General features: G+C 42.4%; 5 pseudogenes; all 5 read right to left on the reverse strand.

Moving 5' to 3' along the window:
- Positions 1–3,364: 3,364 nt before the first annotated feature.
- Positions 3,365–6,444, reverse strand: LOC141562133 (homeodomain-interacting protein kinase 1 pseudogene; annotated as a pseudogene).
- Positions 6,445–16,799: 10,355 nt separating this feature from the next.
- LOC141562134 (homeodomain-interacting protein kinase 1 pseudogene) lies at positions 16,800–19,879 on the reverse strand (annotated as a pseudogene).
- A 10,355-nt stretch (positions 19,880–30,234) lies between these two features.
- On the reverse strand, positions 30,235–33,314 carry LOC141562135 (homeodomain-interacting protein kinase 1 pseudogene; annotated as a pseudogene).
- Positions 33,315–43,669: 10,355 nt separating this feature from the next.
- LOC141562136 (homeodomain-interacting protein kinase 1 pseudogene) lies at positions 43,670–46,547 on the reverse strand (annotated as a pseudogene).
- A 10,557-nt stretch (positions 46,548–57,104) lies between these two features.
- On the reverse strand, positions 57,105–60,184 carry LOC141562137 (homeodomain-interacting protein kinase 1 pseudogene; annotated as a pseudogene).
- Positions 60,185–60,948: the final 764 nt, after the last annotated feature.

Consider the following 60,948-nt stretch of genomic DNA (forward strand, 5'->3'; position numbering starts at 1 on the left):
ACTCTAATGATTGGCTCAGGTTTCCCACCCCCCACCCCCAGCACCAACAGTTCCTTATCTAAAAACCCATTCAATTCTATTCAAATTCTAACCCTGGCCAAAACCAGCCAGGAGCCCTCCACCTACTGGCTCTTTTCAAGATTACCAAAAGCCCCTCATTATAGAAAGAGGGAAACCCACTCTTTTCAGGAGCCCCAAACATTGCACACTCCAGCTATGACAAGGGTTCCTGTCTGCCCGGAGCCAGCCCTGGCGTCTTTCTCCCTATAACCTTAATTCCACGCCCCAAAAAACCCTCTTTTATTAATCTAGGTATTCTGGTCTGTAAATTCTTTTCCAGAGGACTCTTCCAATGGCACTAGACCTCATTTATCTCTGTATCCTAGCACCGAATCCAAAGGGGTTGCAGGGGAGCTCTATTTGCCTCCGTACCCCCAAACTGCCAGTAGACCCCAATCCTCATTTCATCTAGGTGCCCCTTACCTAACTCTCATCAGTTTGATCAGGAGATTCTGCTCTCTCCAGCAACCTGAATAAAGCTCCATGCAGACAACTCTAGTTGGTTTTCTCCTTCACAGATGGGATCTAAAATAGGGAATAAAGGAGAAAAGCCTCAATCCCAAATTCAAATTTGGTTATAAATATAATAGTAAAATAGTTTCTTTCACGAGAAAGGAAATAAAGGGCCAAAATATTAAGGATTTTAGAGCTCAGACAGAATTTGATATTTGGTCCTGAAGATAATAAGGACTCATGAGAATTGAGTGAATAGGGTATTGACGTGGTCATTCTTGTGTTTTAGGAAGATCATTTTGATAGCTGAGTGGGGGATGTACTGAGGTGAGGTGAAACTTCAGCTAGAGGCCATTGTAATAGTCTAAGCAAAGAGATGATGGACTCATGCATCAAGATGGTATCAGTCCTGCAGCATAGTAGAGGGCTTCCTTGGAAATGTTGCCAAAGTCGAAATGGATAGGAACTTAGCAATAGATTGGATATGTTTAGGGACAAATTTAAAGAGTGAAGAGTTGGAGCTACCACTGATGGAATAGTATTACTCTTCTTAGTAATAGGGAAATTTGAATCAGACAAAGTTTGGGAACAAAAAATATGAAGTTTAGTTTTGGTCATGATCTTCTTTTAGCTCTTATTTTAAATATATGCACAGTTTTCAACATTCTCCCTTGCAAAACTTTGTATTCCAAGTTTTTTCCCTTCGCTTCCCTCAACCTTTTAGACAGCAAGCAATCTCATATATATACATATTACACATGTGCAATTGTTCCATACCTATTTCCATATTAGGTCAGGATCACCTTTATCACAATAGGCAGTTGGGTCTCCTACTTGTCATCATGAGACTACTAGGAATGAACCCGAAGGGATTTTCTGAATTGTATTGCTTGAGAAGATACCTTGAAGATTCCCAAAGAAACATGGGAAAGTTTAAGAAAGAAAGCATGAGGAGCTTAGAAAGAGGTCCCCCAAAGTGAATCACATTGGAAGAGACCACACCCCCCCCAAAGAAAACATTCCTTATTTACACTGGGGGATGTTACTGGGCACTAGGCTAGAAACAAGTTCAAAAATTGTGTTTGGGTTTGAATTATGATAAGTCTCAAGCATCTGACTCTCTAAAGGATTATAACTCACTCTTCCATCAGCTGAGAAGCTTTTGGGGGATGGACAGCAATATGAGAGAGAATTCAATGGCTATGTATAAATCATGATGTCATGTAAAAGCACACTTGGGGGTCACATTCCTTACAAGGTTACACTTGGTATTTGTTAATTTTTTTTGAAAAGGTGTGGACCCCAGCAAGACTACTAAAAACAGGACTGCTGGCTGACAGAGGCAAAGAAAAAACCGAATACTAAGTACTTGAGCTCTTCCTTGCCTGCTCAGATAGATGGACGTGCTTCCAATCAGGAGCCTTTTCTTAATCGCCAGATTTGGATCATCCTTGAGCACTGATCACTTTTCCAGGCCCATGAGGCCCCAGTCTTGCCTTAGCTCTACTAGCCTGAACAAGTGGCCCAGGGCCTGGTGGGCTGCTGTAGTTCTGTGGAAGCAATGTTCATGTGAGCCAATACTAGATCTGGAAACGTTAATTTCTTTATTCGTTTTACCCAGCAAGCACACATTAAGCATCTAATGTATGTAGAGCACTATGCTAGATATGGAGAGATATAGACATTTTAGATAACACTTTGTAAAAAATGATTTGGTCTTCATGAAGTGTACAGTCTTGTAGCTGGGGCAAAGGCAAGGAATGGGAAAAGTTAAGGATGTGTCTAGAAGTGAAATTTTACTTGGGATGAAATGCCAAGTGGTGGAAGATTTTTGGAGCAGAAGACTGACATAAATAAGAATCTACTAACATGATATGAAGGATAAATTCGAGAAAGTGGGCAGTGGTAGAAAAACATGTTAGGTGGCCATTGTAATGTCAATGTAGCTGGAGAGGGTTGGGAGAATCAAATATTCAGAAAGCACCTTAAGGATAGAAGGAAAATTGGGGATGAAGATAAATCCTTCAGCTCCGCCTTTAATAAAGAAATTTGTCCTTAAGTAAATAAAGTAATAATAAAGTCAAATAAATAATTAAGTAAATTAAGTGATAAATTAAGTAATAAAGGTGCCATCACCTTTATTAGGCAATAAGTTCCTTGAGGGCATAATTCCTGTTCTGTTCCTGTCCTTGAGGAGCTTACCTTTAGAATGGTAGAAGCTGCTTGTCTCAAAGGCCTGTGGGAAATATAACTGAGACAAAGAGTGTCTTTAGCTGGAAATAGTCTTAGCTGGACATACCCTTACAAAATGCCAATACCTGAGAGCTAGAATGAACCCCCGAGATCATTTAGTCCAGGAGTTCTTAACCTGGGGTGCCTAAATTTGTTTTCAAAAGACATTTGGATTATTATCATTCAAGACAGTTGATCTCCTTTGTAAGCCTATTTCTTTGCTTTTATGCTTTTGAAAACATGAGTGAAAGACCGGGTTCATAGACTTCCCCAGATTTTTCACAGAAGCGTATGCCATCAAAAGGGTGAGAATCCTTGTGAGAATCTAGTCCAACTCTTTTGTTTCATAGGAGAGGAAAAAGAAAAGTCCCTCGGATAAGGTCATACCCTTAATAAGTGTCAGAGAAAGGACTTGGGTCCTTTAAGGGGAATAAGCAGAGGACCTTATACCTTGTAGGTATTCAGTAAAAGCCAAATTGAATTGAATATAAACTGAGGTGGCATTTGCAAATGGGATAGGAGCACAGAACCACAAGGCCTAGATGAATTAAAGAGAACTAAAAATGAAAGGCAAGCAAATAACAAAAGAAAGCCCACAAATGAATGTTCTAGCTTTGCCTCATAGAGTGTTAGGATTGTTACTAGGTGGGATGATGACAGGCTGATCTTGCACAGGGACCGGGGGACTATAGGAAGAGTTGGTACAGAGTGAGCTGCTCCCCATCAGTGAGGAGACTTGAGTAGGTGAGACATCTAATGTAGAGACAGTCTGGGCCTGAGCTGGGGCCGGCTGCTTGTTCTTGGAGGAGAGGGCACTTGACTGCTGCTGCCTGACAACATGAGCTGCTCCAACGTTGAGGGGCTGAGCCGTGGCCAGAGTCACGTGGTTTGTCAGCAGAGAGGGCTGCTGCATAAGGCTACTGTACTGGCTGCCACCTGAGTGCCCATTCCTCCAGTCTCCCAGCTGCTGGCCAATCCCCATGGCCTGGGGAATGACCTCAGTAGGCTGAACGCAATTGTGTAGAGCCACCCCAGGGAACTGCTGCCCTGTTGAAGGTAAGAGGATCTGCTGGGTTCCTCCAGGCCAGACCTGCAGGACAGTGGCAGTGTGTCCAACCAGCGCCGGCCGGCTAGGTGCACAGCTCAGAGTAAAGGGCACCACCTGCTGTGGTGTGATGATGGCTGCTTGAGGATGGAGAGTTGCTGCCATGAGTGGTGGACAGCTTCCCTGGCTGAGGACTCCTGACTGGATCTGTAATGGCTGAGCAGCAGGCGCCTGGGGTACCATTGGCACAGCATTCTCCATCCTCCCAGGGAATCCAGAATGCTGAGCAGATGCCTGGAGTCCAGTTTGAAAAGCAGGGGGACGCACGACGAAAGTCTGCAGGAATGGATCAGTCTGAGTGCAAATGGCAGTAGTTCCAGGCTGCAAGGAGACACTCTGCTGGGCAACTCCTGCCACAGGTGCTGCCCCTGATGGATACAGGGCAGACGGGTAATTCAGCAGGGGGACATCCGAATCAGCCAGAGAGTGTGTAGCTGCTGCTGCAGTAGAACTGGACGCCAAAACACTGGCGACACCGTGCCCGGGATTGAGCTGGTTGCTGAAGGTCATGGTTAGATTTGTGCTTGTGTTGGGGGCAAAATGGGTGGTCAAAGGGTTCTTGATCTGTTTCACTGGATCATCCATGTGCCCTGTCCTTCGGCAGATCTCCATGTTCTGAAAGCATGACAAAACATGATTGCTGGGTGGGAAATCCAAAAGATGAGTCATTGTCACAAATGGGTGGTTGAGGGTTTTCCATGGAGTAGCTCTCTTATCTGCATCAATTGTCAGCATCTTCTTCAACAAATCAATGAACTCTCTTCTATCTGCTTTTTCTGCCCACATATCCGTTCCCTCTAAGTCTGTAGACATATTCACCTGGGCCATGTCATCTAAACAGTTGAATATGTACTTGCGGGTGTCTCTTGATTTGATTCCTGTTTCCCACTCATGCTCCTCTGGCGTCTTTAGTCTCCACAGTGGGTAACCCAAACGAGGATCTCTGTTGAAAAACATGCTTGTTTTTGTTCCTGCACTCAGAAGGTATTCTGCCGGGAGGCCTTGTGTTTGTGAAATGTAACAAATCTGCTCATATTCTGAAGCCCCGGCGTAGAGAGGCCAGCCCAGAAACAACTCCGCTATCACACAGCCCAAGGACCACATATCAATAGCCTCCCAAAACGGCAGTCCAAGAATGATTTCAGGAGCCCTGTAGTAGCGTGTCTGTATGTAGGAGGAGCACACAGCTTTGGATACCTGAGTGGCAGAGCCAAAGTCAATGACCTTGAGGCGGTATGGCTGCTGCACAGGATCCACCAGCATGATGTTTTCTGGCTTTAGGTCCGTGTGGATCAGGCCAAGGTTCTTGAGCTTCCTCAGAGCTGTGGCCACCTGCTGTAGGATGGGCCGGATGTACTTGAGCTGCAGTGGACGAAACTTGTTCTGCTTTAGGAAATCATACAGGTTCTGTTCCAGCATCTCAAACACCAGGCAGGTGTGATTCTGGTGCTGGAAGCACTCATAAAAACGGACAACATTGGATTCGTCAGCATCGTCCCTGTTCAGGAGGGAAAGGATGTTCACCTCAATCTGGCCCTGTCGGGCATAGGCAGGATGGTTTTTCAAGATCTTAATGGCGACAATTTCCTTGGTACTCCGCTTCCAGCACTTGGCCACCTGCCCGAATGTCCCCCGGCCCAAGAACTCTAGGACTTGGTAACTGTTGGTCATGGAGTAAAGGATTTCATGCTGGACCAGCTGGTAATCCCCTTCTCTGCTGGAACTGCTGGTCTTGGTGGTCATGGTGGTGGTCGTGGCAGCGGCACCCACCACAGTCCTGTTCTGCTGCCTGACAGGGGGATGTTCTTCTATGATCTGCCCTTTACCACTGCTGTCCACCTCCTCACTTTTTCTCTTCAATCCACATTTGTGATAGGGCTCCAGCCAAGAAACGTGGCCTCTGTGAGTGAGGGTCTGACTGCTCGGGAAGGATGAGGTGGCAGCACCCCCGGTGCTGTCAGCAGCCATGACCACGACATGCTCCACTGTGGGAGCTGGCAGAAGGAGGCTCTGGTCATAAGAGGGGAGGTTGAACCTTGTCACCTGCTGAGAGGAGTTTTCTTGTCCTTGTGTGGCTGAGAGGTTCTTGCTGGGAGTAGGATACTTTTTGTTGCTGCTCCGTCCTGAAATGTCCCAGCCAGAAGGCTCTGTTTTCCGTTTCTTTGCACTGCAGAAGGCACTCGATGAGACTGTCTGCCTGTCCATTTGAATCGGGGACATTGTGGAAGCTTCTAGCACACCCTTGTACTGGTGCTCTCTCTCTATCTCTGTCTCTTCTCTCTTTCTCTTCTCTCTTTCTGTCATTGTAGCCAGTCTGCTAGGTGTGAAATGATATCTGAAATCTTTATCCATTTGTATTTCTCTAATCAAAAAGGATTTAAGAAGATCTTAATCTATTCTGATGTTGTGTTTCCTCCAAATTGCAAATGGTTTCCTGGGAGCAGACCTCTTGGGGAGCTTCTGGAGCTTTTAGTTTCAATTCAATGATCTGAAAATGCAGCCAGGAATTCAAGTCCAGATCTTCTCCTTGACCCAATCCAGACTGACTTCCCCACTCAATGTTGGCTCCTTATATCCTCCCAGAGAATCCATGGGCTTGTGGGAACTCCTTGAAGAACCAATGAGCAAACTCCTTGACAGGTGTCAACTCCTTCACAGGTGTCAACTCCCTGACAGGTGTCAACTCCTTGACAGGTGTCAACTCTTTACAGGTGTGAACTTTGAATTCAATGAGCTAGAGAATTGTTAAGTACCAGACAACCGATTTAGCACCTAGGAATAATCCTAACCATGGAGCTGTGGAGACACAGGTCCTTTGTAATCTAAAGAGTTATAGAAGTATGATCTAACACTCATTTAAAGATTTTCATAGGTATCTCATTATATTTCCTGTTTTACAAACCTTTATTTTTCTTTTCCATCCTGGAGCTTTTACTTCTTGGTCTTCTTTAGACAGATCCTTTTTGTTGCCCAAACTCTATCCCCAGTGGTTTTATCTAGCCCTTTCTACCCTTCCCTCAGGATTCACTGTTGGCATTCTTTTTGTTCTGATTCATTAACTAGCTAGGGAACCCACCTTTGCCATTTAGTCATGGCACAAAGTCGGGTCTCATGGCTTTCAAAAGTTTTAAACCTTTCATTTTTAGTTCTCTTTAATTCATCTAGGCCTTGTGGTTCTGTGCTCCTATCCCATTTGCAAATGCCACCTCAGTTTATATTCAATTCAATTTGGCTTTTACTGAATACCTACAAAGTATAAGGTCCTCTGCTTATTCCCCTTAATGGACCCAAGTCCTTTCTCTGACACTTATTAAGGGTATGACCTTATCCGAGGGACTTTTCTTTTTCCTCTCCTATGAAACAAAAGAGTTGGACTAGATTCTCACAAGGATTCTCACCCTTTTGATGGCATACGCTTCTGTGAAAAATCTGGGGAAGTCTATGAACCCGGTCTTTCACTCATGTTTTCAAATGCATAAAAGCAAAGAAATAGGCTTACAAAGGAGATCAACTGTCTTGAATTATAATAATCCAAATGTCTTTTGAAAACAAATTTAGGCACCCCAGGTTAAGAAGTCCTGGACTAAATGATCTCTGAGGTTCATTCTAGCTCTCAGGTATTGGCATTTTGTAAGGGTATGTCCAGCTAAGACTATTTCCAGCTAAAGACACTAGTTGTCTCAGTTATATTTCCCACAGGCCTTTGAGACAAGCAGCTTCTACCATTCTAAAGGTAAGCTCCTCAAGGACAGGAACAGAACAGGAATTATGCCCTCAAGGAACTTATTGCCTAATAAAGGTGATGGCACCTTTATTACTTAATTTACTTAATTATTTATTTACCCTTATTATTACTTTATTTACTTAAGGACAAATTTCTTTATTAAAGGCGGAGCTCAAGGATTTATCTTCATCCCCAATTTTCCTTCTATCCTTAATGTGCTTTCTGAATTTTTGATTCTACCAACCCTCTCCAGCAACATTGACCTTACAATGGCCACCTAACATGTTTTTCTACCACTGCCCACTTTCTCGTATTTATCCTTCATATCATGTTAGTAGATTCTTATTTATGTCAGTCTTCTGCTCCAAAAATCTTCCACCACGTGGCATTTCATCCCAAGTAAAATTTCACTTCTAGACACATCCTTAACTTTTCCCATTCCTTGCCTTTGCCCCAGCTACAAGACTAAAATCTTCATGAAGACCAAATCATTTTTTATAAAGTGTTATCTAAAATATATATGTCGGGGCAGCTAGGTGGCACAGTGGATAGAACACCAACCCTGAATCCAAATCTGGTCTCAGACACTTAACACTTTCTAGCTGTGCAACCCTGGGCAAGTCATTTAATCCCAGTCTCAGGAAAAATAAAATAAAATAAAATAAAATGTCTATATCTCTCCATATCTAGCATAGTGCTCTACATACAGTAGGTGCTTAATGTGTGCTTGCTGGGTAAAATGAATAAACAAATTAACATTTCCAGAACTAGTATTTGCTCACATGAACATTGCTTCCACAGAACTACAGCAGCCCACCAGGCCCTGGGCCTGTTGTTCCGGCTAGTATAACTAAGGCAAGACTGGGGATTCAGATGTCCCTGGAAAGGTGATTAGTGCTCAAGGATGATCCAAATCTAGGAATTAAGAAAAGACTCCTGATTGGAAGCACATCCATCTGAGCAGGCAACTAAGAGCTCAAGTACTTAGGATTGTTGGGGATCCCAGGCTTATGGTGTTTGAGGCAAGGCTCAAGTCTAGTGAAATAATTCACTCTTACTTCTGAGGCAAAGAAATAGGAGATTTTTTTTCTTAAAAATCACAAAGAAATCGAGGCTCTTAGCAGACAGGAGCTCCCAAGAAGGGATTAGGAGTTTTTCCAGGTGGTTCAACCAGAGTACTTAGCTTTATGATTAGAATTCAGGCCTTGGGGGCTATGGAAATAAAAGGGAAGTTTGGGTTTGAATCGGCTTCAGTTCAACTCTATACAAAGTTTGATGAGTGGTACTTAACATGTATAGAAAGTTTAATTAGTGGTAGTTAACATTACCTCAGCTCTAGAGAAAGTTTGATTAGTGTCAGCTGAACTCTATAGAAAGTTTAATTAGTGGGGGATGTTTCTAGAGGGAGAAGGAATCTGGGTGGAGCAGGAAGACAAAGTGCAAGGCCATTGACTTCTAGGAACTAGGAGTCTCTAGTGTCAGTATTAGGTTTTTTTCTTTGCCTCTGTCAGCCAGTGGTCCTGTTTTTAGTAGTTTTACTGGGGTCCAGATCTTTACAAAAAAATAACAACTACAAAGTGTAACATTTGAACCTAAGGAATGTGACCCCCAAGTATGCTTTTACAGGACATCATGCTTTTTACACTGCCATTGAATTCTCTATCATACTGCTGTCCATCCCCCAAAAGATGCCCAGATGATAGAAGAGTGAGTTATAATCCTTTAGAGAGTCATCACATCACTCATCATCACATGCCTTACCCTATTCAGCAGCCACTGGTTTGCAGCTTGAATAGCTTTAGAAATTAATACACTAGCAATCATCCCCATCATAACCTTTCCAAACATCCATGTACTAATGAAGCTGGTGGCTACATGAGGATGGAGAGTTGCTACCATTCATTAGTGGTGGACAGCTTTCCTGGGTGAGGACTCCTGACCGGATCTGTAGTGGCTGAGCAGCAGGTGCCTGCGGTAAGATTGGCACAGCATTCTCTATCCTCACAGGGAATCCAAAATGCTTTGCAGGTGACTGGAGTTCAGTATGAAAAGCAGGTGGACACACGATGAAAGGCTGCTGGAATGGATCAGTCTGAGTGCAAATAGGAGTAGTTCCAGGATGCAAGGAGACATTCTGCTGGGCAACTCCTGCAACAGGTGCTGCCCATGATGGACACAGGGCAGACTGGTAGTTTAGCAGGGGGACATCTGTATTAGCTAGAGAGAATGTAGCTGATCCTGGCCACCATTGATCAATTGGATCTGAGTTAGACCTTCTCTTTGTTGAAGATATCCACTTCCATCAGAATACATCCTCATACAGTATTGTTGTTGAAGTGTATAATGATCTCCTGGTTCTGCTCATTTCACTCAGCATCAGCTCATGTAAGTCTCTCCAAGCCTCTCTCTGTTCATCCTGCTGATCATTTCTTACAGAACAATAATATTCCATAACCTTCATATACCATAATTTACCCAACCATTCTCCAATTGATGGGCATCCATTCATTCTCCATTATCTAGCCACTACCAAAAAAGGCTGCCACAAACATTTTGGCACATACAGGTCCCTTTCCCTTCTTTCATATTTCTTTGGGATATAAGCCCAGTAGTAGCACTGCTGGATCCAAGGGTATGCATGCACAGTTTGATAACTTTTGGGGCATAATTCCACATTGCTCTCCAGAATGGTTGGCTTCCACCCATAAAGTCAGATAGTTCACTACAACCAACAGGTATTTGAGACGCCCCACTGATGGCAGCTCGGTAAAGTCCATCTGTACACTTTTGCAAGGCCTGATATCAGGAGGCCTTCCTCCTTTTTGGACTTGTCATTGGGCTGCCCTATTCAGCCTGACAAACAGGACACCCGCTGACCAGTTACCTGCTATTGGGTACTCCAACTTAGTCAACACTAAGTCACCCAGTTCTTGGACACCCCAGTGACTGCCTTGAGGTAAATATTGGAGTTCACGTCTCATATCTGCTGTGGTCAGTACTTCTCTGCCATCAGGGAGGAACCAGTGCCCTTCTTTATCCTCCTCAGCACCAAGGCTTTGGATTTCCTGCTTCTCTCCTGGGGTAAAGGAAGTTGGAAGCCTTTGAAGCAGAAATGCCAGAATTAACACCATCATCTTCTGCATACTTACTGATTCTTCTTCTCCAGCCCGGTTCACCTCCTCATCCACAAAGCAGTCTCGAATCTCTTTGGTGCCCCTGCACATGAATCACTGCAACGTCCTGAGGTAACATAAGATTAGTCCAAATTTCAGTGACCAATGCCCTGTGTGCCAATTCCTTATCTTTTCTGTTTCCAATCTTTCCCTCAAGTAATTTACAGGATCTAATTTCTTTTTCCCTTCACTTATACAATGACTTAAATATTTTACCTCACATTTCACAAATTGCAATTTGTCTTAAGGAATTCTCAGTCCCTGTGCTCCTAAATAATTTAACAAACTGATAGTGACTTGGACAGGGTCACTCTTTTTCCTCCCTGCCACAAGATCTCCATATTGTAAGACTTTTAACCTAAGAAATTTATCCCAGAATGTTTACACAATTCTTATATACCCAAGTAGATGTTCCCTAAATTGAATATTATATCAATCATTTTGCTTTAAAAAATAAAATACCCAATACACAGAAAAATCCCAAACTACATATTGCCCATAACTAAAACAATTTCAAAAGGACAAAGGCAAAAACTATTCTCTTTGGACTCCCTCTAAATAATTGTCATCAATACAGTTAATTAAAATTTCCTATTTTCACATAAAAGAATCTGAAAAGTTCTTAAAAACATCAATTAAACTTTTTTGTTAAATAACCCTTTCAAACTACCTATCACATTTCTGATCATACTCTTTAAAACATGAAAACCCTTATGTATCTAAAGAAACAAATGTTCAATCAATTAAGGTCTTGTAAGAGAAGCCTGACCCTTTTAATCCATTTGCTTTCTTCAGCCAAAAACGACTTCAGCTTCCTACTGCTGCTCTCCCCTGCAAAAACACATCCCGCCTCACAGCCATCTCTCTGTGACGACCCTTTCCAACCAGTTTCTTCTTTTTCCCACTGATTTCTTCTTGAAATCATTTGCTCCCACTAATCAATCTTCTTAAATCTCCTCCATTCTCCTGTCCCAACTCTCTGCTTTCCTCCTAAGGCTTACTTGCTCAAAACTTCTCCAACATACTTTAAACACTTCCAAACCCAATAACGCTTCTGACTAGATGCTCCATTTAAACTATTAATTACTTTTGTAAATCAATATCTCTTGTCCCTTTTAAAAAATCACCTTTTTTTTAAACTTTAAGATTCATAATACAATAAATAGATAATACCTCTATAAAACCCACATGTCCTATAAACATAACCCATAATGTTAACAAATTGTCCAATGTTTCAGAAGCAAACCAACTAGTTTTTTTTGTTTTGTTTTGTTTTGTTTTTTTTAGTTTTTTTTTTCTTCGTTCTGCCTGAGGGTTTCAAGGCCACTAGCAGAAACTTCTTTTTCACAGGTGGCATTAAGCAGATAAGGTTTTATTGCCATGATTCCTCTCTAGCAGACTTTGAAAACCTGCTTTTCAGGGAAAACTTCCCCACCAGTATAAAATAGTCAAATTTTTTTGTTCTTTTACTTACAAATTGGTACAACAGGTTAAAAAGTTTAATATCACAAAAATATTATATCAATTTATATAGTTGCAAGATGAAAATAACCAATTGCCAAAGTATTTAGCCATTGTTCTTAAAGCTCTTAATCAAATGCTGCAGACAATTACCCAACTTAGCCTTCTTAAACTTTCTTATCTCTAATTCCATGAAAGCAAACCTGCTTATAAGGTTTTTTTTTTAAGTAAGATTCACACTATCCTGAGTTTTGATAACAGGGCTGCTTGCTTATAGAAGTGATAACCACTGATCATCTATTTTCTCAAAACTTTCCAAATTTTATTTCTTCCCTTCTCTCCCTCCTCCTGCAAAAGCCAGAGGCAGAGAGAGAGAAAGAGAAAAAAAGATTTTTCAAACTTCTTCTTTTTTTTTTTTTTCTACCTGAGCCACTCGGAAATAATTACTACTCTGAATGAATTCCAATTTCCACAACTTAGCATGATATTTTCCTAAGACTGTAACACAGAGGCTGAATTCTTATCTCTTATGAGGTTGCTAACTTTTAACACAGAACAAAAAATGCAAAGCAGACAAACATACACACACAGACAGACACAGAGCTCTATTTTTCTTAAAGAGAGGCATTTATACAGTGGATCCTGTTCGTGACGCCAATTTATGTTATGTGATTTTAGGGAAAAGTTCGGATTCGCTCCTATAAATGACACTCTCAAACAAAATCAAAAATAAGAGTAAGATTTAATTATACAATACAGGGAATAGGTTGATTACGATAACAACGAATACATCAAATAAGACATAAAAGAAAAAGAATAATGACAATTATGATTAAAATATCAGAAAAGGATAAAGAAAACATCACCTCTCTGTGGGAGCACCAAATGGAAAGTGGCTGGGGAATCCAATTCTGCAGCCTTCAAACCTGGTTGGGAAAAGTTTGTCCCAGGTAGATCTTCATCTCTGTGAGGGAAGCTCCTAATAGAGAATGCTGTCTGATTAGAGAAGGGATCCCGCTACTCTGAAGATCCTTGGAGAATATCTTCAACCCTGCCCCAAATCTTTTTTAAATTTAATTTAACTTTTAACTGTTTGAGGGGGGGAAATGAGGTGGGTTAAGACTCCTTGCTAATTCCCAGCCACCATGAATGTCAATGGGAGATATCCAGTCTTTCCCAGCCCCCACTGGATCTGAGCTAACATAGGCTATCATAGCCACCACTCTAATGATTGGCTCAGGTTTCCCACCCCCCACCCCCAGCACCAACAGTTCCTTATCTAAAAACCCATTCAATTCTATTCAAATTCTAACCCTGGCCAAAACCAGTCAGGAGCCCTCCACCTACTGGCTCTTTTCAAGATTACCAAAAGCCCCTCATTATAGAAAGAGGGAAACTGGAATCCACTCTTTTCAGGAGCCCCAAACATTGCACACTCCATCTATGACAAGGGTTCCTGTCTGCCCGGAGCCAGCCCTGGCGTCTTTCTCCCTATAACCTTAATTCCACGCCCCAAAAAACCCTCTTTTATTAATCTAGGTATTCTGGTCTGTAAATTCTTTTCCAGAGGACTCTTCCAATGGCACTAGACCTCATTTATCTCTGTATCCTAGCACCGAATCCAAAGGGGTTGCAGGGGAGCTCTATTTGCCTCCGTACCCCCAAACTGCCAGTAGACCCCAATCCTCATTTCATCTAGGTGCCCCTTACCTAACTCTCATCAGTTTGATCAGGAGATTCTGCTCTCTCCAGCAACCTGAATAAAGCTCCATGCAGACAACTCTAGTTGGTTTTCTCCTTCACAGATGGGATCTAAAATAGGGAATAAAGGAGAAAAGCCTCAATCCCAAATTCAAATTTGGTTATAAATATAATAGTAAAATAGTTTCTTTCACGAGAAAGGAAATAAAGGGCCAAAATATTAAGGATTTTAGAGCTCAGACAGAATTTGATATTTGGTCCTGAAGATAATAAGGACTCATGAGAATTGAGTGAATAGGGTATTGACGTGGTCATTCTTGTGTTTTAGGAAGATCATTTTGATAGCTGAGTGGGGGATGTACTGAGGTGAGGTGAAACTTCAGCCAGAGGCCATTGTAATAGTCTAAGCAAAGAGATGATGGACTCATGCATCAAGATGGTATCAGTCCTGAAGCATAGTAGAGGACTTCCTTGGAAATGTTGCCAAAGTCGAAATGGATAGGAACTTAGCAATAGATTGGATATGTTTAGGGACAAATTTAAAGAGTGAAGAGTTGGAGCTACCACTGATGGAATAGTATTACTCTTCTTAGTAATAGGGAAATTTGAATCAGACAAAGTTTGGGAACAAAAAATATGAAGTTTAGTTTTGGTCATGATCTTCTTTTAGCTCTTATTTTAAATATATGCACAGTTTTCAACATTCTCCCTTGCAAAACTTTGTATTCCAAGTTTTTTCCCTTCGCTTCCCTCAACCTTTTAGACAGCAAGCAATCTCATATATATACATATTACACATGTGCAATTGTTCCATACCTATTTCCATATTAGGTCAGGATCACTTTTATCACAATAGGCAGTTGGGTCTCCTACTTGTCATCATGAGACTACTAGGAATGAACCCGAAGGGATTTTCTGAATTGTATTGCTTGAGAAGATACCTTGAAGATTCCCAAAGAAACATGGGAAAGTTTAAGAAAGAAAGCATGAGGAGCTTAGAAAGAGGTCCCCCAAAGTGAATCACATTGGAAGAGACCACACCCCCCCCAAAGAAAACATTCCTTATTTACACTGGGGGATGTTACTGGGCACTAGGCTAGAAACAAGTTCAAAAATTGTGTTTGGGTTTGAATTATGATAAGTCTCAAGCATCTGACTCTCTAAAGGATTATAACTCACTCTTCCATCAGCTGAGAAGCTTTTGGGGGATGGACAGCAATATGAGAGAGAATTCAATGGCTATGTATAAATCATGATGTCATGTAAAAGCACACTTGGGGGTCACATTCCTTACAAGGTTACACTTGGTATTTGTTAATTTTTTTTGAAAAGGTGTGGACCCCAGCAAGACTACTAAAAACAGGACTGCTGGCTGACAGAGGCAAAGAAAAAACCGAATACTAAGTACTTGAGCTCTTCCTTGCCTGCTCAGATAGATGGACGTGCTTCCAATCAGGAGCCTTTTCTTAATCGCCAGATTTGGATCATCCTTGAGCACTGATCACTTTTCCAGGCCCATGAGGCCCCAGTCTTGCCTTAGCTCTACTAGCCTGAACAAGTGGCCCAGGGCCTGGTGGGCTGCTGTAGTTCTGTGGAAGCAATGTTCATGTGAGCCAATACTAGATCTGGAAACGTTAATTTCTTTATTCGTTTTACCCAGCAAGCACACATTAAGCATCTAATGTATGTAGAGCACTATGCTAGATATGGAGAGATATAGACATTTTAGATAACACTTTGTAAAAAATGATTTGGTCTTCATGAAGTGTACAGTCTTGTAGCTGGGGCAAAGGCAAGGAATGGGAAAAGTTAAGGATGTGTCTAGAAGTGAAATTTTACTTGGGATGAAATGCCAAGTGGTGGAAGATTTTTGGAGCAGAAGACTGACATAAATAAGAATCTACTAACATGATATGAAGGATAAATACGAGAAAGTGGGCAGTGGTAGAAAAACATGTTAGGTGGCCATTGTAATGTCAATGTAGCTGGAGAGGGTTGGGAGAATCAAATATTCAGAAAGCACCTTAAGGATAGAAGGAAAATTGGGGATGAAGATAAATCCTTCAGCTCCGCCTTTAATAAAGAAATTTGTCCTTAAGTAAATAAAGTAATAATAAAGTCAAATAAATAATTAAGTAAATTAAGTGATAAATTAAGTAATAAAGGTGCCATCACCTTTATTAGGCAATAAGTTCCTTGAGGGCATAATTCCTGTTCTGTTCCTGTCCTTGAGGAGCTTACCTTTAGAATGGTAGAAGCTGCTTGTCTCAAAGGCCTGTGGGAAATATAACTGAGACAAAGAGTGTCTTTAGCTGGAAATAGTCTTAGCTGGACATACCCTTACAAAATGCCAATACCTGAGAGCTAGAATGAACCCCCGAGATCATTTAGTCCAGGAGTTCTTAACCTGGGGTGCCTAAATTTGTTTTCAAAAGACATTTGGATTATTATCATTCAAGACAGTTGATCTCCTTTGTAAGCCTATTTCTTTGCTTTTATGCTTTTGAAAACATGAGTGAAAGACCGGGTTCATAGACTTCCCCAGATTTTTCACAGAAGCGTATGCCATCAAAAGGGTGAGAATCCTTGTGAGAATCTAGTCCAACTCTTTTGTTTCATAGGAGAGGAAAAAGAAAAGTCCCTCGGATAAGGTCATACCCTTAATAAGTGTCAGAGAAAGGACTTGGGTCCTTTAAGGGGAATAAGCAGAGGACCTTATACCTTGTAGGTATTCAGTAAAAGCCAAATTGAATTGAATATAAACTGAGGTGGCATTTGCAAATGGGATAGGAGCAGAGAACCACAAGGCCTAGATGAATTAAAGAGAACTAAAAATGAAAGGCAAGCAAATAACAAAAGAAAGCCCACAAATGAATGTTCTAGCTTTGCCTCATAGAGTGTTAGGATTGTTACTAGGTGGGATGATGACAGTCTGATCTTGCACAGGGACCGGGGGACTATAGGAAGAGTTGGTACAGAGTGAGCTGCTCCCCATCAGTGAGGAGACTTGAGTAGGTGAGACATCTAATGTAGAGACAGTCTGGGCCTGAGCTGGGGCCGGCTGCTTGTTCTTGGAGGAGAGGGCACTTGACTGCTGCTGCCTGACAACATGAGCTGCTCCAACGTTGAGGGGCTGAGCCGTGGCCAGAGTCACGTGGTTTGTCAGCAGAGAGGGCTGCTGCATAAGGCTACTGTACTGGCTGCCACCTGAGTGCCCATTCCTCCAGTCTCCCAGCTGCTGGCCAATCCCCATGGCCTGGGGAATGACCTCAGTAGGCTGAACACAATTGTGTAGAGCCACCCCAGGGAACTGCTGCCCTGTTGAAGGTAAGAGGATCTGCTGGGTTCCTCCAGGCCAGACCTGCAGGACAGTGGCAGTGTGTCCAACCAGCGCCGGCCGGCTAGGTGCACAGCTCAGAGTAAAGGGCACCACCTGCTGTGGTGTGATGATGGCTGCTTGAGGATGGAGAGTTGCTGCCATGAGTGGTGGACAGCTTCCCTGGCTGAGGACTCCTGACTGGATCTGTAATGGCTGAGCAGCAGGCGCCTGGGGTACCATTGGCACAGCATTCTCCATCCTCCCAGGGAATCCAGAATGCTGAGCAGATGCCTGGAGTCCAGTTTGAAAAGCAGGGGGACGCACGACGAAAGTCTGCAGGAATGGATCAGTCTGAGTGCAAATGGCAGTAGTTCCAGGCTGCAAGGAGACACTCTGCTGGGCAACTCCTGCCACAGGTGCTGCCCCTGATGGATACAGGGCAGACGGGTAATTCAGCAGGGGGACATCCGAATCAGCCAGAGAGTGTGTAGCTGCTGCTGCAGTAGAACTGGACGCCAAAACACTGGCGACACCGTGCCCGGGATTGAGCTGGTTGCTGAAGGTCATGGTTAGATTTGTGCTTGTGTTGGGGGCAAAATGGGTGGTCAAAGGGTTCTTGATCTGTTTCACTGGATCATCCATGTGCCCTGTCCTTCGGCAGATCTCCATGTTCTGAAAGCATGACAAAACATGATTGCTGGGTGGGAAATCCAAAAGATGAGTCATTGTCACAAATGGGTGGTTGAGGGTTTTCCATGGAGTAGCTCTCTTATCTGCATCAATTGTCAGCATCTTCTTCAACAAATCAATGAACTCTCTTCTATCTGCTTTTTCTGCCCACATATCCGTTCCCTCTAAGTCTGTAGACATATTCACCTGGGCCATGTCATCTAAACAGTTGAATATGTACTTGCGGGTGTCTCTTGATTTGATTCCTGTTTCCCACTCATGCTCCTCTGGCGTCTTTAGTCTCCACAGTGGGTAACCCAAACGAGGATCTCTGTTGAAAAACATGCTTGTTTTTGTTCCTGCACTCAGAAGGTATTCTGCCGGGAGGCCTTGTGTTTGTGAAATGTAACAAATCTGCTCATATTCTGAAGCCCCGGCGTAGAGAGGCCAGCCCAGAAACAACTCCGCTATCACACAGCCCAAGGACCACATATCAATAGCCTCCCAAAACGGCAGTCCAAGAATGATTTCAGGAGCCCTGTAGTAGCGTGTCTGTATGTAGGAGGAGCACACAGCTTTGGATACCTGAGTGGCAGAGCCAAAGTCAATGACCTTGAGGCGGTATGGCTGCTGCACAGGATCCACCAGCATGATGTTTTCTGGCTTTAGGTCCGTGTGGATCAGGCCAAGGTTCTTGAGCTTCCTCAGAGCTGTGGCCACCTGCTGTAGGATGGGCCGGATGTACTTGAGCTGCAGTGGACGAAACTTGTTCTGCTTTAGGAAATCATACAGGTTCTGTTCCAGCATCTCAAACACCAGGCAGGTGTGATTCTGGTGCTGGAAGCACTCATAAAAACGGACAACATTGGATTCGTCAGCATCGTCCCTGTTCAGGAGGGAAAGGATGTTCACCTCAATCTGGCCCTGTCGGGCATAGGCAGGATGGTTTTTCAAGATCTTAATGGCGACAATTTCCTTGGTACTCCGCTTCCAGCACTTGGCCACCTGCCCGAATGTCCCCCGGCCCAAGAACTCTAGGACTTGGTAACTGTTGGTCATGGAGTAAAGGATTTCATGCTGGACCAGCTGGTAATCCCCTTCTCTGCTGGAACTGCTGGTCTTGGTGGTCATGGTGGTGGTCGTGGCAGCGGCACCCACCACAGTCCTGTTCTGCTGCCTGACAGGGGGATGTTCTTCTATGATCTGCCCTTTACCACTGCTGTCCACCTCCTCACTTTTTCTCTTCAATCCACATTTGTGATAGGGCTCCAGCCAAGAAACGTGGCCTCTGTGAGTGAGGGTCTGACTGCTCGGGAAGGATGAGGTGGCAGCACCCCCGGTGCTGTCAGCAGCCATGACCACGACATGCTCCACTGTGGGAGCTGGCAGAAGGAGGCTCTGGTCATAAGAGGGGAGGTTGAACCTTGTCACCTGCTGAGAGGAGTTTTCTTGTCCTTGTGTGGCTGAGAGGTTCTTGCTGGGAGTAGGATACTTTTTGTTGCTGCTCCGTCCTGAAATGTCCCAGCCAGAAGGCTCTGTTTTCCGTTTCTTTGCACTGCAGAAGGCACTCGATGAGACTGTCTGCCTGTCCATTTGAATCGGGGACATTGTGGAAGCTTCTAGCACACCCTTGTACTGGTGCTCTCTCTCTATCTCTGTCTCTTCTCTCTTTCTCTTCTCTCTTTCTGTCATTGTAGCCAGTCTGCTAGGTGTGAAATGATATCTGAAATCTTTATCCATTTGTATTTCTCTAATCAAAAAGGATTTAAGAAGATCTTAATCTATTCTGATGTTGTGTTTCCTCCAAATTGCAAATGGTTTCCTGGGAGCAGACCTCTTGGGGAGCTTCTGGAGCTTTTAGTTTCAATTCAATGATCTGAAAATGCAGCCAGGAATTCAAGTCCAGATCTTCTCCTTGACCCAATCCAGACTGACTTCCCCACTCAATGTTGGCTCCTTATATCCTCCCAGAGAATCCATGGGCTTGTGGGAACTCCTTGAAGAACCAATGAGCAAACTCCTTGACAGGTGTCAACTCCTTCACAGGTGTCAACTCCCTGACAGGTGTCAACTCCTTGACAGGTGTCAACTCTTTACAGGTGTGAACTTTGAATTCAATGAGCTAGAGAATTGTTAAGTACCAGACAACCGATGTAGCACCTAGGAATAATCCTAACCATGGAGCTGTGGAGACACAGGTCCTTTGTAATCTAAAGAGTTATAGAAGTATGATCTAACACTCATTTAAAGATTTTCATAGGTATCTCATTATATTTCCTGTTTTACAAACCTTTATTTTTCTTTTCCATCCTGGAGCTTTTACTTCTTGGTCTTCTTTAGACAGATCCTTTTTGTTGCCCAAACTCTATCCCCAGTGGTTTTATCTAGCCCTTTCTACCCTTCCCTCAGGATTCACTGTTGGCATTCTTTTTGTTCTGATTCATTAACTAGCTAGGGAACCCACCTTTGCCATTTAGTCATGGCACAAAGTCGGGTCTCATGGCTTTCAAAAGTTTTAAACCTTTCATTTTTGGTTCTCTTTAATTCATCTAGGCCTTGTGGTTCTGTGCTCCTATCCCATTTGCAAATGCCACCTCAGTTTATATTCAATTCAATTTGGCTTTTACTGAATACCTACAAAGTATAAGGTCCTCTGCTTATTCCCCTTAATGGACCCAAGTCCTTTCTCTGACACTTATTAAGGGTATGACCTTATCCGAGGGACTTTTCTTTTTCCTCTCCTATGAAACAAAAGAGTTGGACTAGATTCTCACAAGGATTCTCACCCTTTTGATGGCATACGCTTCTGTGAAAAATCTGGGGAAGTCTATGAACCCGGTCTTTCACTCATGTTTTCAAATGCATAAAAGCAAAGAAATAGGCTTACAAAGGAGATCAACTGTCTTGAATTATAATAATCCAAATGTCTTTTGAAAACAAATTTAGGCACCCCAGGTTAAGAAGTCCTGGACTAAATGATCTCTGAGGTTCATTCTAGCTCTCAGGTATTGGCATTTTGTAAGGGTATGTCCAGCTAAGACTATTTCCAGCTAAAGACACTAGTTGTCTCAGTTATATTTCCCACAGGCCTTTAAGACAAGCAGCTTCTACCATTCTAAAGGTAAGCTCCTCAAGGACAGGAACAGAACAGGAATTATGCCCTCAAGGAACTTATTGCCTAATAAAGGTGATGGCACCTTTATTACTTAATTTATCACTTTATTTACTTATTTATTTATTTAACATTATTTACTTAAGGACAAATTTCTTTATTAAAGGCGGAGCTCAAGGATTTATCTTCATCCCCAATTTTCCTTCTATCCTTAATGTGCTTTCTGAATTTTTGATTCTACCAACCCTCTCCAGCAACATTGACCTTACAATGGCCACCTAACATGTTTTTCTACCACTGCCCACTTTCTCGTATTTATCCTTCATATCATGTTAGTAGATTCTTATTTATGTCAGTCTTCTGCTCCAAAAATCTTCCACCACGTGGCATTTCATCCCAAGTAAAATTTCACTTCTAGACACATCCTTAACTTTTCCCATTCCTTGCCTTTGCCCCAGCTACAAGACTAAAATCTTCATGAAGACCAAATCATTTTTTATAAAGTGTTATCTAAAATATATATGTCGGGGCAGCTAGGTGGCACAGTGGATAGAACACCAACCCTGAATCCAAATCTGGTCTCAGACACTTAACACTTTCTAGCTGTGCAACCCTGGGCAAGTCATTTAATCCCAGTCTCAGGAAAAATAAAATAAAATAAAATAAAATGTCTATATCTCTCCATATCTAGCATAGTGCTCTACATACAGTAGGTGCTTAATGTGTGCTTGCTGGGTAAAATGAATAAACAAATTAACATTTCCAGAACTAGTATTTGCTCACATGAACATTGCTTCCACAGAACTACAGCAGCCCACCAGGCCCTGGGCCTGTTGTTCCGGCTAGTATAACTAAGGCAAGACTGGGGATTCAGATGTCCCTGGAAAGGTGATTAGAGCTCAAGGATGATCCAAATCTGGGAATTAAGAAAAGACTCCTGATTGGAAGCACATCCATCTGAGCAGGCAACTAAGAGCTCAAGTACTTAGGATTGTTGGGGATCCCAGGCTTATGGTGTTTGAGGCAAGGCTCAAGTCTAGTGAAATAATTCACTCTTACTTCTGAGGCAAAGAAATAGGAGATTTTTTTTCTTAAAAATCACAAAGAAATCGAGGCTCTTAGCAGACAGGAGCTCCCAAGAAGGGATTAGGAGTTTTTCCAGGTGGTTCAACCAGAGTACTTAGCTTTATGATTAGAATTCAGGCCTTGGGGGCTATGGAAATAAAAGGGAAGTTTGGGTTTGAATCGGCTTCAGTTCAACTCTATACAAAGTTTGATGAGTGGTACTTAACATGTATAGAAAGTTTAATTAGTGGTAGTTAACATTACCTCAGCTCTAGAGAAAGTTTGATTAGTGTCAGCTGAACTCTATAGAAAGTTTAATTAGTGGGGGATGTTTCTAGAGGGAGAAGGAATCTGGGTGGAGCAGGAAGACAAAGTGCAAGGCCATTGACTTCTAGGAACTAGGAGTCTCTAGTGTCAGTATTAGGTTTTTTTCTTTGCCTCTGTCAGCCAGTGGTCCTGTTTTTAGTAGTTTTACTGGGGTCCAGATCTTTACAAAAAAATAACAACTACAAAGTGTAACATTTGAACCTAAGGAATGTGACCCCCAAGTATGCTTTTACAGGACATCATGCTTTTTACACTGCCATTGAATTCTCTATCATACTGCTGTCCATCCCCCAAAAGATGCCCAGATGATAGAAGAGTGAGTTATAATCCTTTAGAGAGTCATCACATCACTCATCATCACATGCCTTACCCTATTCAGCAGCCACTGGTTTGCAGCTTGAATAGCTTTAGAAATTAATACACTAGCAATCATCCCCATCATAACCTTTCCAAACATCCATGTACTAATGAAGCTGGTGGCTACATGAGGATGGAGAGTTGCTACCATTCATTAGTGGTGGACAGCTTTCCTGGGTGAGGACTCCTGACCGGATCTGTAGTGGCTGAGCAGCAGGTGCCTGCGGTAAGATTGGCACAGCATTCTCTATCCTCACAGGGAATCCAAAATGCTTTGCAGGTGACTGGAGTTCAGTATGAAAAGCAGGTGGACACTCGATGAAAGGCTGCTGGAATGGATCAGTCTGAGTGCAAATAGGAGTAGTTCCAGGATGCAAGGAGACATTCTGCTGGGCAACTCCTGCAACAGGTGCTGCCCATGATGGACACAGGGCAGACTGGTAGTTTAGCAGGGGGACATCTGTATTAGCTAGAGAGAATGTAGCTGATCCTGGCCACCATTGATCAATTGGATCTGAGTTAGACCTTCTCTTTGTTGAAGATATCCACTTCCATCAGAATACATCCTCATACAGTATTGTTGTTGAAGTGTATAATGATCTCCTGGTTCTGCTCATTTCACTCAGCATCAGCTCATGTAAGTCTCTCCAAGCCTCTCTCTGTTCATCCTGCTGGTCATTTCTTACAGAACAATAATATTCCATAACCTTCATATACCATAATTTACCCAACCATTCTCCAATTGATGGGCATCCATTCATTCTCCATTATCTAGCCACTACCAAAAAAGGCTGCCACAAACATTTTGGCACATACAGGTCCCTTTCCCTTCTTTCATATTTCTTTGGGATATAAGCCCAGTAGTAGCACTGCTGGATCCAAGGGTATGCATGCACAGTTTGATAACTTTTGGGGCATAATTCCACATTGCTCTCCAGAATGGTTGGCTTCCACCCATAAAGTCAGATAGTTCACTACAACCAACAGGTATTTGAGACGCCCCACTGATGGCAGCTCGGTAAAGTCCATCTGTACACTTTTGCAAGGCCTGATATCAGGAGGCCTTCCTCCTTTTTGGACTTGTCATTGGGCTGCCCTATTCAGCCTGACAAACAGGACACCCGCTGACCAGTTACCTGCTATTGGGTACTCCAACTTAGTCAACACTAAGTCACCCAGTTCTTGGACACCCCAGTGACTGCCTTGAGGTAAATATTGGAGTTCACGTCTCATATCTGCTGTGGTCAGTACTTCTCTGCCATCAGGGAGGAACCAGTGCCCTTCTTTATCCTCCTCAGCACCAAGGCTTTGGATTTCCTGCTTCTCTCCTGGGGTAAAGGAAGTTGGAAGCCTTTGAAGCAGAAATGCCAGAATTAACACCATCATCTTCTGCATACTTACTGATTCTTCTTCTCCAGCCCGGTTCACCTCCTCATCCACAAAGCAGTCTCGAATCTCTTTGGTGCCCCTGCACATGAATCACTGCAACGTCCTGAGGTAACATAAGATTAGTCCAAATTTCAGTGACCAATGCCCTGTGTGCCAATTCCTTATCTTTTCTGTTTCCAATCTTTCCCTCAAGTAATTTACAGGATCTAATTTCTTTTTCCCTTCACTTATACAATGACTTAAATATTTTACCTCACATTTCACAAATTGCAATTTGTCTTAAGGAATTCTCAGTCCCTGTGCTCCTAAATAATTTAACAAACTGATAGTGACTTGGACAGGGTCACTCTTTTTCCTCCCTGCCACAAGATCTCCATATTGTAAGACTTTTAACCTAAGAAATTTATCCCAGAATGTTTACACAATTCTTATATACCCAAGTAGATGTTCCCTAAATTGAATATTATATCAATCATTTTGCTTTAAAAAATAAAATACCCAATACACAGAAAAATCCCAAACTACATATTGCCCATAACTAAAACAATTTCAAAAGGACAAAGGCAAAAACTATTCTCTTTGGACTCCCTCTAAATAATTGTCATCAATACAGTTAATTAAAATTTCCTATTTTCACATAAAAGAATCTGAAAAGTTCTTAAAAACATCAATTAAACTTTTTTGTTAAATAACCCTTTCAAACTACCTATCACATTTCTGATCATACTCTTTAAAACATGAAAACCCTTATGTATCTAAAGAAACAAATGTTCAATCAATTAAGGTCTTGTAAGAGAAGCCTGACCCTTTTAATCCATTTGCTTTCTTCAGCCAAAAACGACTTCAGCTTCCTACTGCTGCTCTCCCCTGCAAAAACACATCCCGCCTCACAGCCATCTCTCTGTGACGACCCTTTCCAACCAGTTTCTTCTTTTTCCCACTGATTTCTTCTTGAAATCATTTGCTCCCACTAATCAATCTTCTTAAATCTCCTCCATTCTCCTGTCCCAACTCTCTGCTTTCCTCCTAAGGCTTACTTGCTCAAAACTTCTCCAACATACTTTAAACACTTCCAAACCCAATAACGCTTCTGACTAGATGCTCCATTTAAACTATTAATTACTTTTGTAAATCAATATCTCTTGTCCCTTTTAAAAAATCACCTTTTTTTTAAACTTTAAGATTCATAATACAATAAATAGATAATACCTCTATAAAACCCACATGTCCTATAAACATAACCCATAATGTTAACAAATTGTCCAATGTTTCAGAAGCAAACCAACTAGTTTTTTTTGTTTTGTTTTGTTTTGTTTTTTTTAGTTTTTTTTTTCTTCGTTCTGCCTGAGGGTTTCAAGGCCACTAGCAGAAACTTCTTTTTCACAGGTGGCATTAAGCAGATAAGGTTTTATTGCCATGATTCCTCTCTAGCAGACTTTGAAAACCTGCTTTTCAGGGAAAACTTCCCCACCAGTATAAAATAGTCAAATTTTTTTGTTCTTTTACTTACAAATTGGTACAACAGGTTAAAAAGTTTAATATCACAAAAATATTATATCAATTTATATAGTTGCAAGATGAAAATAACCAATTGCCAAAGTATTTAGCCATTGTTCTTAAAGCTCTTAATCAAATGCTGCAGACAATTACCCAACTTAGCCTTCTTAAACTTTCTTATCTCTAATTCCATGAAAGCAAACCTGCTTATAAGGTTTTTTTTTTAAGTAAGATTCACACTATCCTGAGTTTTGATAACAGGGCTGCTTGCTTATAGAAGTGATAACCACTGATCATCTATTTTCTCAAAACTTTCCAAATTTTATTTCTTCCCTTCTCTCCCTCCTCCTGCAAAAGCCAGAGGCAGAGAGAGAGAAAGAGAAAAAAAGATTTTTCAAACTTCTTCTTTTTTTTTTTTTCTACCTGAGCCACTCGGAAATAATTACTACTCTGAATGAATTCCAATTTCCACAACTTAGCATGATATTTTCCTAAGACTGTAACACAGAGGCTGAATTCTTATCTCTTATGAGGTTGCTAACTTTTAACACAGAACAAAAAATGCAAAGCAGACAAACATACACACACAGACAGACACAGAGCTCTATTTTTCTTAAAGAGAGGCATTTATACAGTGGATCCTGTTCGTGACGCCAATTTATGTTATGTGATTTTAGGGAAAAGTTCGGATTCGCTCCTATAAATGACACTCTCAAACAAAATCAAAAATAAGAGTAAGATTTAATTATACAATACAGGGAATAGGTTGATTACGATAACAACGAATACATCAAATAAGACATAAAAGAAAAAGAATAATGACAATTATGATTAAAATATCAGAAAAGGATAAAGAAAACATCACCTCTCTGTGGGAGCACCAAATGGAAAGTGGCTGGGGAATCCAATTCTGCAGCCTTCAAACCTGGTTGGGAAAAGTTTGTCCCAGGTAGATCTTCATCTCTGTGAGGGAAGCTCCTAATAGAGAATGCTGTCTGATTAGAGAAGGGATCCCGCTACTCTGAAGATCCTTGGAGAATATCTTCAACCCTGCCCCAAATCTTTTTTAAATTTAATTTAACTTTTAACTGTTTGAGGGGGGGAAATGAGGTGGGTTAAGACTCCTTGCTAATTCCCAGCCACCATGAATGTCAATGGGAGATATCCAGTCTTTCCCAGCCCCCACTGGATCTGAGCTAACATAGGCTATCATAGCCACCACTCTAATGATTGGCTCAGGTTTCCCACCCCCCACCCCCAGCACCAACAGTTCCTTATCTAAAAACCCATTCAATTCTATTCAAATTCTAACCCTGGCCAAAACCAGTCAGGAGCCCTCCACCTACTGGCTCTTTTCAAGATTACCAAAAGCCCCTCATTATAGAAAGAGGGAAACTGGAATCCACTCTTTTCAGGAGCCCCAAACATTGCACACTCCAGCTATGACAAGGGTTCCTGTCTGCCCGGAGCCAGCCCTGGCGTCTTTCTCCCTATAACCTTAATTCCACGCCCCAAAAAACCCTCTTTTATTAATCTAGGTATTCTGGTCTGTAAATTCTTTTCCAGAGGACTCTTCCAATGGCACTAGACCTCATTTATCTCTGTATCCTAGCACCGAATCCAAAGGGGTTGCAGGGGAGCTCTATTTGCCTCCGTACCCCCAAACTGCCAGTAGACCCCAATCCTCATTTCATCTAGGTGCCCCTTACCTAACTCTCATCAGTTTGATCAGGAGATTCTGCTCTCTCCAGCAACCTGAATAAAGCTCCATGCAGACAACTCTAGTTGGTTTTCTCCTTCACAGATGGGATCTAAAATAGGGAATAAAGGAGAAAAGCCTCAATCCCAAATTCAAATTTGGTTATAAATATAATAGTAAAATAGTTTCTTTCACGAGAAAGGAAATAAAGGGCCAAAATATTAAGGATTTTAGAGCTCAGACAGAATTTGATATTTGGTCCTGAAGATAATAAGGACTCATGAGAATTGAGTGAATAGGGTATTGACGTGGTCATTCTTGTGTTTTAGGAAGATCATTTTGATAGCTGAGTGGGGGATGTACTGAGGTGAGGTGAAACTTCAGCCAGAGGCCATTGTAATAGTCTAAGCAAAGAGATGATGGACTCATGCATCAAGATGGTATCAGTCCTGAAGCATAGTAGAGGACTTCCTTGGAAATGTTGCCAAAGTCGAAATGGATAGGAACTTAGCAATAGATTGGATATGTTTAGGGACAAATTTAAAGAGTGAAGAGTTGGAGCTACCACTGATGGAATAGTATTACTCTTCTTAGTAATAGGGAAATTTGAATCAGACAAAGTTTGGGAACAAAAAATATGAAGTTTAGTTTTGGTCATGATCTTCTTTTAGCTCTTATTTTAAATATATGCACAGTTTTCAACATTCTCCCTTGCAAAACTTTGTATTCCAAGTTTTTTCCCTTCGCTTCCCTCAACCTTTTAGACAGCAAGCAATCTCATATATATACATATTACACATGTGCAATTGTTCCATACCTATTTCCATATTAGGTCAGGATCACTTTTATCACAATAGGCAGTTGGGTCTCCTACTTGTCATCATGAGACTACTAGGAATGAACCCGAAGGGATTTTCTGAATTGTATTGCTTGAGAAGATACCTTGAAGATTCCCAAAGAAACATGGGAAAGTTTAAGAAAGAAAGCATGAGGAGCTTAGAAAGAGGTCCCCCAAAGTGAATCACATTGGAAGAGACCACACCCCCCCCAAAGAAAACATTCCTTATTTACACTGGGGGATGTTACTGGGCACTAGGCTAGAAACAAGTTCAAAAATTGTGTTTGGGTTTGAATTATGATAAGTCTCAAGCATCTGACTCTCTAAAGGATTATAACTCACTCTTCCATCAGCTGAGAAGCTTTTGGGGGATGGACAGCAATATGAGAGAGAATTCAATGGCTATGTATAAATCATGATGTCATGTAAAAGCACACTTGGGGGTCACATTCCTTACAAGGTTACACTTGGTATTTGTTAATTTTTTTTGAAAAGGTGTGGACCCCAGCAAGACTACTAAAAACAGGACTGCTGGCTGACAGAGGCAAAGAAAAAACCGAATACTAAGTACTTGAGCTCTTCCTTGCCTGCTCAGATAGATGGACGTGCTTCCAATCAGGAGCCTTTTCTTAATCGCCAGATTTGGATCATCCTTGAGCACTGATCACTTTTCCAGGCCCATGAGGCCCCAGTCTTGCCTTAGCTCTACTAGCCTGAACAAGTGGTCCAGGGCCTGGTGGGCTGCTGTAGTTCTGTGGAAGCAATGTTCATGTGAGCCAATACTAGATCTGGAAACGTTAATTTCTTTATTCGTTTTACCCAGCAAGCACACATTAAGCATCTAATGTATGTAGAGCACTATGCTAGATATGGAGAGATATAGACATTTTAGATAACACTTTGTAAAAAATGATTTGGTCTTCATGAAGTGTACAGTCTTGTAGCTGGGGCAAAGGCAAGGAATGGGAAAAGTTAAGGATGTGTCTAGAAGTGAAATTTTACTTGGGATGAAATGCCAAGTGGTGGAAGATTTTTGGAGCAGAAGACTGACATAAATAAGAATCTACTAACATGATATGAAGGATAAATACGAGAAAGTGGGCAGTGGTAGAAAAACATGTTAGGTGGCCATTGTAATGTCAATGTAGCTGGAGAGGGTTGGGAGAATCAAATATTCAGAAAGCACCTTAAGGATAGAAGGAAAATTGGGGATGAAGATAAATCCTTCAGCTCCGCCTTTAATAAAGAAATTTGTCCTTAAGTAAATAAAGTAATAATAAAGTCAAATAAATAATTAAGTAAATTAAGTGATAAATTAAGTAATAAAGGTGCCATCACCTTTATTAGGCAATAAGTTCCTTGAGGGCATAATTCCTGTTCTGTTCCTGTCCTTGAGGAGCTTACCTTTAGAATGGTAGAAGCTGCTTGTCTCAAAGGCCTGTGGGAAATATAACTGAGACAAAGAGTGTCTTTAGCTGGAAATAGTCTTAGCTGGACATACCCTTACAAAATGCCAATACCTGAGAGCTAGAATGAACCCCCGAGATCATTTAGTCCAGGAGTTCTTAACCTGGGGTGCCTAAATTTGTTTTCAAAAGACATTTGGATTATTATCATTCAAGACAGTTGATCTCCTTTGTAAGCCTATTTCTTTGCTTTTATGCTTTTGAAAACATGAGTGAAAGACCGGGTTCATAGACTTCCCCAGATTTTTCACAGAAGCGTATGCCATCAAAAGGGTGAGAATCCTTGTGAGAATCTAGTCCAACTCTTTTGTTTCATAGGAGAGGAAAAAGAAAAGTCCCTCGGATAAGGTCATACCCTTAATAAGTGTCAGAGAAAGGACTTGGGTCCTTTAAGGGGAATAAGCAGAGGACCTTATACCTTGTAGGTATTCAGTAAAAGCCAAATTGAATTGAATATAAACTGAGGTGGCATTTGCAAATGGGATAGGAGCAGAGAACCACAAGGCCTAGATGAATTAAAGAGAACTAAAAATGAAAGGCAAGCAAATAACAAAAGAAAGCCCACAAATGAATGTTCTAGCTTTGCCTCATAGAGTGTTAGGATTGTTACTAGGTGGGATGATGACAGTCTGATCTTGCACAAGGACCGGGGGACTATAGGAAGAGTTGGTACAGAGTGAGCTGCTCCCCATCAGTGAGGAGACTTGAGTAGGTGAGACATCTAATGTAGAGACAGTCTGGGCCTGAGCTGGGGCCGGCTGCTTGTTCTTGGAGGAGAGGGCACTTGACTGCTGCTGCCTGACAACATGAGCTGCTCCAACGTTGAGGGGCTGAGCCGTGGCCAGAGTCACGTGGTTTGTCAGCAGAGAGGGCTGCTGCATAAGGCTACTGTACTGGCTGCCACCTGAGTGCCCATTCCTCCAGTCTCCCAGCTGCTGGCCAATCCCCATGGCCTGGGGAATGACCTCAGTAGGCTGAACACAATTGTGTAGAGCCACCCCAGGGAACTGCTGCCCTGTTGAAGGTAAGAGGATCTGCTGGGTTCCTCCAGGCCAGACCTGCAGGACAGTGGCAGTGTGTCCAACCAGCGCCGGCCGGCTAGGTGCACAGCTCAGAGTAAAGGGCACCACCTGCTGTGGTGTGATGATGGCTGCTTGAGGATGGAGAGTTGCTGCCATGAGTGGTGGACAGCTTCCCTGGCTGAGGACTCCTGACTGGATCTGTAATGGCTGAGCAGCAGGCGCCTGGGGTACCATTGGCACAGCATTCTCCATCCTCCCAGGGAATCCAGAATGCTGAGCAGATGCCTGGAGTCCAGTTTGAAAAGCAGGGGGACGCACGACGAAAGTCTGCAGGAATGGATCAGTCTGAGTGCAAATGGCAGTAGTTCCAGGCTGCAAGGAGACACTCTGCTGGGCAACTCCTGCCACAGGTGCTGCCCCTGATGGATACAGGGCAGACGGGTAATTCAGCAGGGGGACATCCGAATCAGCCAGAGAGTGTGTAGCTGCTGCTGCAGTAGAACTGGACGCCAAAACACTGGCGACACCGTGCCCGGGATTGAGCTGGTTGCTGAAGGTCATGGTTAGATTTGTGCTTGTGTTGGGGGCAAAATGGGTGGTCAAAGGGTTCTTGATCTGTTTCACTGGATCATCCATGTGCCCTGTCCTTCGGCAGATCTCCATGTTCTGAAAGCATGACAAAACATGATTGCTGGGTGGGAAATCCAAAAGATGAGTCATTGTCACAAATGGGTGGTTGAGGGTTTTCCATGGAGTAGCTCTCTTATCTGCATCAATTGTCAGCATCTTCTTCAACAAATCAATGAACTCTCTTCTATCTGCTTTTTCTGCCCACATATCCGTTCCCTCTAAGTCTGTAGACATATTCACCTGGGCCATGTCATCTAAACAGTTGAATATGTACTTGCGGGTGTCTCTTGATTTGATTCCTGTTTCCCACTCATGCTCCTCTGGCGTCTTTAGTCTCCACAGTGGGTAACCCAAACGAGGATCTCTGTTGAAAAACATGCTTGTTTTTGTTCCTGCACTCAGAAGGTATTCTGCCGGGAGGCCTTGTGTTTGTGAAATGTAACAAATCTGCTCATATTCTGAAGCCCCGGCGTAGAGAGGCCAGCCCAGAAACAACTCCGCTATCACACAGCCCAAGGACCACATATCAATAGCCTCCCAAAACGGCAGTCCAAGAATGATTTCAGGAGCCCTGTAGTAGCGTGTCTGTATGTAGGAGGAGCACACAGCTTTGGATACCTGAGTGGCAGAGCCAAAGTCAATGACCTTGAGGCGGTATGGCTGCTGCACAGGATCCACCAGCATGATGTTTTCTGGCTTTAGGTCCGTGTGGATCAGGCCAAGGTTCTTGAGCTTCCTCAGAGCTGTGGCCACCTGCTGTAGGATGGGCCGGATGTACTTGAGCTGCAGTGGACGAAACTTGTTCTGCTTTAGGAAATCATACAGGTTCTGTTCCAGCATCTCAAACACCAGGCAGGTGTGATTCTGGTGCTGGAAGCACTCATAAAAACGGACAACATTGGATTCGTCAGCATCGTCCCTGTTCAGGAGGGAAAGGATGTTCACCTCAATCTGGCCCTGTCGGGCATAGGCAGGATGGTTTTTCAAGATCTTAATGGCGACAATTTCCTTGGTACTCCGCTTCCAGCACTTGGCCACCTGCCCGAATGTCCCCCGGCCCAAGAACTCTAGGACTTGGTAACTGTTGGTCATGGAGTAAAGGATTTCATGCTGGACCAGCTGGTAATCCCCTTCTCTGCTGGAACTGCTGGTCTTGGTGGTCATGGTGGTGGTCGTGGCAGCGGCACCCACCACAGTCCTGTTCTGCTGCCTGACAGGGGGATGTTCTTCTATGATCTGCCCTTTACCACTGCTGTCCACCTCCTCACTTTTTCTCTTCAATCCACATTTGTGATAGGGCTCCAGCCAAGAAACGTGGCCTCTGTGAGTGAGGGTCTGACTGCTCGGGAAGGATGAGGTGGCAGCACCCCCGGTGCTGTCAGCAGCCATGACCACGACATGCTCCACTGTGGGAGCTGGCAGAAGGAGGCTCTGGTCATAAGAGGGGAGGTTGAACCTTGTCACCTGCTGAGAGGAGTTTTCTTGTCCTTGTGTGGCTGAGAGGTTCTTGCTGGGAGTAGGATACTTTTTGTTGCTGCTCCGTCCTGAAATGTCCCAGCCAGAAGGCTCTGTTTTCCGTTTCTTTGCACTGCAGAAGGCACTCGATGAGACTGTCTGCCTGTCCATTTGAATCGGGGACATTGTGGAAGCTTCTAGCACACCCTTGTACTGGTGCTCTCTCTCTATCTCTGTCTCTTCTCTCTTTCTCTTCTCTCTTTCTGTCATTGTAGCCAGTCTGCTAGGTGTGAAATGATATCTGAAATCTTTATCCATTTGTATTTCTCTAATCAAAAAGGATTTAAGAAGATCTTAATCTATTCTGATGTTGTGTTTCCTCCAAATTGCAAATGGTTTCCTGGGAGCAGACCTCTTGGGGAGCTTCTGGAGCTTTTAGTTTCAATTCAATGATCTGAAAATGCAGCCAGGAATTCAAGTCCAGATCTTCTCCTTGACCCAATCCAGACTGACTTCCCCACTCAATGTTGGCTCCTTATATCCTCCCAGAGAATCCATGGGCTTGTGGGAACTCCTTGAAGAACCAATGAGCAAACTCCTTGACAGGTGTCAACTCCTTCACAGGTGTCAACTCCCTGACAGGTGTCAACTCCTTGACAGGTGTCAACTCTTTACAGGTGTGAACTTTGAATTCAATGAGCTAGAGAATTGTTAAGTACCAGACAACCGATGTAGCACCTAGGAATAATCCTAACCATGGAGCTGTGGAGACACAGGTCCTTTGTAATCTAAAGAGTTATAGAAGTATGATCTAACACTCATTTAAAGATTTTCATAGGTATCTCATTATATTTCCTGTTTTACAAACCTTTATTTTTCTTTTCCATCCTGGAGCTTTTACTTCTTGGTCTTCTTTAGACAGATCCTTTTTGTTGCCCAAACTCTATCCCCAGTGGTTTTATCTAGCCCTTTCTACCCTTCCCTCAGGATTCACTGTTGGCATTCTTTTTGTTCTGATTCATTAACTAGCTAGGGAACCCACCTTTGCCATTTAGTCATGGCACAAAGTCGGGTCTCATGGCTTTCAAAAGTTTTAAACCTTTCATTTTTGGTTCTCTTTAATTCATCTAGGCCTTGTGGTTCTGTGCTCCTATCCCATTTGCAAATGCCACCTCAGTTTATATTCAATTCAATTTGGCTTTTACTGAATACCTACAAAGTATAAGGTCCTCTGCTTATTCCCCTTAATGGACCCAAGTCCTTTCTCTGACACTTATTAAGGGTATGACCTTATCCGAGGGACTTTTCTTTTTCCTCTCCTATGAAACAAAAGAGTTGGACTAGATTCTCACAAGGATTCTCACCCTTTTGATGGCATACGCTTCTGTGAAAAATCTGGGGAAGTCTATGAACCCGGTCTTTCACTCATGTTTTCAAATGCATAAAAGCAAAGAAATAGGCTTACAAAGGAGATCAACTGTCTTGAATTATAATAATCCAAATGTCTTTTGAAAACAAATTTAGGCACCCCAGGTTAAGAAGTCCTGGACTAAATGATCTCTGAGGTTCATTCTAGCTCTCAGGTATTGGCATTTTGTAAGGGTATGTCCAGCTAAGACTATTTCCAGCTAAAGACACTAGTTGTCTCAGTTATATTTCCCACAGGCCTTTGAGACAAGCAGCTTCTACCATTCTAAAGGTAAGCTCCTCAAGGACAGGAACAGAACAGGAATTATGCCCTCAAGGAACTTATTGCCTAATAAAGGTGATGGCACCTTTATTACTTAATTTATCACTTTATTTACTTATTTATTTATTTAACATTATTTACTTAAGGACAAATTTCTTTATTAAAGGCGGAGCTCAAGGATTTATCTTCATCCCCAATTTTCCTTCTATCCTTAATGTGCTTTCTGAATTTTTGATTCTACCAACCCTCTCCAGCAACATTGACCTTACAATGGCCACCTAACATGTTTTTCTACCACTGCCCACTTTCTCGTATTTATCCTTCATATCATGTTAGTAGATTCTTATTTATGTCAGTCTTCTGCTCCAAAAATCTTCCACCACGTGGCATTTCATCCCAAGTAAAATTTCACTTCTAGACACATCCTTAACTTTTCCCATTCCTTGCCTTTGCCCCAGCTACAAGACTAAAATCTTCATGAAGACCAAATCATTTTTTATAAAGTGTTATCTAAAATATATATGTCGGGGCAGCTAGGTGGCACAGTGGATAGAACACCAACCCTGAATCCAAATCTGGTCTCAGACACTTAACACTTTCTAGCTGTGCAACCCTGGGCAAGTCATTTAATCCCAGTCTCAGGAAAAATAAAATAAAATAAAATAAAATGTCTATATCTCTCCATATCTAGCATAGTGCTCTACATACAGTAGGTGCTTAATGTGTGCTTGCTGGGTAAAATGAATAAACAAATTAACATTTCCAGAACTAGTATTTGCTCACATGAACATTGCTTCCACAGAACTACAGCAGCCCACCAGGCCCTGGGCCTGTTGTTCCGGCTAGTATAACTAAGGCAAGACTGGGGATTCAGATGTCCCTGGAAAGGTGATTAGTGCTCAAGGATGATCCAAATCTAGGAATTAAGAAAAGACTCCTGATTGGAAGCACATCCATCTGAGCAGGCAACTAAGAGCTCAAGTACTTAGGATTGTTGGGGATCCCAGGCTTATGGTGTTTGAGGCAAGGCTCAAGTCTAGTGAAATAATTCACTCTTACTTCTGAGGCAAAGAAATAGGAGATTTTTTTTCTTAAAAATCACAAAGAAATCGAGGCTCTTAGCAGACAGGAGCTCCCAAGAAGGGATTAGGAGTTTTTCCAGGTGGTTCAACCAGAGTACTTAGCTTTATGATTAGAATTCAGGCCTTGGGGGCTATGGAAATAAAAGGGAAGTTTGGGTTTGAATCGGCTTCAGTTCAACTCTATACAAAGTTTGATGAGTGGTACTTAACATGTATAGAAAGTTTAATTAGTGGTAGTTAACATTACCTCAGCTCTAGAGAAAGTTTGATTAGTGTCAGCTGAACTCTATAGAAAGTTTAATTAGTGGGGGATGTTTCTAGAGGGAGAAGGAATCTGGGTGGAGCAGGAAGACAAAGTGCAAGGCCATTGACTTCTAGGAACTAGGAGTCTCTAGTGTCAGTATTAGGTTTTTTTCTTTGCCTCTGTCAGCCAGTGGTCCTGTTTTTAGTAGTTTTACTGGGGTCCAGATCTTTACAAAAAAATAACAACTACAAAGTGTAACATTTGAACCTAAGGAATGTGACCCCCAAGTATGCTTTTACAGGACATCATGCTTTTTACACTGCCATTGAATTCTCTATCATACTGCTGTCCATCCCCCAAAAGATGCCCAGATGATAGAAGAGTGAGTTATAATCCTTTAGAGAGTCATCACATCACTCATCATCACATGCCTTACCCTATTCAGCAGCCACTGGTTTGCAGCTTGAATAGCTTTAGAAATTAATACACTAGCAATCATCCCCATCATAACCTTTCCAAACATCCATGTACTAATGAAGCTGGTGGCTACATGAGGATGGAGAGTTGCTACCATTCATTAGTGGTGGACAGCTTTCCTGGGTGAGGACTCCTGACCGGATCTGTAGTGGCTGAGCAGCAGGTGCCTGCGGTAAGATTGGCACAGCATTCTCTATCCTCACAGGGAATCCAAAATGCTTTGCAGGTGACTGGAGTTCAGTATGAAAAGCAGGTGGACACTCGATGAAAGGCTGCTGGAATGGATCAGTCTGAGTGCAAATAGGAGTAGTTCCAGGATGCAAGGAGACATTCTGCTGGGCAACTCCTGCAACAGGTGCTGCCCATGATGGACACAGGGCAGACTGGTAGTTTAGCAGGGGGACATCTGTATTAGCTAGAGAGAATGTAGCTGATCCTGGCCACCATTGATCAATTGGATCTGAGTTAGACCTTCTCTTTGTTGAAGATATCCACTTCCATCAGAATACATCCTCATACAGTATTGTTGTTGAAGTGTATAATGATCTCCTGGTTCTGCTCATTTCACTCAGCATCAGCTCATGTAAGTCTCTCCAAGCCTCTCTCTGTTCATCCTGCTGGTCATTTCTTACAGAACAATAATATTCCATAACCTTCATATACCATAATTTACCCAACCATTCTCCAATTGATGGGCATCCATTCATTCTCCATTATCTAGCCACTACCAAAAAAGGCTGCCACAAACATTTTGGCACATACAGGTCCCTTTCCCTTCTTTCATATTTCTTTGGGATATAAGCCCAGTAGTAGCACTGCTGGATCCAAGGGTATGCATGCACAGTTTGATAACTTTTGGGGCATAATTCCACATTGCTCTCCAGAATGGTTGGCTTCCACCCATAAAGTCAGATAGTTCACTACAACCAACAGGTATTTGAGACGCCCCACTGATGGCAGCTCGGTAAAGTCCATCTGTACACTTTTGCAAGGCCTGATATCAGGAGGCCTTCCTCCTTTTTGGACTTGTCATTGGGCTGCCCTATTCAGCCTGACAAACAGGACACCCGCTGACCAGTTACCTGCTATTGGGTACTCCAACTTAGTCAACACTAAGTCACCCAGTTCTTGGACACCCCAGTGACTGCCTTGAGGTAAATATTGGAGTTCACGTCTCATATCTGCTGTGGTCAGTACTTCTCTGCCATCAGGGAGGAACCAGTGCCCTTCTTTATCCTCCTCAGCACCAAGGCTTTGGATTTCCTGCTTCTCTCCTGGGGTAAAGGAAGTTGGAAGCCTTTGAAGCAGAAATGCCAGAATTAACACCATCATCTTCTGCATACTTACTGATTCTTCTTCTCCAGCCCGGTTCACCTCCTCATCCACAAAGCAGTCTCGAATCTCTTTGGTGCCCCTGCACATGAATCACTGCAACGTCCTGAGGTAACATAAGATTAGTCCAAATTTCAGTGACCAATGCCCTGTGTGCCAATTCCTTATCTTTTCTGTTTCCAATCTTTCCCTCAAGTAATTTACAGGATCTAATTTCTTTTTCCCTTCACTTATACAATGACTTAAATATTTTACCTCACATTTCACAAATTGCAATTTGTCTTAAGGAATTCTCAGTCCCTGTGCTCCTAAATAATTTAACAAACTGATAGTGACTTGGACAGGGTCACTCTTTTTCCTCCCTGCCACAAGATCTCCATATTGTAAGACTTTTAACCTAAGAAATTTATCCCAGAATGTTTACACAATTCTTATATACCCAAGTAGATGTTCCCTAAATTGAATATTATATCAATCATTTTGCTTTAAAAAATAAAATACCCAATACACAGAAAAATCCCAAACTACATATTGCCCATAACTAAAACAATTTCAAAAGGACAAAGGCAAAAACTATTCTCTTTGGACTCCCTCTAAATAATTGTCATCAATACAGTTAATTAAAATTTCCTATTTTCACATAAAAGAATCTGAAAAGTTCTTAAAAACATCAATTAAACTTTTTTGTTAAATAACCCTTTCAAACTACCTATCACATTTCTGATCATACTCTTTAAAACATGAAAACCCTTATGTATCTAAAGAAACAAATGTTCAATCAATTAAGGTCTTGTAAGAGAAGCCTGACCCTTTTAATCCATTTGCTTTCTTCAGCCAAAAACGACTTCAGCTTCCTACTGCTGCTCTCCCCTGCAAAAACACATCCCGCCTCACAGCCATCTCTCTGTGACGACCCTTTCCAACCAGTTTCTTCTTTTTCCCACTGATTTCTTCTTGAAATCATTTGCTCCCACTAATCAATCTTCTTAAATCTCCTCCATTCTCCTGTCCCAACTCTCTGCTTTCCTCCTAAGGCTTACTTGCTCAAAACTTCTCCAACATACTTTAAACACTTCCAAACCCAATAACGCTTCTGACTAGATGCTCCATTTAAACTATTAATTACTTTTGTAAATCAATATCTCTTGTCCCTTTTAAAAAATCACCTTTTTTTTAAACTTTAAGATTCATAATACAATAAATAGATAATACCTCTATAAAACCCACATGTCCTATAAACATAACCCATAATGTTAACAAATTGTCCAATGTTTCAGAAGCAAACCAACTAGTTTTTTTTGTTTTGTTTTGTTTTGTTTTTTTTAGTTTTTTTTTTCTTCGTTCTGCCTGAGGGTTTCAAGGCCACTAGCAGAAACTTCTTTTTCACAGGTGGCATTAAGCAGATAAGGTTTTATTGCCATGATTCCTCTCTAGCAGACTTTGAAAACCTGCTTTTCAGGGAAAACTTCCCCACCAGTATAAAATAGTCAAATTTTTTTGTTCTTTTACTTACAAATTGGTACAACAGGTTAAAAAGTTTAATATCACAAAAATATTATATCAATTTATATAGTTGCAAGATGAAAATAACCAATTGCCAAAGTATTTAGCCATTGTTCTTAAAGCTCTTAATCAAATGCTGCAGACAATTACCCAACTTAGCCTTCTTAAACTTTCTTATCTCTAATTCCATGAAAGCAAACCTGCTTATAAGGTTTTTTTTTTAAGTAAGATTCACACTATCCTGAGTTTTGATAACAGGGCTGCTTGCTTATAGAAGTGATAACCACTGATCATCTATTTTCTCAAAACTTTCCAAATTTTATTTCTTCCCTTCTCTCCCTCCTCCTGCAAAAGCCAGAGGCAGAGAGAGAGAAAGAGAAAAAAAGATTTTTCAAACTTCTTCTTTTTTTTTTTTTCTACCTGAGCCACTCGGAAATAATTACTACTCTGAATGAATTCCAATTTCCACAACTTAGCATGATATTTTCCTAAGACTGTAACACAGAGGCTGAATTCTTATCTCTTATGAGGTTGCTAACTTTTAACACAGAACAAAAAATGCAAAGCAGACAAACATACACACACAGACAGACACAGAGCTCTATTTTTCTTAAAGAGAGGCATTTATACAGTGGATCCTGTTCGTGACGCCAATTTATGTTATGTGATTTTAGGGAAAAGTTCGGATTCGCTCCTATAAATGACACTCTCAAACAAAATCAAAAATAAGAGTAAGATTTAATTATACAATACAGGGAATAGGTTGATTACGATAACAACGAATACATCAAATAAGACATAAAAGAAAAAGAATAATGACAATTATGATTAAAATATCAGAAAAGGATAAAGAAAACATCACCTCTCTGTGGGAGCACCAAATGGAAAGTGGCTGGGGAATCCAATTCTGCAGCCTTCAAACCTGGTTGGGAAAAGTTTGTCCCAGGTAGATCTTCATCTCTGTGAGGGAAGCTCCTAATAGAGAATGCTGTCTGATTAGAGAAGGGATCCCGCTACTCTGAAGATCCTTGGAGAATATCTTCAACCCTGCCCCAAATCTTTTTTAAATTTAATTTAACTTTTAACTGTTTGAGGGGGGGAAATGAGGTGGGTTAAGACTCCTTGCTAATTCCCAGCCACCATGAATGTCAATGGGAGATATCCAGTCTTTCCCAGCCCCCACTGGATCTGAGCTAACATAGGCTATCATAGCCACCACTCTAATGATTGGCTCAGGTTTCCCACCCCCCACCCCCAGCACCAACAGTTCCTTATCTAAAAACCCATTCAATTCTATTCAAATTCTAACCCTGGCCAAAACCAGTCAGGAGCCCTCCACCTACTGGCTCTTTTCAAGATTACCAAAAGCCCCTCATTATAGAAAGAGGGAAACTGGAATCCACTCTTTTCAGGAGCCCCAAACATTGCACACTCCAGCTATGACAAGGGTTCCTGTCTGCCCGGAGCCAGCCCTGGCGTCTTTCTCCCTATAACCTTAATTCCACGCCCCAAAAAACCCTCTTTTATTAATCTAGGTATTCTGGTCTGTAAATTCTTTTCCAGAGGACTCTTCCAATGGCACTAGACCTCATTTATCTCTGTATCCTAGCACCGAATCCAAAGGGGTTGCAGGGGAGCTCTATTTGCCTCCGTACCCCCAAACTGCCAGTAGACCCCAATCCTCATTTCATCTAGGTGCCCCTTACCTAACTCTCATCAGTTTGATCAGGAGATTCTGCTCTCTCCAGCAACCTGAATAAAGCTCCATGCAGACAACTCTAGTTGGTTTTCTCCTTCACAGATGGGATCTAAAATAGGGAATAAAGGAGAAAAGCCTCAATCCCAAATTCAAATTTGGTTATAAATATAATAGTAAAATAGTTTCTTTCACGAGAAAGGAAATAAAGGGCCAAAATATTAAGGATTTTAGAGCTCAGACAGAATTTGATATTTGGTCCTGAAGATAATAAGGACTCATGAGAATTGAGTGAATAGGGTATTGACGTGGTCATTCTTGTGTTTTAGGAAGATCATTTTGATAGCTGAGTGGGGGATGTACTGAGGTGAGGTGAAACTTCAGCCAGAGGCCATTGTAATAGTCTAAGCAAAGAGATGATGGACTCATGCATCAAGATGGTATCAGTCCTGAAGCATAGTAGAGGACTTCCTTGGAAATGTTGCCAAAGTCGAAATGGATAGGAACTTAGCAATAGATTGGATATGTTTAGGGACAAATTTAAAGAGTGAAGAGTTGGAGCTACCACTGATGGAATAGTATTACTCTTCTTAGTAATAGGGAAATTTGAATCAGACAAAGTTTGGGAACAAAAAATATGAAGTTTAGTTTTGGTCATGATCTTCTTTTAGCTCTTATTTTAAATATATGCACAGTTTTCAACATTCTCCCTTGCAAAACTTTGTATTCCAAGTTTTTTCCCTTCGCTTCCCTCAACCTTTTAGACAGCAAGCAATCTCATATATATACATATTACACATGTGCAATTGTTCCATACCTATTTCCATATTAGGTCAGGATCACTTTTATCACAATAGGCAGTTGGGTCTCCTACTTGTCATCATGAGACTACTAGGAATGAACCCGAAGGGATTTTCTGAATTGTATTGCTTGAGAAGATACCTTGAAGATTCCCAAAGAAACATGGGAAAGTTTAAGAAAGAAAGCATGAGGAGCTTAGAAAGAGGTCCCCCAAAGTGAATCACATTGGAAGAGACCACACCCCCCCCAAAGAAAACATTCCTTATTTACACTGGGGGATGTTACTGGGCACTAGGCTAGAAACAAGTTCAAAAATTGTGTTTGGGTTTGAATTATGATAAGTCTCAAGCATCTGACTCTCTAAAGGATTATAACTCACTCTTCCATCAGCTGAGAAGCTTTTGGGGGATGGACAGCAATATGAGAGAGAATTCAATGGCTATGTATAAATCATGATGTCATGTAAAAGCACACTTGGGGGTCACATTCCTTACAAGGTTACACTTGGTATTTGTTAATTTTTTTTGAAAAGGTGTGGACCCCAGCAAGACTACTAAAAACAGGACTGCTGGCTGACAGAGGCAAAGAAAAAACCGAATACTAAGTACTTGAGCTCTTCCTTGCCTGCTCAGATAGATGGACGTGCTTCCAATCAGGAGCCTTTTCTTAATCGCCAGATTTGGATCATCCTTGAGCACTGATCACTTTTCCAGGCCCATGAGGCCCCAGTCTTGCCTTAGCTCTACTAGCCTGAACAAGTGGCCCAGGGCCTGGTGGGCTGCTGTAGTTCTGTGGAAGCAATGTTCATGTGAGCCAATACTAGATCTGGAAACGTTAATTTCTTTATTCGTTTTACCCAGCAAGCACACATTAAGCATCTAATGTATGTAGAGCACTATGCTAGATATGGAGAGATATAGACATTTTAGATAACACTTTGTAAAAAATGATTTGGTCTTCATGAAGTGTACAGTCTTGTAGCTGGGGCAAAGGCAAGGAATGGGAAAAGTTAAGGATGTGTCTAGAAGTGAAATTTTACTTGGGATGAAATGCCAAGTGGTGGAAGATTTTTGGAGCAGAAGACTGACATAAATAAGAATCTACTAACATGATATGAAGGATAAATACGAGAAAGTGGGCAGTGGTAGAAAAACATGTTAGGTGGCCATTGTAATGTCAATGTAGCTGGAGAGGGTTGGGAGAATCAAATATTCAGAAAGCACCTTAAGGATAGAAGGAAAATTGGGGATGAAGATAAATCCTTCAGCTCCGCCTTTAATAAAGAAATTTGTCCTTAAGTAAATAAAGTAATAATAAAGTCAAATAAATAATTAAGTAAATTAAGTGATAAATTAAGTAATAAAGGTGCCATCACCTTTATTAGGCAATAAGTTCCTTGAGGGCATAATTCCTGTTCTGTTCCTGTCCTTGAGGAGCTTACCTTTAGAATGGTAGAAGCTGCTTGTCTCAAAGGCCTGTGGGAAATATAACTGAGACAAAGAGTGTCTTTAGCTGGAAATAGTCTTAGCTGGACATACCCTTACAAAATGCCAATACCTGAGAGCTAGAATGAACCCCCGAGATCATTTAGTCCAGGAGTTCTTAACCTGGGGTGCCTAAATTTGTTTTCAAAAGACATTTGGATTATTATCATTCAAGACAGTTGATCTCCTTTGTAAGCCTATTTCTTTGCTTTTATGCTTTTGAAAACATGAGTGAAAGACCGGGTTCATAGACTTCCCCAGATTTTTCACAGAAGCGTATGCCATCAAAAGGGTGAGAATCCTTGTGAGAATCTAGTCCAACTCTTTTGTTTCATAGGAGAGGAAAAAGAAAAGTCCCTCGGATAAGGTCATACCCTTAATAAGTGTCAGAGAAAGGACTTGGGTCCTTTAAGGGGAATAAGCAGAGGACCTTATACCTTGTAGGTATTCAGTAAAAGCCAAATTGAATTGAATATAAACTGAGGTGGCATTTGCAAATGGGATAGGAGCAGAGAACCACAAGGCCTAGATGAATTAAAGAGAACTAAAAATGAAAGGCAAGCAAATAACAAAAGAAAGCCCACAAATGAATGTTCTAGCTTTGCCTCATAGAGTGTTAGGATTGTTACTAGGTGGGATGATGACAGTCTGATCTTGCACAGGGACCGGGGGACTATAGGAAGAGTTGGTACAGAGTGAGCTGCTCCCCATCAGTGAGGAGACTTGAGTAGGTGAGACATCTAATGTAGAGACAGTCTGGGCCTGAGCTGGGGCCGGCTGCTTGTTCTTGGAGGAGAGGGCACTTGACTGCTGCTGCCTGACAACATGAGCTGCTCCAACGTTGAGGGGCTGAGCCGTGGCCAGAGTCACGTGGTTTGTCAGCAGAGAGGGCTGCTGCATAAGGCTACTGTACTGGCTGCCACCTGAGTGCCCATTCCTCCAGTCTCCCAGCTGCTGGCCAATCCCCATGGCCTGGGGAATGACCTCAGTAGGCTGAACACAATTGTGTAGAGCCACCCCAGGGAACTGCTGCCCTGTTGAAGGTAAGAGGATCTGCTGGGTTCCTCCAGGCCAGACCTGCAGGACAGTGGCAGTGTGTCCAACCAGCGCCGGCCGGCTAGGTGCACAGCTCAGAGTAAAGGGCACCACCTGCTGTGGTGTGATGATGGCTGCTTGAGGATGGAGAGTTGCTGCCATGAGTGGTGGACAGCTTCCCTGGCTGAGGACTCCTGACTGGATCTGTAATGGCTGAGCAGCAGGCGCCTGGGGTACCATTGGCACAGCATTCTCCATCCTCCCAGGGAATCCAGAATGCTGAGCAGATGCCTGGAGTCCAGTTTGAAAAGCAGGGGGACGCACGACGAAAGTCTGCAGGAATGGATCAGTCTGAGTGCAAATGGCAGTAGTTCCAGGCTGCAAGGAGACACTCTGCTGGGCAACTCCTGCCACAGGTGCTGCCCCTGATGGATACAGGGCAGACGGGTAATTCAGCAGGGGGACATCCGAATCAGCCAGAGAGTGTGTAGCTGCTGCTGCAGTAGAACTGGACGCCAAAACACTGGCGACACCGTGCCCGGGATTGAGCTGGTTGCTGAAGGTCATGGTTAGATTTGTGCTTGTGTTGGGGGCAAAATGGGTGGTCAAAGGGTTCTTGATCTGTTTCACTGGATCATCCATGTGCCCTGTCCTTCGGCAGATCTCCATGTTCTGAAAGCATGACAAAACATGATTGCTGGGTGGGAAATCCAAAAGATGAGTCATTGTCACAAATGGGTGGTTGAGGGTTTTCCATGGAGTAGCTCTCTTATCTGCATCAATTGTCAGCATCTTCTTCAACAAATCAATGAACTCTCTTCTATCTGCTTTTTCTGCCCACATATCCGTTCCCTCTAAGTCTGTAGACATATTCACCTGGGCCATGTCATCTAAACAGTTGAATATGTACTTGCGGGTGTCTCTTGATTTGATTCCTGTTTCCCACTCATGCTCCTCTGGCGTCTTTAGTCTCCACAGTGGGTAACCCAAACGAGGATCTCTGTTGAAAAACATGCTTGTTTTTGTTCCTGCACTCAGAAGGTATTCTGCCGGGAGGCCTTGTGTTTGTGAAATGTAACAAATCTGCTCATATTCTGAAGCCCCGGCGTAGAGAGGCCAGCCCAGAAACAACTCCGCTATCACACAGCCCAAGGACCACATATCAATAGCCTCCCAAAACGGCAGTCCAAGAATGATTTCAGGAGCCCTGTAGTAGCGTGTCTGTATGTAGGAGGAGCACACAGCTTTGGATACCTGAGTGGCAGAGCCAAAGTCAATGACCTTGAGGCGGTATGGCTGCTGCACAGGATCCACCAGCATGATGTTTTCTGGCTTTAGGTCCGTGTGGATCAGGCCAAGGTTCTTGAGCTTCCTCAGAGCTGTGGCCACCTGCTGTAGGATGGGCCGGATGTACTTGAGCTGCAGTGGACGAAACTTGTTCTGCTTTAGGAAATCATACAGGTTCTGTTCCAGCATCTCAAACACCAGGCAGGTGTGATTCTGGTGCTGGAAGCACTCATAAAAACGGACAACATTGGATTCGTCAGCATCGTCCCTGTTCAGGAGGGAAAGGATGTTCACCTCAATCTGGCCCTGTCGGGCATAGGCAGGATGGTTTTTCAAGATCTTAATGGCGACAATTTCCTTGGTACTCCGCTTCCAGCACTTGGCCACCTGCCCGAATGTCCCCCGGCCCAAGAACTCTAGGACTTGGTAACTGTTGGTCATGGAGTAAAGGATTTCATGCTGGACCAGCTGGTAATCCCCTTCTCTGCTGGAACTGCTGGTCTTGGTGGTCATGGTGGTGGTCGTGGCAGCGGCACCCACCACAGTCCTGTTCTGCTGCCTGACAGGGGGATGTTCTTCTATGATCTGCCCTTTACCACTGCTGTCCACCTCCTCACTTTTTCTCTTCAATCCACATTTGTGATAGGGCTCCAGCCAAGAAACGTGGCCTCTGTGAGTGAGGGTCTGACTGCTCGGGAAGGATGAGGTGGCAGCACCCCCGGTGCTGTCAGCAGCCATGACCACGACATGCTCCACTGTGGGAGCTGGCAGAAGGAGGCTCTGGTCATAAGAGGGGAGGTTGAACCTTGTCACCTGCTGAGAGGAGTTTTCTTGTCCTTGTGTGGCTGAGAGGTTCTTGCTGGGAGTAGGATACTTTTTGTTGCTGCTCCGTCCTGAAATGTCCCAGCCAGAAGGCTCTGTTTTCCGTTTCTTTGCACTGCAGAAGGCACTCGATGAGACTGTCTGCCTGTCCATTTGAATCGGGGACATTGTGGAAGCTTCTAGCACACCCTTGTACTGGTGCTCTCTCTCTATCTCTGTCTCTTCTCTCTTTCTCTTCTCTCTTTCTGTCATTGTAGCCAGTCTGCTAGGTGTGAAATGATATCTGAAATCTTTATCCATTTGTATTTCTCTAATCAAAAAGGATTTAAGAAGATCTTAATCTATTCTGATGTTATGTTTCCTCCAAATTGCAAATGGTTTCCTGGGAGCAGACCTCTTGGGGAGCTTCTGGAGCTTTTAGTTTCAATTCAATGATCTGAAAATGCAGCCAGGAATTCAAGTCCAGATCTTCTCCTTGACCCAATCCAGACTGACTTCCCCACTCAATGTTGGCTCCTTATATCCTCCCAGAGAATCCATGGGCTTGTGGGAACTCCTTGAAGAACCAATGAGCAAACTCCTTGACAGGTGTCAACTCCTTCACAGGTGTCAACTCCCTGACAGGTGTCAACTCCTTGACAGGTGTCAACTCTTTACAGGTGTGAACTTTGAATTCAATGAGCTAGAGAATTGTTAAGTACCAGACAACCGATGTAGCACCTAGGAATAATCCTAACCATGGAGCTGTGGAGACACAGGTCCTTTGTAATCTAAAGAGTTATAGAAGTATGATCTAACACTCATTTAAAGATTTTCATAGGTATCTCATTATATTTCCTGTTTTACAAACCTTTATTTTTCTTTTCCATCCTGGAGCTTTTACTTCTTGGTCTTCTTTAGACAGATCCTTTTTGTTGCCCAAACTCTATCCCCAGTGGTTTTATCTAGCCCTTTCTACCCTTCCCTCAGGATTCACTGTTGGCATTCTTTTTGTTCTGATTCATTAACTAGCTAGGGAACCCACCTTTGCCATTTAGTCATGGCACAAAGTCGGGTCTCATGGCTTTCAAAAGTTTTAAACCTTTCATTTTTAGTTCTCTTTAGTTCATCTAGGCCTTGTGGTTCTGTGCTCCTATCCCATTTGCAAATGCCACCTCAGTTTATATTCAATTCAATTTGGCTTTTACTGAATACCTACAAAGTATAAGGTCCTCTGCTTATTCCCCTTAATGGACCCAAGTCCTTTCTCTGACACTTATTAAGGGTATGACCTTATCCGAGGGACTTTTCTTTTTCCTCTCCTATGAAACAAAAGAGTTGGACTAGATTCTCACAAGGATTCTCACCCTTTTGATGGCATACGCTTCTGTGAAAAATCTGGGGAAGTCTATGAACCCGGTCTTTCACTCATGTTTTCAAATGCATAAAAGCAAAGAAATAGGCTTACAAAGGAGATCAACTGTCTTGAATTATAATAATCCAAATGTCTTTTGAAAACAAATTTAGGCACCCCAGGTTAAGAAGTCCTGGACTAAATGATCTCTGAGGTTCATTCTAGCTCTCAGGTATTGGCATTTTGTAAGGGTATGTCCAGCTAAGACTATTTCCAGCTAAAGACACTAGTTGTCTCAGTTATATTTCCCACAGGCCTTTGAGACAAGCAGCTTCTACCATTCTAAAGGTAAGCTCCTCAAGGACAGGAACAGAACAGGAATTATGCCCTCAAGGAACTTATTGCCTAATAAAGGTGATGGCACCTTTATTACTTAATTTATCACTTTATTTACTTATTTATTTATTTAACATTATTTACTTAAGGACAAATTTCTTTATTAAAGGCGGAGCTCAAGGATTTATCTTCATCCCCAATTTTCCTTCTATCCTTAATGTGCTTTCTGAATTTTTGATTCTACCAACCCTCTCCAGCAACATTGACCTTACAATGGCCACCTAACATGTTTTTCTACCACTGCCCACTTTCTCGTATTTATCCTTCATATCATGTTAGTAGATTCTTATTTATGTCAGTCTTCTGCTCCAAAAATCTTCCACCACGTGGCATTTCATCCCAAGTAAAATTTCACTTCTAGACACATCCTTAACTTTTCCCATTCCTTGCCTTTGCCCCAGCTACAAGACTAAAATCTTCATGAAGACCAAATCATTTTTTATAAAGTGTTATCTAAAATATATATGTCGGGGCAGCTAGGTGGCACAGTGGATAGAACACCAACCCTGAATCCAAATCTGGTCTCAGACACTTAACACTTTCTAGCTGTGCAACCCTGGGCAAGTCATTTAATCCCAGTCTCAGGAAAAATAAAATAAAATAAAATAAAATGTCTATATCTCTCCATATCTAGCATAGTGCTCTACATACAGTAGGTGCTTAATGTGTGCTTGCTGGGTAAAATGAATAAACAAATTAACATTTCCAGAACTAGTATTTGCTCACATGAACATTGCTTCCACAGAACTACAGCAGCCCACCAGGCCCTGGGCCTGTTGTTCCGGCTAGTATAACTAAGGCAAGACTGGGGATTCAGATGTCCCTGGAAAGGTGATTAGTGCTCAAGGATGATCCAAATCTAGGAATTAAGAAAAGACTCCTGATTGGAAGCACATCCATCTGAGCAGGCAACTAAGAGCTCAAGTACTTAGGATTGTTGGGGATCCCAGGCTTATGGTGTTTGAGGCAAGGCTCAAGTCTAGTGAAATAATTCACTCTTACTTCTGAGGCAAAGAAATAGGAGATTTTTTTTCTTAAAAATCACAAAGAAATCGAGGCTCTTAGCAGACAGGAGCTCCCAAGAAGGGATTAGGAGTTTTTCCAGGTGGTTCAACCAGAGTACTTAGCTTTATGATTAGAATTCAGGCCTTGGGGGCTATGGAAATAAAAGGGAAGTTTGGGTTTGAATCGGCTTCAGTTCAACTCTATACAAAGTTTGATGAGTGGTACTTAACATGTATAGAAAGTTTAATTAGTGGTAGTTAACATTACCTCAGCTCTAGAGAAAGTTTGATTAGTGTCAGCTGAACTCTATAGAAAGTTTAATTAGTGGGGGATGTTTCTAGAGGGAGAAGGAATCTGGGTGGAGCAGGAAGACAAAGTGCAAGGCCATTGACTTCTAGGAACTAGGAGTCTCTAGTGTCAGTATTAGGTTTTTTTCTTTGCCTCTGTCAGCCAGTGGTCCTGTTTTTAGTAGTTTTACTGGGGTCCAGATCTTTACAAAAAAATAACAACTACAAAGTGTAACATTTGAACCTAAGGAATGTGACCCCCAAGTATGCTTTTACAGGACATCATGCTTTTTACACTGCCATTGAATTCTCTATCATACTGCTGTCCATCCCCCAAAAGATGCCCAGATGATAGAAGAGTGAGTTATAATCCTTTAGAGAGTCATCACATCACTCATCATCACATGCCTTACCCTATTCAGCAGCCACTGGTTTGCAGCTTGAATAGCTTTAGAAATTAATACACTAGCAATCATCCCCATCATAACCTTTCCAAACATCCATGTACTAATGAAGCTGGTGGCTACATGAGGATGGAGAGTTGCTACCATTCATTAGTGGTGGACAGCTTTCCTGGGTGAGGACTCCTGACCGGATCTGTAGTGGCTGAGCAGCAGGTGCCTGCGGTAAGATTGGCACAGCATTCTCTATCCTCACAGGGAATCCAAAATGCTTTGCAGGTGACTGGAGTTCAGTATGAAAAGCAGGTGGACACACGATGAAAGGCTGCTGGAATGGATCAGTCTGAGTGCAAATAGGAGTAGTTCCAGGATGCAAGGAGACATTCTGCTGGGCAACTCCTGCAACAGGTGCTGCCCATGATGGACACAGGGCAGACTGGTAGTTTAGCAGGGGGACATCTGTATTAGCTAGAGAGAATGTAGCTGATCCTGGCCACCATTGATCAATTGGATCTGAGTTAGACCTTCTCTTTGTTGAAGATATCCACTTCCATCAGAATACATCCTCATACAGTATTGTTGTTGAAGTGTATAATGATCTCCTGGTTCTGCTCATTTCACTCAGCATCAGCTCATGTAAGTCTCTCCAAGCCTCTCTCTGTTCATCCTGCTGATCATTTCTTACAGAACAATAATATTCCATAACCTTCATATACCATAATTTACCCAACCATTCTCCAATTGATGGGCATCCATTCATTCTCCATTATCTAGCCACTACCAAAAAAGGCTGCCACAAACATTTTGGCACATACAGGTCCCTTTCCCTTCTTTCATATTTCTTTGGGATATAAGCCCAGTAGTAGCACTGCTGGATCCAAGGGTATGCATGCACAGTTTGATAACTTTTGGGGCATAATTCCACATTGCTCTCCAGAATGGTTGGCTTCCACCCATAAAGTCAGATAGTTCACTACAACCAACAGGTATTTGAGACGCCCCACTGATGGCAGCTCGGTAAAGTCCATCTGTACACTTTTGCAAGGCCTGATATCAGGAGGCCTTCCTCCTTTTTGGACTTGTCATTGGGCTGCCCTATTCAGCCTGACAAACAGGACACCCGCTGACCAGTTACCTGCTATTGGGTACTCCAACTTAGTCAACACTAAGTCACCCAGTTCTTGGACACCCCAGTGACTGCCTTGAGGTAAATATTGGAGTTCACGTCTCATATCTGCTGTGGTCAGTACTTCTCTGCCATCAGGGAGGAACCAGTGCCCTTCTTTATCCTCCTCAGCACCAAGGCTTTGGATTTCCTGCTTCTCTCCTGGGGTAAAGGAAGTTGGAAGCCTTTGAAGCAGAAATGCCAGAATTAACACCATCATCTTCTGCATACTTACTGATTCTTCTTCTCCAGCCCGGTTCACCTCCTCATCCACAAAGCAGTCTCGAATCTCTTTGGTGCCCCTGCACATGAATCACTGCAACGTCCTGAGGTAACATAAGATTAGTCCAAATTTCAGTGACCAATGCCCTGTGTGCCAATTCCTTATCTTTTCTGTTTCCAATCTTTCCCTCAAGTAATTTACAGGATCTAATTTCTTTTTCCCTTCACTTATACAATGACTTAAATATTTTACCTCACATTTCACAAATTGCAATTTGTCTTAAGGAATTCTCAGTCCCTGTGCTCCTAAATAATTTAACAAACTGATAGTGACTTGGACAGGGTCACTCTTTTTCCTCCCTGCCACAAGATCTCCATATTGTAAGACTTTTAACCTAAGAAATTTATCCCAGAATGTTTACACAATTCTTATATACCCAAGTAGATGTTCCCTAAATTGAATATTATATCAATCATTTTGCTTTAAAAAATAAAATACCCAATACACAGAAAAATCCCAAACTACATATTGCCCATAACTAAAACAATTTCAAAAGGACAAAGGCAAAAACTATTCTCTTTGGACTCCCTCTAAATAATTGTCATCAATACAGTTAATTAAAATTTCCTATTTTCACATAAAAGAATCTGAAAAGTTCTTAAAAACATCAATTAAACTTTTTTGTTAAATAACCCTTTCAAACTACCTATCACATTTCTGATCATACTCTTTAAAACATGAAAACCCTTATGTATCTAAAGAAACAAATGTTCAATCAATTAAGGTCTTGTAAGAGAAGCCTGACCCTTTTAATCCATTTGCTTTCTTCAGCCAAAAACGACTTCAGCTTCCTACTGCTGCTCTCCCCTGCAAAAACACATCCCGCCTCACAGCCATCTCTCTGTGACGACCCTTTCCAACCAGTTTCTTCTTTTTCCCACTGATTTCTTCTTGAAATCATTTGCTCCCACTAATCAATCTTCTTAAATCTCCTCCATTCTCCTGTCCCAACTCTCTGCTTTCCTCCTAAGGCTTACTTGCTCAAAACTTCTCCAACATACTTTAAACACTTCCAAACCCAATAACGCTTCTGACTAGATGCTCCATTTAAACTATTAATTACTTTTGTAAATCAATATCTCTTGTCCCTTTTAAAAAATCACCTTTTTTTTAAACTTTAAGATTCATAATACAATAAATAGATAATACCTCTATAAAACCCACATGTCCTATAAACATAACCCATAATGTTAACAAATTGTCCAATGTTTCAGAAGCAAACCAACTAGTTTTTTTTGTTTTGTTTTGTTTTGTTTTTTTTAGTTTTTTTTTTCTTCGTTCTGCCTGAGGGTTTCAAGGCCACTAGCAGAAACTTCTTTTTCACAGGTGGCATTAAGCAGATAAGGTTTTATTGCCATGATTCCTCTCTAGCAGACTTTGAAAACCTGCTTTTCAGGGAAAACTTCCCCACCAGTATAAAATAGTCAAATTTTTTTGTTCTTTTACTTACAAATTGGTACAACAGGTTAAAAAGTTTAATATCACAAAAATATTATATCAATTTATATAGTTGCAAGATGAAAATAACCAATTGCCAAAGTATTTAGCCATTGTTCTTAAAGCTCTTAATCAAATGCTGCAGACAATTACCCAACTTAGCCTTCTTAAACTTTCTGATCTCTAATTCCATGAAAGCAAACCTGCTTATAAGGTTTTTTTTTTAAGTAAGATTCACACTATCCTGAGTTTTGATAACAGGGCTGCTTGCTTATAGAAGTGATAACCACTGATCATCTATTTTCTCAAAACTTTCCAAATTTTATTTCTTCCCTTCTCTCCCTCCTCCTGCAAAAGCCAGAGGCAGAGAGAGAGAAAGAGAAAAAAAGATTTTTCAAACTTCTTCTTTTTTTTTTTTTCTACCTGAGCCACTCGGAAATAATTACTACTCTGAATGAATTCCAATTTCCACAACTTAGCATGATATTTTCCTAAGACTGTAACACAGAGGCTGAATTCTTATCTCTTATGAGGTTGCTAACTTTTAACACAGAACAAAAAATGCAAAGCAGACAAACATACACACACAGACAGACACAGAGCTCTATTTTTCTTAAAGAGAGGCATTTATACAGTGGATCCTGTTCATGACGCCAATTTATGTTATGTGATTTTAGGGAAAAGTTCGGATTCGCTCCTATAAATGACACTCTCAAACAAAATCAAAAATAAGAGTAAGATTTAATTATACAATACAGGGAATAGGTTGATTACGATAACAACGAATACATCAAATAAGACATAAAAGAAAAAGAATAATGACAATTATGATTAAAATATCAGAAAAGGATAAAGAAAACATCACCTCTCTGTGGGAGCACCAAATGGAAAGTGGCTGGGGAATCCAATTCTGCAGCCTTCAAACCTGGTTGGGAAAAGTTTGTCCCAGGTAGATCTTCATCTCTGTGAGGGAAGCTCCTAATAGAGAATGCTGTCTGATTAGAGAAGGGATCCCGCTACTCTGAAGATCCTTGGAGAATATCTTCAACCCTGCCCCAAATCTTTTTTAAATTTAATTTAACTTTTAACTGTTTGAGGGGGGGAAATGAGGTGGGTTAAGACTCCTTGCTAATTCCCAGCCACCATGAATGTCAATGGGAGATATCCAGTCTTTCCCAGCCCCCACTGGATCTGAGCTAACATAGGCTATCATAGCCACCACTCTAATGATTGGCTCAGGTTTCCCACCCCCCACCCCCAGCACCAACAGTTCCTTATCTAAAAACCCATTCAATTCTATTCAAATTCTAACCCTGGCCAAAACCAGTCAGGAGCCCTCCACCTACTGGCTCTTTTCAAGATTACCAAAAGCCCCTCATTATAGAAAGAGGGAAACTGGAATCCACTCTTTTCAGGAGCCCCAAACATTGCACACTCCATCTATGACAAGGGTTCCTGTCTGCCCGGAGCCAGCCCTGGCGTCTTTCTCCCTATAACCTTAATTCCACGCCCCAAAAAACCCTCTTTTATTAATCTAGGTATTCTGGTCTGTAAATTCTTTTCCAGAGGACTCTTCCAATGGCACTAGACCTCATTTATCTCTGTATCCTAGCACCGAATCCAAAGGGGTTGCAGGGGAGCTCTATTTGCCTCCGTACCCCCAAACTGCCAGTAGACCCCAATCCTCATTTCATCTAGGTGCCCCTTACCTAACTCTCATCAGTTTGATCAGGAGATTCTGCTCTCTCCAGCAACCTGAATAAAGCTCCATGCAGACAACTCTAGTTGGTTTTCTCCTTCACAGATGGGATCTAAAATAGGGAATAAAGGAGAAAAGCCTCAATCCCAAATTCAAATTTGGTTATAAATATAATAGTAAAATAGTTTCTTTCACGAGAAAGGAAATAAAGGGCCAAAATATTAAGGATTTTAGAGCTCAGACAGAATTTGATATTTGGTCCTGAAGATAATAAGGACTCATGAGAATTGAGTGAATAGGGTATTGACGTGGTCATTCTTGTGTTTTAGGAAGATCATTTTGATAGCTGAGTGGGGGATGTACTGAGGTGAGGTGAAACTTCAGCCAGAGGCCATTGTAATAGTCTAAGCAAAGAGATGATGGACTCATGCATCAAGATGGTATCAGTCCTGAAGCATAGTAGAGGACTTCCTTGGAAATGTTGCCAAAGTCGAAATGGATAGGAACTTAGCAATAGATTGGATATGTTTAGGGACAAATTTAAAGAGTGAAGAGTTGGAGCTACCACTGATGGAATAGTATTACTCTTCTTAGTAATAGGGAAATTTGAATCAGACAAAGTTTGGGAACAAAAAATATGAAGTTTAGTTTTGGTCATGATCTTCTTTTAGCTCTTATTTTAAATATATGCACAGTTTTCAACATTCTCCCTTGCAAAACTTTGTATTCCAAGTTTTTTCCCTTCGCTTCCCTCAACCTTTTAGACAGCAAGCAATCTCATATATATACATATTACACATGTGCAATTGTTCCATACCTATTTCCATATTAGGTCAGGATCACTTTTATCACAATAGGCAGTTGGGTCTCCTACTTGTCATCATGAGACTACTAGGAATGAACCCGAAGGGATTTTCTGAATTGTATTGCTTGAGAAGATACCTTGAAGATTCCCAAAGAAACATGGGAAAGTTTAAGAAAGAAAGCATGAGGAGCTTAGAAAGAGGTCCCCCAAAGTGAATCACATTGGAAGAGACCACACCCCCCCCAAAGAAAACATTCCTTATTTACACTGGGGGATGTTACTGGGCACTAGGCTAGAAACAAGTTCAAAAATTGTGTTTGGGTTTGAATTATGATAAGTCTCAAGCATCTGACTCTCTAAAGGATTATAACTCACTCTTCCATCAGCTGAGAAGCTTTTGGGGGATGGACAGCAATATGAGAGAGAATTCAATGGCTATGTATAAATCATGATGTCATGTAAAAGCACACTTGTGGGTCACATTCCTTACAAGGTTACACTTGGTATTTGTTAATTTTTTTTGAAAAGGTGTGGACCCCAGCAAGACTACTAAAAACAGGACTGCTGGCTGACAGAGGCAAAGAAAAAACCGAATACTAAGTACTTGAGCTCTTCCTTGCCTGCTCAGATAGATGGACGTGCTTCCAATCAGGAGCCTTTTCTTAATCGCCAGATTTGGATCATCCTTGAGCACTGATCACTTTTCCAGGCCCATGAGGCCCCAGTCTTGCCTTAGCTCTACTAGCCTGAACAAGTGGCCCAGGGCCTGGTGGGCTGCTGTAGTTCTGTGGAAGCAATGTTCATGTGAGCCAATACTAGATCTGGAAACGTTAATTTCTTTATTCGTTTTACCCAGCAAGCACACATTAAGCATCTAATGTATGTAGAGCACTATGCTAGATATGGAGAGATATAGACATTTTAGATAACACTTTGTAAAAAATGATTTGGTCTTCATGAAGTGTACAGTCTTGTAGCTGGGGCAAAGGCAAGGAATGGGAAAAGTTAAGGATGTGTCTAGAAGTGAAATTTTACTTGGGATGAAATGCCACGTGGTGGAAGATTTTTGGAGCAGAAGACTGACATAAATAAGAATCTACTAACATGATATGAAGGATAAATTCGAGAAAGTGGGCAGTGGTAGAAAAACATGTTAGGTGGCCATTGTAATGTCAATGTAGCTGGAGAGGGTTGGGAGAATCAAATATTCAGAAAGTACATTAAGGATAGAAGGAAAATTGGGGATGAAGATAAATCCTTCAGCTCCGCCTTTAATAAAGAAATTTGTCCTTAAGTAAATAAAGTAATAATAAAGTCAAATAAATAATTAAGTAAATTAAGTGATAAATTAAGTAATAAAGGTGCCATCACCTTTATTAGGCAATAAGTTCCTTGAGGGCATAATTCCTGTTCTGTTCCTGTCCTTGAGGAGCTTACCTTTAGAATGGTAGAAGCTGCTTGTCTCAAAGGCCTGTGGGAAATATAACTGAGACAAAGAGTGTCTTTAGCTGGAAATAGTCTTAGCTGGACATACCCTTACAAAATGCCAATACCTGAGAGCTAGAATGAACCCCCGAGATCATTTAGTCCAGGAGTTCTTAACCTGGGGTGCCTAAATTTGTTTTCAAAAGACATTTGGATTATTATCATTCAAGACAGTTGATCTCCTTTGTAAGCCTATTTCTTTGCTTTTATGCTTTTGAAAACATGAGTGAAAGACCGGGTTCATAGACTTCCCCAGATTTTTCACAGAAGCGTATGCCATCAAAAGGGTGAGAATCCTTGTGAGAATCTAGTCCAACTCTTTTGTTTCATAGGAGAGGAAAAAGAAAAGTCCCTCGGATAAGGTCATACCCTTAATAAGTGTCAGAGAAAGGACTTGGGTCCATTAAGGGGAATAAGCAGAGGACCTTATACCTTGTAGGTATTCAGTAAAAGCCAAATTGAATTGAATATAAACTGAGGTGGCATTTGCAAATGGGATAGGAGCACAGAACCACAAGGCCTAGATGAATTAAAGAGAACCAAAAATGAAAGGCAAGCAAATAACAAAAGAAAGCCCACAAATGAATGTTCTAGCTTTGCCTCATAGAGTGTTAGGATTGTTACTAGGTGGGATGATGACAGTCTGATCTTGCACAGGGACCGGGGGACTATAGGAAGAGTTGGTACAGAGTGAGCTGCTCCCCATCAGTGAGGAGACTTGAGTAGGTGAGACATCTAATGTAGAGACAGTCTGGGCCTGAGCTGGGGCCGGCTGCTTGTTCTTGGAGGAGAGGGCACTTGACTGCTGCTGCCTGACAACATGAGCTGCTCCAACGTTGAGGGGCTGAGCCGTGGCCAGAGTCACGTGGTTTGTCAGCAGAGAGGGCTGCTGCATAAGGCTACTGTACTGGCTGCCACCTGAGTGCCCATTCCTCCAGTCTCCCAGCTGCTGGCCAATCCCCATGGCCTGGGGAATGACCTCAGTAGGCTGAACACAATTGTGTAGAGCCACCCCAGGGAACTGCTGCCCTGTTGAAGGTAAGAGGATCTGCTGGGTTCCTCCAGGCCAGACCTGCAGGACAGTGGCAGTGTGTCCAACCAGCGCCGGCCGGCTAGGTGCACAGCTCAGAGTAAAGGGCACCACCTGCTGTGGTGTGATGATGGCTGCTTGAGGATGGAGAGTTGCTGCCATGAGTGGTGGACAGCTTCCCTGGCTGAGGACTCCTGACTGGATCTGTAATGGCTGAGCAGCAGGCGCCTGGGGTACCATTGGCACAGCATTCTCCATCCTCCCAGGGAATCCAGAATGCTGAGCAGATGCCTGGAGTCCAGTTTGAAAAGCAGGGGGACGCACGACGAAAGTCTGCAGGAATGGATCAGTCTGAGTGCAAATGGCAGTAGTTCCAGGCTGCAAGGAGACACTCTGCTGGGCAACTCCTGCCACAGGTGCTGCCCCTGATGGATACAGGGCAGACGGGTAATTCAGCAGGGGGACATCCGAATCAGCCAGAGAGTGTGTAGCTGCTGCTGCAGTAGAACTGGACGCCAAAACACTGGCGACACCGTGCCCGGGATTGAGCTGGTTGCTGAAGGTCATGGTTAGATTTGTGCTTGTGTTGGGGGCAAAATGGGTGGTCAAAGGGTTCTTGATCTGTTTCACTGGATCATCCATGTGCCCTGTCCTTCGGCAGATCTCCATGTTCTGAAAGCATGACAAAACATGATTGCTGGGTGGGAAATCCAAAAGATGAGTCATTGTCACAAATGGGTGGTTGAGGGTTTTCCATGGAGTAGCTCTCTTATCTGCATCAATTGTCAGCATCTTCTTCAACAAATCAATGAACTCTCTTCTATCTGCTTTTTCTGCCCACATATCCGTTCCCTCTAAGTCTGTAGACATATTCACCTGGGCCATGTCATCTAAACAGTTGAATATGTACTTGCGGGTGTCTCTTGATTTGATTCCTGTTTCCCACTCATGCTCCTCTGGCGTCTTTAGTCTCCACAGTGGGTAACCCAAACGAGGATCTCTGTTGAAAAACATGCTTGTTTTTGTTCCTGCACTCAGAAGGTATTCTGCCGGGAGGCCTTGTGTTTGTGAAATGTAACAAATCTGCTCATATTCTGAAGCCCCGGCGTAGAGAGGCCAGCCCAGAAACAACTCCGCTATCACACAGCCCAAGGACCACATATCAATAGCCTCCCAAAACGGCAGTCCAAGAATGATTTCAGGAGCCCTGTAGTAGCGTGTCTGTATGTAGGAGGAGCACACAGCTTTGGATACCTGAGTGGCAGAGCCAAAGTCAATGACCTTGAGGCGGTATGGCTGCTGCACAGGATCCACCAGCATGATGTTTTCTGGCTTTAGGTCCGTGTGGATCAGGCCAAGGTTCTTGAGCTTCCTCAGAGCTGTGGCCACCTGCTGTAGGATGGGCCGGATGTACTTGAGCTGCAGTGGACGAAACTTGTTCTGCTTTAGGAAATCATACAGGTTCTGTTCCAGCATCTCAAACACCAGGCAGGTGTGATTCTGGTGCTGGAAGCACTCATAAAAACGGACAACATTGGATTCGTCAGCATCGTCCCTGTTCAGGAGGGAAAGGATGTTCACCTCAATCTGGCCCTGTCGGGCATAGGCAGGATGGTTTTTCAAGATCTTAATGGCGACAATTTCCTTGGTACTCCGCTTCCAGCACTTGGCCACCTGCCCGAATGTCCCCCGGCCCAAGAACTCTAGGACTTGGTAACTGTTGGTCATGGAGTAAAGGATTTCATGCTGGACCAGCTGGTAATCCCCTTCTCTGCTGGAACTGCTGGTCTTGGTGGTCACGGTGGTGGTCGTGGCAGCGGCACCCACCACAGTCCTGTTCTGCTGCCTGACAGGGGGATGTTCTTCTATGATCTGCCCTTTACCACTGCTGTCCACCTCCTCACTTTTTCTCTTCAATCCACATTTGTGATAGGGCTCCAGCCAAGAAACGTGGCCTCTGTGAGTGAGGGTCTGACTGCTCGGGAAGGATGAGGTGGCAGCACCCCCGGTGCTGTCAGCAGCCTTGACCACGACATGCTCCACTGTGGGAGCTGGCAGAAGGAGGCTCTGGTCATAAGAGGGGAGGTTGAACCTTGTCACCTGCTGAGAGGAGTTTTCTTGTCCTTGTGTGGCTGAGAGGTTCTTGCTGGGAGTAGGATACTTTTTGTTGCTGCTCCGTCCTGAAATGTCCCAGCCAGAAGGCTCTGTTTTCCGTTTCTTTGCACTGCAGAAGGCACTCGATGAGACTGTCTGCCTGTCCATTTGAATCGGGGACATTGTGGAAGCTTCTAGCACACCCTTGTACTGGTGCTCTCTCTCTATCTCTGTCTCTTCTCTCTTTCTCTTCTCTCTTTCTGTCATTGTAGCCAGTCTGCTAGGTGTGAAATGATATCTGAAATCTTTATCCATTTGTATTTCTCTAATCAAAAAGGATTTAAGAAGATCTTAATCTATTCTGATGTTGTGTTTCCTCCAAATTGCAAATGGTTTCCTGGGAGCAGACCTCTTGGGGAGCTTCTGGAGCTTTTAGTTTCAATTCAATGATCTGAAAATGCAGCCAGGAATTCAAGTCCAGATCTTCTCCTTGACCCAATCCAGACTGACTTCCCCACTCAATGTTGGCTCCTTATATCCTCCCAGAGAATCCATGGGCTTGTGGGAACTCCTTGAAGAACCAATGAGCAAACTCCTTGACAGGTGTCAACTCCTTGACAGGTGTCAACTCCCTGACAGGTGTCAACTCCTTGACAGGTGTCAACTCTTTACAGGTGTGAACTTTGAATTCAATGAGCTAGAGAATTGTTAAGTACCAGACAACCGATGTAGCACCTAGGAATAATCCTAACCATGGAGCTGTGGAGACACAGGTCCTTTGTAATCTAAAGAGTTATAGAAGTATGATCTAACACTCATTTAAAGATTTTCATAGGTATCTCATTATATTTCCTGTTTTACAAACCTTTATTTTTCTTTTCCATCCTGGAGCTTTTACTTCTTGGTCTTCTTTAGACAGATCCTTTTTGTTGCCCAAACTCTATCCCCAGTGGTTTTATCTAGCCCTTTCTACCCTTCCCTCAGGATTCACTGTTGGCATTCTTTTTGTTCTGATTCATTAACTAGCTAGGGAACCCACCTTTGCCATTTAGTCATGGCACAAAGTCGGGTCTCATGGCTTTAAAATGTTTTAAACCTTTCATTTTTAGTTCTCTTTAATTCATCTAGGCCTTGTGGTTCTGTGCTCCTATCCCATTTGCAAATGCCACCTCAGTTTATATTCAATTCAATTTGGCTTTTACTGAATACCTACAAAGTATAAGGTCCTCTGCTTATTCCCCTTAATGGACCCAAGTCCTTTCTCTGACACTTATTAAGGGTATGACCTTATCCGAGGGACTTTTCTTTTTCCTCTCCTATG

The sequence above is a fragment of the Sminthopsis crassicaudata genome, chromosome 3 (genome assembly GCF_048593235.1).
Source record: "Sminthopsis crassicaudata isolate SCR6 chromosome 3, ASM4859323v1, whole genome shotgun sequence".
NCBI classification, from domain to species: Eukaryota; Metazoa; Chordata; class Mammalia; order Dasyuromorphia; family Dasyuridae; genus Sminthopsis; species Sminthopsis crassicaudata.